Genomic DNA, 72089 nt, shown 5'->3' with positions numbered 1-72089 from the left:
AGGTAATTTGGATGGCTTATTCAATCATTTGTTAATGCAAGTTTAAAGTACTAGATTTATTTTCGTTAATCAATAGGCTAGTAGGTATCTCTTCTAGACCCTTTATTGCCCTTTGATTTTTGATGTATTTCACTTAAAAAAGAAGAAGAAAGGAATGACTTGGGTTAGGCATTGGTGTGGCAAGCATGAAAGTTGGGATAACGTGCATCGATGCTTATAGGTTTGTCAGTTGGGAGGTAGGATATGGAGAGGCAGGAAGCTTTTCTTTTCCAAACCTTCCACTTGTGATATATTTAGTTTATGAAGTTTAGCTTATTGGCTTTGATGAAATGAAAGAATTAAGTTGAAATAACTATAGGATGGTTATGGAGTTGGTAAGATGCTTGTAGCACCTTATTTTTGTTGGCACAAGCAAGCTTGAAGAAAAAAATTGATAAAGCCAAGTGCATGAAGTTCACATGTGTTTGATGAATATCAATGAAGATACACTTGAAGATTATGGTTTTAGTGTATTAAATCTTGAAATAATATGTTAAATGTAATGATTATATGTTATATCATGTTGGTAGGCTATATGACATAAGTTAGATGTCTTGTTAGTCTTAATGTGTCTCTTTTAATATGTTAAAATGGATTTTAACGTGTTAAAAAGCTTGCAATATATAGTTTTTAGTATAAATGTATTCAGAGACAGTTGAATTATTTTTCAATCGACTAATTTCACTTAAGTTAGGTGAAATCAGAAGACTATACGGAAAATTCAATCGACTGATTTTACTTAAACCAGACTATATATGCTATGTTTTCGAGAGCAGGGGTGTGATTCTGAGTTTTTGAGCGCAAAATCTTGTCATTCTTTTATGGAAAACTCTCTCTCTGCTATACACATATGCAACGTGAAGTTTGAATATCTTTGTTGATCTTGGAGGCATTTTAGCTTGTGAGTAGCTTGAAGAACACATGTATGGTTGGCTAGGGAGAGCCACCATCAGGTTTGGATGTTCTTATGCCTTTGGTTGTTTTCCTAATGTGATTTCAGGTCTGTAAGTGTGACTCTTGTAGGGTAGTTGTCTAGATTTTTGTGTGAGTCAAAAATCTTATGAGTTTCTTTGTTCAAAAGTCTAATCTTGGTGTGTGATTTTTAAAACTTTTGAATATAGTGAAAATCAAGCTCAAGTTGTCCTAGTAAACTGGATGTATCTCTTGGATTGAGTGAACTAGTATAAAAATAATTGTGCAATTCCCTTTCCCTCATCTCACTCACTTTGAATCACTTTAAAATCTCAAGAAAATCAAGTATTCCACTCTTTGTTGTGTTTTAATGCATTTTTTGTGTAAACTGAGGTTGTATAATAATTAGAAATATTGATTAGAACAAGTCTTGTATGTAAAAGATTGTTGTTTGAGCTAAATCTGTGAATTTTGCATTCTGCGAATTCGGCATTCTATAAATTCCCAGTATTTTAGCCGACTGATTTTTCATTTTAATCGATTGTTTCATAGCTCAAGAACACATTAGTTTGTTGTTTTATTTTTTAACCGATTGAAAGTGTACTAGTCTGCAACTTTTACATTCTAACTTTCGAGTGTATTTGATTCAATTGAAAAGAGTTTTATGCTGTCAAAAAAGTTTTAAATAGCCAATTCAACCCCCCTTCTTGGCTTAAATCACCATTTCAAACCCATAATTTTTTACGAAGGAATGCTTTTACCAGGAAGAAAAACTAGAGGAGGATATGCAATAGATGAAACCTTATAAAGTTATGTTTCTTGCACTCTTCTACATAGTTCTTAGTCCATGGAAATTTCGTTCTTCACTTTGAAGATTTCTTTTATTTTTCCTCTTTGTTTTTTTTAATGAACTTCAATTTAAAACATTAAGTTGTTATGACATCTTACTCTTGTTTTGTACTATGATTCATGTGTTATTTCTTTGTAAGTTATTGATGAAGCAACTTGTGTAGAGAGACTTTGTAAGTTGCTTACCTCTTGAGGGTTATGTACTGGATTAGTCATTTTTATACTATTGTGTTGGTTTGCATTATGGAGTTACAAGAAATGTTTGCTTAAACTGAAAGGCATGTGGTGCTAAGGATGTTTATTGAGACTTTATTGTTGGCTTCTTTATTGTTGTTCTAGTATTGTTATTCATTTAATTTGACAAGAATATTTGTATTGGGAGAATCACACAACATTGTAACCTCACACCAACTAAGAGCAACAAAAATTGTTTTGTATGAAGCAGGTCATATATGTTGCAGTAAACCAACATTGTTGCTACACACAATCACATCTATATGTTCATAAAAATACTAGTTATTCAGTTACTTGCATCACATGTTATCAAATTTCCCCATCTTAATTTATTTCTTGAGATTCACAAGGAATCACATGCAAACATTGTCTATAACCTTTTTAAAGTTGCAATTATAGTTCATGGTGCATATGGTAGTATGTTGAGGAATTGAAGTTGTGTTCCTTCTGCCACTTTTACGATGAGAAAAGATTGATGAAGGCTTTTGGTTTTGTAAATGCATGTGGTGCTGCCATAGTGACAAGGAGAGGAGCCATACCTTCACTCCCCATAAAGGATGTTCTTCTCAAACTTTTGTTCACTTGCTTCAATTCAACTATCTAGTTTTATTTCTACAACTGATTCGTATGATTGTTTTACTTTTTATTATGCGTTTGAGACTTAGTTAAATTTTGTTACAATGTTTTATTTGATGAGATTGGAACCCTTTAGAGTGTTCATTAGTCAAATATGTTATGATTATAGCGTTCATTCCCTTTATAGTGGTCTTAGATTTTTCATACCAACTCGTATTATTTCCTCTTATCATAGTACTGACTGAATGTAGAGAAATTTTGTGGTTATTGGCCTTCAACATTAAATACAACATGTGGTGCAACTTTGTATTTCATAATCATTTGTCAGGGGAAAATCCTATAGAGTTTGAAGGATTACCACTATAACATACCTGTAAATTTATAAATAAACTTGCTCATTTAGTTATTCTCTAAAACTAAATTTATGGCTCATATTTCATTATGTGTTTGTGTCTTTATATTCGATGAGTACTGATATTACCTCATAATGAGTTTAGGGAATGAGGGCAGACAAATACATGTTAATGAATTCCACACGTGCTTTAAGCTGAAATTATCCCCCTTTATAAAGCATGTCAAAGTCTAGTAGTTGAGGCAAACATCTCAAAGAGAGCCAAGTTTGGAGGTGAGCCAAATATAGATTACCAATTTGAATTTCTCGATTGATTTTTAAATTTATAGCTAATTTCAAGGAATTATTTTAATTATGTTAACATGATATCATTTTAATTTCAAAGAATGAAGAGAGTGGAGAAGAAGTGGCAACATCACGAGGAGGATCTTTACTTGGTAGTAATTTTCATGGAGTGTGACATATATGTTGAGATATTCCAAGACTTAGTTAGATGCACTTGACATATATCTTCTAATATTTCTGAATCTATTACATTGATTGGATATATATCTTATGATATTTTTAGACCTAGTAGATTGATTCAATATTATTGTGTTAAAACATGTGATGTGGTTGTGCAGTTTCTTCAAATGGAAATGAAAGATGAATTTTTTTTGTAGAATAACTTATTGGTGAATACTTATTATATGATAATTTGATAATTAATTTTTTAAATTATTATATAATACAATTAGTTTATTAATTTTTTGAATATGGTAAACTTATTAATACATTTATTATTATCTTTTAAAAGAATTTAAATAATTTTAGTTAAATATAACAATTAAAACATTGGTTAAAAAATTTATAAAAAATAATTCATAAATACTCTTTGGAATTTTTTTTTGGAAAAATAATTTAAATAATTTTTAGTAGTTTCAAACCTTCAATAACTGTTAAATAATAATAAAATATGATACATTTTGTGGCGATTTTTAATCATTAAAATATGATAAAATATAAAAAATAAGAGGAAATTTTGTAACGGTTTTTAATTACTAGTAATTGTTTTTTTCTAGTAAAATGCTAGTAGTTAAATGTTTTGTCACAAACTGCTTTTGACATGTGTAATTTTGACAGTTTTTTTATCTGTAAAAAAGTCATTTGTGGCGATTTTTAACCGTTAAAACTTATAATTTTAACCTTCACAAATGTCAATTTTTTTGTAGTGTTTATATTATGAGTGATAACATGTTTTTCAAATGAGAGGAGATGCATTTATATATAAGGAGAGGAGTGTTGTTCTACATGGTCATAAGCTCCACGATCCCAATTAGACAAGATGAAGAATAGGCAAGGGTGAAGGAAGGATCTTAGGAATGGAGAAACATACACCCTCATCGACTCTTCTATCAGGAAAACATGAGAAAGAAAGACATTAAGTACATGGAGCAAATTTTACAATTCCAAAATAGAAAAAATGAAGCTTCAAGAGAACGTGTCGCATGATGTCACCATTGAAATCGTATTTCTCCTCCCTCGACCTTTCTCCAAGAGAGATTTCAGTTACTTTTTCAATATGCAGAATTGAACACTTTGTTTTCACCACAATATCCCACATATTGAAAAAGGTAAGAGGAAAAAGAAAGAAGAAAATTCTAGTCTCATATAAGATTTAATGCATCAAGGCTATATGAACCAATCTTAGATCGAGAAACTTAACACACATTGTAGTTAGCATAATAAGCTATATGAATGAAAAACACTTGGTATGCTTTTATTTGGCCATGTGCATACTAGATATTTATGAGTGACCTAGAGATCTTGTTAAAATCTCATGCAAGTGGTCATACTTGATACTCATATAAGTGATCTTATAATGACTTCTTCTAAGCTTCATGGAAACTTGCATGAAGATGGAGAGCTCCATGATGGATGTTGGACACGAAAGTATGAAGGAAGGAGCATTAAGGTGTTTGATTTGGTGTAGGTGAAAGGACTCTTAAGAGAGGTGAGACCAACTCCTAAGGAAGAAGACTAAAGTAGACTAGAGGAGAGTTTACTCTAAGGTGAACTCAAAAGATATTTGTGCACAAATTTGGGCAGCACTTTATTACTCAATTTAAAGCTGAATTTTACTTGTCCGAAGCCTTCTATTTATAGGCCAAAAGGAGACTAAGGAGTATCCAAAAAGTGGAGGGAAAAAGGAGTCTAGAAAGTTGAATTTTGGAGGCAAAATGGAGGATGTGGGAGGTGTGACTTTCCACCTAAGCAAGTCACACTTGTCTTGCCATAGGAAGCTAACTTTCATCCTTGGAGAGCTAGTTTGAGAAGCTTCTAGGCTTCTCTAGAGTAGACGCACCATTCTCGGCCCATTTAGCCCAATTCCCCTTTTTGGTCCAAAATTACTTCTAAAGCCCAATTTCCTCTAAGGCCTAATACATGGCCCAAAGAAAACCCTATTCTACTGGGCCTAAAATACAAAGCCTCAAATAAAATCCTAATCTAGTATTTACAAGCAAAGAGTCATAGACTAGGTCTTCACATCTTTCTTGACTTAGGCCTTGCATGCTCATTTGAGGCTCATTCCTCTTGTATTCTCCTAGTCATGGCTCTTGTTGTAGGTCCCTTAGCTAGAGGCATCTCATGATCTTATCAAGCGTATGATGGGATCGTACAATCCCTATAAAGGATATTAAAATCAGTAAAATCATTTGTTAGAGTAAAATTACAACACATAAAATTTTAACTACAAAATTTAACCTCTTAGTGATGTAGTATCCAACACTTTCACACACCATTAGGAATGGAAAAAATTGATTTATAATTAATTTTAGTGCTAGTAGACCTACCAAGTGACTTCTTTTTACCCATGTGAATCTCATTCATTGGATCTCCAATAACAAAGGTTGGGTTATCATCATTTGTTTGTTTACGAGTGGCTTAAATCTTTATCCCTGCGATGTTTCTAAAATCATGTTTCTCCCTCAGGGTTTCACTAGAAAATCTGTTAGATTTCATGTTGCAAACTCCCATTTAAACTCTTGATTTGTCTAATAAAAATGTGAAACAAATTTTCTTCTCATACAAGCTTTTAATTTATACCAATTTCTAAGTAGAAGTTTTCTTCTAATTTCAATGTCATATTGCCTTTTATTTAACCAGTCACTAGCATATCTTATAAACTTAGAAGAACACAAAGTAACAATGTGAAACTTATTACATTTAGCAATGAAGGGATGGAACTTCTCTATTTTTTTTCTCCCAAACAAAATAAGGATTTTTTGTTTTTCCAAAGTTAGGAATGCCAATTTTAGTTCTTAGATGTCACTCATCCTGACGAAAGCTACTATGCATATTAGAATGACCCCGAAAACTATAACTCATACTAAAATGATAACTCATCTACAACAACAAAAAATCACGAAGACAAGATTGTCAAAAAAATGGATTTTATTGTTGAATGAAATTTTTATAAAGAAAAGATGTTAAAACTTCACTACGTATACTCCAAAGAAAAAGAGGTGAGTCATTTGGACAGGCTTAGAAACCTAGTCTTTCCTAGCTAGAGTTTCTTAAATCACCTTCACAAATGGTTGTAACTATCCTAAAGAAAATGAAGGTCTACAAGATGAGAAAAAATTCATAATTTGTCACGAAGACTTAAAACTTTAAAAGAAGGAACAATATAAATAAAAATCAAGTAATGATATATAAGGAATGCAATTAAAACCCTAGATGAGTTCCTAAATGAAGGTGCAAGTTACAATTTGAGCCCTGGACACATTTTTCACATTACCAAACGCTTGCACAATTACAAAGTTTATTATAGAGGTGGGATTCCATCATAGAAATTTTCCCAAGATACCAAAGCGAATGAAAAACAAAAATTACAAGAAAAGAAATTATAAAACAATTACACAAACATTGATACCAAAATTTTGTGACAAACTTCAAATGCCATTGCATGACAATTACAAAATTGCATTATTATTTCAAATGCCATAGGTTTTCCATTTCAATCTTTGTTTAGGTTTTTATTTTCCTTTGTATTTTTTGGTCAAACTCTTCCTCTCAAGTATTTAGCTCACAATGGTATGCTTTTTTTTCTTCAAGATCACATTCAACGGAAATGTTTCTCCTATCTCATCCACCAACACCTAAGATACTACCTATTGTGAGTTTCAAGCAAGAAAATGAAGGAAAAGTTCAAGTTTCAAACACTTAAGAACAAGAAGCAATGAAACTAAAAATGATCAATTTAGAAAAGGTAAACATAAATTGAAAGAATGAACCTAATGAATAGTTCTAGATTAAGAGTGATAAAACAAAAAATGTAAGCAAGTTGAAAAATGAATAGATGACAAGGTACAACTGTAGTAAAAAAATGGAAAGAAAAAAACAACTTCACTCAAAGATGCTTTACACACAATTCAAGTCATGTAATGAAATAGAAAGGTAAAGTTTATGCATCTAAAAGTATATTTTGTGTTGTGAATTGTCCTATTCTAATGTCGATTCATTTTAGCTTTTATGAAATTTGATGTTTGATTTCTTAAGAAAATCGAGAGAAGATCCCCATTAGACATTAAGATAACAAGCTATCTATATGTGAAGGTTCACTTCTAGAGGTTTCAGAGAAGGAGAGTGATGGATTGAAAACAAAATGGACAAGATAACTTTAAAGTCAAACTGAAATAAGAGAAAACAAGATAAAAATTGAAGTAATAGAAGATGATAAGGGACAAAGGACCACACCACTCATAGGTGAGGACCAAAATGCCAACTCTTTCCTAAAGATGAGTGATGGAAGCCGCAACTTGCAAGCAAGATAAGGCAAAGGTGGAGTCTCCACTCCCTGAAATAGAGCTCACAATTTTTGGTTAAGACAATATAAGATTTTACTTCAAAATGTTGAAACCTTTTACAAGCTTATGAGCACCCTTTATATTGAGAGTTCTAGGAGCCTCTAGGAAATAAACAAAAGTTCAAAAGGGTTACTTAGCAAATATGAAACACCACATTCTAGAAGTATCTCCTAAAAGTAGCATAAACTAAAAGGGAGGTGGAATGTAAGACTTGAGAAATTTAATTAATTAAATAAATAATTAATAAACAAATGTAGGTAGTGGGAGCCTTTATGACATCTAATGTTAACTTGTCTGATGTGGAAAAGTACTAGCTTAAATGGTTGGGAGTACTTGATTGTGTTGAGAGGACTTGTGATCAGGTCCAGTGTATGCCAAATTATGTGTTATTTTAATTATGTATTATTTTGATAATATAATTGATCATGATGAATTATAATAAAACCTTATATTTATAGGAATTAAGATTTCTTTTTGTCAAAGTTCTTTTTGGCATGAATGTGAAAGGCCAGAAACCCTAGCTAGCATAGGTAGCCAAAACGGCTGGAAAACCAACTCATAATGATCCTTTAATGGTGATTATGGCAATTACAATCACCATTAAAGTGATTTTCGTTTTCTTGCCATTAACCAGAATTAAGGTTTAGTTAAGTGGCCAATTGAGGGAGAGAGAGTTTTGGAGATTGCCAATAGTGAGTGCAGAGAGGGGATTATTCTGAGCATGTGGAAGTAGTAAACCTTGTGGCAAAGCGCATAGTGGGGGGCAAAGGAAGCCAATGTTGATCAAGAAGAAGTTTTGGAATTCTCCAGTTAAGCAAGGAAACCAAGTTAGGGGAGTTGTGATTTCTTGTTTTAGTCTGTTGTTAGTGTGATGAAGGATCGTCTCGGATTTAGGGGAAATTCGTCTAGAACGAAAATGGGCATGAAACCTAAAACGAAAAAGGGGGAAAAATGGAGGACGTCGATTTGGGGGTTTTCGGAACGGAAGGAATTCACGCCACTTGGAGGAGGTTCCAAGATAAGTGAGGAAGATCCGCCACCTTGAATCAGAGATTCAAAGATAAGGATCGGTGGTTCTGAGGAGAACCTCGAGACTTGAGAGAAAACTCAAATTTTCATATAACTCAAATCTGCCTACATATGTATCTCACCAGGGCTTATATACTATGGGGCGAAACACAAAAAGGCCCAACATAACTTAAGGTCCAAAAAAGCCCAAACAAAAACATTACAAAAAAAGAAATATAAAAGAGTTCCTATTCTACGATCTGAAGCTAATTTAAGATCTCTTTGAAGATCATGGGCATGATTCCATCATCTGTTTTCTAATCCCTTGACGGTCCCGAACCACGCCTCCAGCATTGCCTCTGGGTTGGAGAAAATTCAACCTCGAATTTTAGCGCTTCATTACTGTTATTATCAAGGTGCTAAGAGATTGTCCTCCAGGATCAAAGATAAACCTGCAGAACACGTCAAAGAGTTTAACCACAAGTATACTATTCATTGTGAAACAAAAAGGAGAACAACCCATAATAATCAGAATAGAAAAAAAGTGTGCCTGAAATCCTTTAGGATTTTTGATGAAGGATTGACCCCAACCAAGGATGAAGGCACATGCTTAAGAAGACTAAGCATGCTTGGAAAGGAAGTTCACTAATCCTTCATCCCTTTCATTTGTGTTTGTTATTTTTGATTCCCAAAGTTGACTTAGTTGAATCAAATTTAGTTGACTTGTTGACCTTTGACTAGGTTTGACTTGTTGACTATAGTTGACTTGACTTAAGCCAACATGCTAATCTATGTTTATTTGCTTTGTAGGTTAATTAGGAGTAAGAAAGCAATGCTAGGTGGCGCATGGTGATTGGGGAGCATAAATGATGTGGAGGAGAGAGTAAAGCAAAGGCATAAAGCATCAAGTAAAAGGCATGAAGCAACTGTACCTATGTACCTTTGGTCTCCTTTGTTTTTAGCACAATTTGGAAACTTTTTGGAGACATATGAGACACATTCTTTGTCTCCTTTTGTGCTCGAACGAAATTAGCCTTGCACACACATAGTTAGCTCTTTTGTTTCTCATTTTTGTAACCTTATTTGACCTAGTTTCTAGAAGCTAGGGTTAGGTTTTTGTAGAGACATCCTTAGGTATCTTTTACTTGCTTAGAGGCCCCTAAACTCTTCTATATAAGAGGTGCTCCTAGACATGTAAAAGGGTTGAAGATTTTGAAGTAAAAACACTCTTGTGTCTTAACCATTTGTGAGAGTTTCCTCCCTTGGGAGTGAATACTTTTAAGCCTTATCTTGCATAGCAAGTGGCGACACACATCCACTCATCTTCAAGGTTGCCATGGCTTCTAGCCTAGCCTTGTAGTGGCGTGCTTCTCACATTTTTACCATTTCTTTCCTTTCCATTTTATGTTTTCTTCTTCCTTTAATTGTTCTTGGTTTTCTATGGTTTATGTGCCTTCCATTTCCTTTTTGTTTTGAATCAATCCATCATCTTCTTCTCTTGAGCTTTGTGAAAGGAACCTTCACATCTAGATAGCTTGCTATCTTAATGTCCAGTGGGGATTTCACTTAGCTTTCTTAATCAACTCACATATTCAATAATCTAAAAAAGGAACAAGATAATCCTTCATCATTTGGTATCTAGAGCCTAGGTTATCTTGAATATGGTGTTTTTCATGTCCTAACCTTGTCTTGTTGTAGCTATCTTTGTATGGTTCAAATCCACTTCCATTGCACACAAAAACAATGTTGGCAAAAATTGTTCACGATTTTAAAAGATTAAACTGCACCTAATCAGTGATCCAAAAATTACGTTCTTGATGTCAAAAGAAAGCTCTATTAGTCTAGTTTCTAACAAAAAATGAACCAATGCATTTGGAGTTTTGTTGAGAGAGTTATGATTGAAATAGTGAGCAAAGGTCAGAGCTGCCGAGATCACCACGAATCAACGTTTTTCAGGTTATGTTGGGCAGTTTTGGCTACTGTTTTTGTTACTCTTCTTACTCCTAAATGTTGTTGGATAACATGTCTATGGATGCTTAGTCTTTGAGCCTCAAATCCATGAGTTTAAATGCATGATAGGTACATGTTTGTGTCTTTGTGTATGTCATGTTAAGTCTTTAAATATGTCTAACTTTTGCTTGAGTCATATGTCATATGCTTCTTTGAGTTTTCTTATTCTTGTTTCTAAGTATTTGAGCTATTGCATGAGATCTATGCCTTTTGTTGTAGCATGCTCCTTGAAATTGATTTTGACCTAATTTTTAAGGAACTAAGTGTTCAAGGAACTAAGTACCTAGTTTTGAAAAGAAAAATTATTTTCATGACCAAAAACAGTTTGGCCGAGAGCTAATGTGTTGCTTGGTGATATTGGCAAATTAGTTCCATGTTTTAACTTGGTTATGATCTTTCTTGGTGTATGCATAATTTGAGGTATAATCTTGGCTTGTTCAAATGCTTTCCATAGAGTCTTTAAAAGTGTTTTTCATTGCTTTAGTCTTGTTCAAGTTTTATCTTTAAAACAAAATTCCTTAGAAGTTAAACTTTCTTGTTTTTGTGCTTTTCTTGCTTGTCACTAGGTGTTCTTTGTTGTGTCTTAGTAGTTTTCTTTTCTTGCAACTCTTGAGATGTTGTGGCCGAATCACTTGTCTTGCATTTGAAAGGTTTTGAACTAATTTTTAAAAGTGTTTGCTTCACTCCTTTGGTGGATTTTGAGTGCTAGCCTTGCCTTGTTACTTTGGGAGAGTGATCTAAACACTTGGGTTACAATTTGGGTTGGATTTGGTCTCGGTTTTCATGTTGTCTAACCTCTAATCCATTTATTTTGTCTCGGATTTGAGTGTTTTTGTTGTAGGAATCATGGCAAGTTCATCAAGTGCACCTACACCAAACAAAAACAATACATTGATGAGATTGCTTCGGGATTTGGAGTTGTCTAGGAAGGAGGCCTTTGAACAATTGAGAAAAGACAAGGAGCAAAGTGACCTAAGAATCCAAGAGCACATTGAAAGGCTTGAAGCTAGGGAGAAAGAAAGAGATCAAAAGAGGGCATTCTAGGCGCAACCCATCACAAGAGAAGCAAACTCCAAAGATTCCTAAGTTCTATGGTTTAAGTGATCCCAAAATCTTCCTTGATTGGGAAGCTAAAGTTGATCAAATTTTCATTGAAAATCATGTAAAGGACCAAGCACAAGTTGATCTAGTAGTTTTAGGATTTTTGGAGTAGGCCAATACTTGGTGGCATAAAGTTTGTAAGAATTATGACGAAGGGCCACCCGTGACTTCTTGGATGGACATTAAAACTCTTATGCGCGCTAGATTTGTTCCTCCCTCTTATAGGAAGGAACTTATTATGAAGCTCCAAAGGCTTCACCAAGGTCCTATGAGTGTGACTGAATACTTTAAAGAATTAGAGTCTCAAATGCGTAGGGTTGAAATAAAAGAAACTAACAAAGAGAAAATAAAAAGATTTGTGAGTGGTCTTAGGAGAGACATAAAAGACCAAGTAGAGTTGTATGAGTACTCTACTCTTGAAAATGTTTTCACACTTGCCCTTGGGATTGAAATTCAATTGAAAAGAAAAAGAAGAGCAAAGAAGAGTTACTCACCCAACCACTACTTTAGTCACTCATGGAAGGGAAAGGATAAAAGGAAACATGATAAGTTCCCTTCTAACTCTCATCAAGAACCACCAAGTAAAAGTAAGTCTCCAAGTGATCACATTCACCATTCCACTTCTTCAAGATCAAGTTCCATTAAATGTTTTAAATGTTTGGGTTATAATCACATTGCTTTAAATTGCCCAACCAAGAGGACCATGATCTTAAAGAAGAGTAATTATGTTGAAAGTGAACACTCATCTCCCCATTCTCTTTCAAAAGAATCTTCTTCCTCTAGTAAAACTAAAATTTTTGAGAAAGACCCTATGTTATTATGGCGCATGATAGGTCATGATCAAAGTGAGCTTGAGCCAACTCAAAGAGAAAACATTTTTCAATCTAGATGCAAAATTAACAAATGGGTTTGGTCTCTAATTATTGATGGAGGAAGTCGTACCAATGTAGCTAGCACAAGGTTAGTGGAAAAGCTTAACTTAGAGACCATTCCTCATGCTAAGCCCTACAAGCTTGCTTGGATAAGTAAAGAGGGAGAAATAGATGTCAATAAACAAGTCCTAATTAACTTCTTTATAGGAAGCTACAAAGATGAGGTGTTATGTGATGTTGTTCCCATGGAAGTCACACATATCTTACTAGGTAGGCCATGGCAATTTGATAAACAAACTATACATGATGGTCAGACCAACCAATACATTTTCTTCATAAATGGGAAAAAGACCACTTTACAACCTTTATCACCTCAAGAAGTTAATAAGGATAGAAATATAATAAGAAAAGATAAAGAAGAAAAAGAAAAGGGGCAAGCTTTCACTAAGGTGTTACTTGCCTACAAAAAAATTCTTCCAAAGCATGATGTGCATCACCCTTCCTTCTCTTCTCAAGCCAAAGTTGACTTAGTTGAATCAACTTTAGTTGACTTGTTGACCTTTGACTAGGTTTGACTTGTTGACTATAGTTGACTTGACTTAAGCCAACATGCTAATCTATGTTTATTGCCTTTGTAGGTTAATTAGGAGTAAGAAAGTAATGCTAGGTGGCGCATGGTGATTGGGGAGCATAAATGATGTGGAGGAGAGAGTAAAGCAAAGGCATAAAGTATAAAGTAAAAGGCAAGAAGCAAGTGTACCTATGTACCTTTGGTCTCCTTTGTTTTTAGCACACTTTGGCAACTTTTTGGAGACATATGAGACACATTCTTTGTAGCCTTGGGAGTGAATACTTTTAAGCCTTATCTTGCATAGCAAGTAGCGGCACACATCCACTCATCTTCAAGGTTGCCATGGCTTCTAGCCTAGCCTTATAGTGGCGTGCTTCTCACATTTTTACCATTTCTTTCCTTTCCATTTTATGTTTTCTTCTTCCTTTAATTATTCTTGGTTTTCTATGGTTTATGTGCCTTCCATTTCCTTTTTGTTTTGAATCAATCCATCATCTTCTTCTCTTGAGCTTTGTGAAAGGAACCTTCACATCTAGATAGCTTGCTATCTTAATGTCCAGTGGGGATTTCACTTAGCTTTCTTAATCAACTCACACCATATTCAATAATCTTAAAAAGGAACAAGATAATCCTTCATCAATTTTCATGATAGGCCAAACACACAATTAGATGATTAAAGGCAGGTTCATGTTTGGTCCATGTTGTTGCTGCTTTTTCTATCATATTTTCCTCACCCCATTGCTTATGCCATTGTTCTTTAATGTATAAGTCTTCCCTAGGCATTAAGACAAAAAGAGATGGGTTAGTAAGTGTCCCCAATGAAAATGCAATATCATGATGTGAATGGGAACAACAATTTAACGCATTCTCATCCCCCTTAAGGATTTCATCTCAACCATGCATGTCAAGGGTGTGAGGAGAGACTCATTCTCGTAGTTTTTCTCTTTGTTCATCTTCTTGCTTTTCTCTTCGCTCTTTCTCTTCTCGCTTCTTTAGCTCTTTCTCTTGTTTGGCTTTTTCCCACATTTCCTTTAATACTCTTTTTTGCATTTTCTCTCTCCCTTTTTGCTTGTTGTCCTTGTTTGACTTCGAGCTTTTTCCTAACACTCCTTTTCACCTCTTTTAAGTATACAATGTAATCTTGGAGATCTTGAAGATTCATGTACTTTTCGTTCCAATTAGGACATTGATAATTTTTGTGTCCATAACCTTCACACTTGGTGCACCTAATAGCACTTGTTTTGTCTTTTGGCAATGATCGTCTATCTTCATGGTGCTCCCTTCTAAGATTCCCAAGTTTGCTATTCAACCTGATAATTCTTGACACAATGAAGTTGATATCTTCTGTCAAGGTTGAGCGTGTATGGAACATTCTGGATTGCTCAGAATTCCTAATTCCTGCAGTGAAAGAGAGGAAACAACAGCTAACACAAAACACAGTAAGTGGTTAGCAAAAGTAATGGGGATAAAATTATTAAACGGCCCTCACCACTCCTTACGTGTTTACACTCAATTCCACTCGTGTTTCACTCTCAAAGTGTATTCACTCGCTCTCAAGTTCCTGTTCAGTTCTTCAAAGAACCTCCAATCAACCCATCCAGAATTAAACATCAAAGTGAAAGACGTTACGAATCTAAGCTCAACTCAGAAGGCCAAGAAAAGGAAAACTCCAAGACAAAACCAAGGGAATTTAAAGACAAACTAAAAAGCACCAAAATCAAGAAATGGCTAAACCAAAGGGAGTAAATATGTGACAAAACTAGACTATGACAACGAGAAAAGCACTTTTAAAGACAAGAGTAATCTAAACAGTGTATTTAGAATTACTACTAGAAATGTGAAACAAAGTACTCAAGCTAAATTGTGATGATCCATTCACACTCCCATAAACAATACTTGCAACAATTTAACTCAAGGTACATTGTCCCACAACACAAGAAACCAAGGAAAAATCAAACTCAAAGAGAAATGATGGACAAGAGACTCAAGCAATGAACAATTAATGACTCTAAATGGTAAGAGCTTGGCAAAGCAAAATGCAAAAGGTGCATTCAAAATTGACCCGGAGAAGTTACCGAAGCACCACCATTTGGACCCAAAACAACATCTAATATCACCCCAAGACAACAGTAAAAGCAAAATGCAATCAGCCCACAACAATTGCATTACGAAATATCTGCACCGGATCCAAAATGCACCAAAGAAATCAGGAAAATGTGGCTGATTCAATTTAGTTGGAAGCACATGCAATTTTAAGTTCAACAGAAAATAATTCGAGTCCAGCGTATCACAATTTCAGCAGCATCCTCTGGCTCTAACTAGGAAAAATTGCTCTCAAGGTGTTGGTTGTGTTTATGTTTCCTACACCATAATTTCCACAAAATGTTGCCACAACTTGCATTAGATATTGGCACCGAATTCAGAACAAATGGAATCAATTTGCAGCCACTGAAAGGGTTAAATTGGTTGCCACCACCCAATCAGTTTTTGTTGCCACCACCCAATCAGTTTTGGTTGCACTAAGATTCCAACCAACATTCACGTGAATTCCAAACACACCATAAGAAAGATTTAAATAGGTGCTGTCGTGGTGCTTCCTTTGACTGTCACAGTATGGGACAATTGTTGCAATTTCCCCTGCACCAAAGAATGGTAGAAAGCTGCCACTGCTAGTCTAACTTAACGTGCCAATAACAATTTGTCCTTCACAGTACCACACGAACCATGTTGGAAATTTGAATTTCCAATCTGCACCAAATTTGCACACCATTAAGCCCAATGAATGAACCACTTTCCCTTTCCTCCACTGTTTCACATATTTTTTTTTTTTGGTGTAATGAATTAGCTGCTGCCATATCAAAAGCTATGCTGCTTAAGCGAGGGATGGAGGCTGCTGATTTTGAACGTGTCTTTGCTTGCACCGCTTGACAATTCCTCAAACAACCTTGTTGCATAAATTCACTGCACCAGCCATTGTGTGAAGAATCTTATTGCACCCATTTGCCAATATTGCCATCGCTTCAACAAACTAATCATGCACAATTACTTTTCCTTTTCTTTGGACCAGCCTGCTTCGCCAAGCTGCTTGTTGCATTACCACCAAGTCAGAAACGGTGCTTTTGCTGCACCAAATTGTTTCGCTTAAGCGACAAGCTTGATGTCCTGCGCCAAAGTGACTAGACCAACTGTTGTCAATTGCAAGAGGCAAGGAGGCTGTTGTTGTGCACACCGAATGGGCCAAGAAAGCTACTGTCTAATAACCACTTCACTGTCTGCAAGCTTACCCCAAACTAAAGAAATTGATGAACCAATTAATGTTGCAGGAAAAAGATTTGGACTACACCGAAAACACACATTTAGCTTGGCCTTAATGCATAAAAATTGGAATGATTGCCACTTGAGACAAAACTGATTTGCACTTGAGCCAATTTTCTGCACCGTCTGAAACAACAAGGTGTTGTTGTACCGCATCAAGCATCACGCATGATAATTCCACCTCAAGCCTAACAACTTGGCTATTCCACCGTTTGAAACCAAAAAGTAAAGGACTAAATCAGCTGCTGCACTATGCAATATATGACCACATCACAAGCTTCCAATTTTGTACATCAAATTCTGCAATCTGGTTTGCACCACTGGACCAGAAAAGATGTTGTTGTACTATTTTCTTACATCACACCTCCTTAACTCACACCAGTGGCCTAATTGTTGTCACCATGCCAGAATAATTTCCTTGCGGCACCAAAGGAACTAGGAAGTGAGATTGCCAATTTCATACATAAAAAGGATGGACTGTTGTGATAACTAAAGGCACCCCTCCAAATTCTACATTGCTGCCACATTGAAAACCAAATTTTGCACCATAAAACTACCACATCTCGTTTAGATTAGATCACACAGATTTAAGAAAGTAGTTGGCTCAACCAATTGCAAATTCGTGACTACACCACTTCAACTCTCAATAGTAACTCTCACACCAAATTACCCAAGGCGGCACGACTTTGTTCCAAACAAAATCGTTCACAGCACAATTTTCACAAACACCTGGTATGCGTGAACTAAAAGCATACGAAAACCTAAACCCAACTCCAACGCAGCACCCCCACGTAGGAAGCTCTCACACTCGTCCAACACACCAATTGCAATTCATCATCCCATCTACGATTTAGAGTCAGCTGCATAAGACTTCCGCTTGCGAATTGTTAAAGTAACAAGGCCACCAAAAATTGTTGCTATGGATAAAAATCACTTCCAATCAGCGATTCAAAAGCCATACAAAGAGTAAACGAATATGAACCACAAGTGATGCTGAACGAAAACAAAACAAAGAACAACGACACCGAAGAACGAACAAAAACTGCAAACAAACGAGTACTCCACGAACAATTTTGGAAGCACACACGAGGAAATCCAAAACCAATTTCAGAAGAACAACTAGTCGAGCTCTGATTTGGGGGAAATTCGTCTAGAACGAAAATGGGCATGAACCCTAAAACGAAAAAGGGGGAAAAATGGAGGACGTCGATTTGGGGGTTTTCGGAACGGGAGGAATTCATGCCACTTGGAGGAGGTTCCAAGATAAGTGAGGAAGATCCGTCACTTTGAATCGGAGATTCAAAGATAAGGATCGGTGGTTCTGAGGAGAACCTTGAGACTTGAAAGAAAACTCAAATTTTCATATAACTCAAATTTGCCTACAAATGTATCTCACAAGGGCTTATACTATAGGCCGAAACACAAAAAGGCCCAACATAACTTAAGGTCCGAAAAAGCCCAAACAAAAACATTACAAAAAAAGAAATATAAAAGAGTTCCTATTCTACGATCTGAAGCTAATTTGAGATCTCTTTGAAGATCATGGGCATGATTCCATCATCTGTTTTCTAATCCCATCACGGTCCTGAACCACGCCTCCATCATATTGGATTGTGTAATTGTATGAATTGTATGTGAACTACTATCATTGAAAATTCTGGATTTCTGTTCGAGTTTCTGGATTTTTCCAGAAACCACCTAGCGGCGTTGAAGACCTTCCAAGCGACGCATGTGAGTTTCATTAGGTTTCTAGATTTTTCCAAAAACTGCCTGGCGGTACGAACTAACCGTTATGTGACACCAAAGGATTAACCCAATTTTGGGATTTTGGTATGAACTGCCTGGCAGGGATGAACATCTGCCAAGCGATACGAACCAATTTGTCTCATTTTTTATGTTTTGGTGGTTCTAGGGTAATTGTGATTGGGGAAAATTGGTCCTTAGGGTATTATTACTAAATGGGTACTATTACTCGTTGAATTACAATGTGGTTGGAGTTAGTCGAATGGTAAATGTATGAGAATCTATTAGGTTTTGGAAATTTGGAATGTGAGAATAGGAATAATTGTGGTTGAAGGTACATTATGGATTTTGTAATTGCACATTGAAAATTAGCGAGAGATACCATTGGATGTATGAACGCTTGTTGAATTTGTGGAATGAGACAAAGGAAGGTATTTTCGAGAATTGTAGTTCTTCGCAGGTGCAGTAGAATCTGGGAATTTTTCCAGAAACTGATCCTAGCAGGGCATAACGCGCCGCTAAGCGACAGAGAAGATTCTAGGGGGATGCTTGAGTTTGGATGCGAAGGGCACAAAGCGGGTTCTGTGGTAAGTTTTAGAGGAGATAATTATGGGTATTAGTAAAAAGATAGTGCATGAATACCTTGGGTACTAAAGAGAAAGAATGAGTGGGGGAATTTGAGGGGAATTGAAAAGTTGAGTGTAAATTGGTGTTGTAATTGATGTAGTAATTGGAGTCATAAAATGATGCAATGCATGCTTTAAGTCAATTTTGGCAGAGTGTGGTCATTCATAGTGTTAACTAGTTAGCAAGTTGATTTGCAATTGTGCAAAAATGAGTAAGTGGCACATTAAGGGATACTATAGTATGACAACACAAATGTTAGCAAGGAGAGGTATAGTGCAGGACCATGACAGAAAATAAGTATGGAAAATTGCATGAGTTTATATTGTGGTTGGATTCAATCAGACTTAGGCATTTAAAAGGGTTAATAGGTAAGAATCTAGTGATGGGAATTTGTGGTGAGGAAGATGTGGGGTGACTTCAAGTCTGCAAACTTTGCTTAACATGTAGTGGTGCTTGGATAAGTGGGAAAATTGAGTTGTAGTGGAATTTAACCAGTAAACTCGTTGTACTGGTGTAGCGTTTGGCGGTGAGGTTTGAATCGCCAGGCTGAAGCTGCAAATTCAGAGAACTCTAGAGCGCTCAACGCTTGGCGACATAGGTGATTCTACCAGGTGACAATTGGAGAAGCAGAGGGCTCTGCAACACGCAGGCGCTTGGCAGTAGAGAAGGTTATGCTAGATGAAGAGCTAAAGGGGCGCATGGCGCCTGGTAGTTTGTGGTTTCCACCAATCGAACTGCACTGACATTCACCTAGCGACTCTGGAGCAATGCTAGGCGATAATGCAAAGGCAAAATTATTGTGTGCTTTGGATGTGCGTGGTCTCAAAGACTTTGGTGATACCTTAACGATCAACTTGCTGGAGTGTTCCTTGAGTTGTGGCTCGGAACAATATCCCTTGAGTTCTTTCTTGGGATAGAGGGAAAACATGTGGCATTCCTTGAGTTGTGGCTCGGAATGGTATCTCTTGAGTTGTAGCTCGGGATGACGGATGAACACGAGGAATCCTTGAGTTGTGGCTCGGATTGGTGAGTGTTGCCGGTGTGAGTGTGCAAGTTGCGGCTCATATGGATGAGTCCAAAAAGATTTCCCTCCTCGGTATTTAGCCTACGAGTTTGGTAGTTTTGGAACATTACGAACTATGCTTCATATTGGGACAGCAATGGCATTTTGAGGTATTCATCTAAAGACGTAGAACATGGTTGACATGGTGTTGGCCATGTGGTACGGAATCAAAGGATAAAGTTCCTTTGATGTGTGTGTGATTATATATCTATATTATATAAATGAGTTTTATACTGTTAACTCACCCTATCTGCTTGTGTTTGGCGATGATCGTGTAATCCATTACACGGGAGCAAATGATGTTATAGGTGGTGTTGGTGAGGCATAGACCGGAATAGGGCAGCATGGGATTTTATGATTTTCGCTTATTTCGTTATTTCGTTATTTTGTAATTTATTTTTGTAAACAGTGTTGAGAACATGGTTGATATGGTGTTGGCCATGTGGTATAGAATAAAAGGATAGAGTTCCTTTTATGTGTGTGTGATTATATATATGAGTTTTATATTGTTAGCTTACCTTATCTGCTTATGTTTGGCGATGATCGTGTAATCCGTTACACGGGAGCAAATGATGTTGCAGGTGGTGCTAGTGAGGCATAGATCGGAGCGGGGCAGCATGGGATTTTATGATTTTCGCTTATTTCGTTATTTTGTTATTTTGTAAATAGTGTGGAGATTTTAAGACTTGGAGTTAAATTGCGATTATTATAATTAAGAATGATAGTGTGGTTTTTTTTTTTAATTTTACTGCATTTTTGGGAAAGACAATATAATAAATGCAATTTGATTTATTTTAAAGTGTTATTTTATTTTAAAATTAGTAATATCCGGTCGGGATGTTGCATGGAAAACCCTAAGGAGATTCGGTCAAGGCCCTCAAAATGAAACAAGGTATATCTCTACAAAAGGGCAAAATATGCTAAAGACAATAGGAGACAAAAGGTATAAGGTGATTTTGCTTTATGCTTTCCTCTCTCCTCCACCTTTGCTCCACATCTTTATGAAAATCCATGAGAAATGATTTTTATTTGGAGAGCCCGACAAGGACTGACCTCGATCCTACGTATTTCCATTCATAATGGAAAAATTAGGGCTCACATAGTTCAAAAAAATTATTTGGAAAACTATTTGGAAAATTATTTAATTTTTTTTGATAATTTTGAAAACCTTTTTATTTAAATTTTTTTAGTATTTTGAATTATTAGAAAATTTGTATCATGCGACGCAAGCGGTCGGACAAACATTGAAAACAAATTCTTTCTTTTAATCTTTTTATTTTTTTCATTTTTTAAATTTTTATAATTTTTCATATATTTTTTTAGATTTATTTTCAAGTTGATGTGGATGTCACTCCAATGCCAGCAGGCGGATAAACATGAAAGACGAATAAACATGAAAGAGTAGACAAAGAAAACTATTTTTTATTTTTAGATCGTTTATATATTTTTAGAAAAAACAAAAATTTTAAAATTAGTATCACACAACGTGAACGACCAAACTGACACTTAAGAAATGGGGAAAATGTTTTTTTATCATTAAAACAAAATATAATGAAAATTGAGAAAAATAAATCAAAACAAAAAGAAATTTACCTTCAAAAATTTTCAATATCTCTTCTTCTTTATCAATCTCACTTTCTCGCTCTCTACATCATAACTACCTTCTCTCTTTTTTTATTTGCCTCATTTTCTAAGATTTTTTTTCATCCCCAAAGAGCAAAAAAGCATGTGTGTTTGTGAGAGTGGTGATAAGAAAGAAAGAGAGAAGTATAGAAAATATTTTCTTTTCCGATCATATGACAAACTGTATATTTATATCCACACATTGCAACACCAATGTAATCTTAGCCTTATTTGTAATAAAAAATATAAGGAAGGAAATGGTCATGATAGCATATGAGATCAAATTACAGCAAATTAGAGCACAGTATAACCATTATCAGTAGTATATAATCATTAGAAGAGATATTGCTTCTAATTATTAGAATCATATAACTATTTTCCCTATCAAGAACAAAGGGTAGAAAAGTAAAGAGTGAGGACGAAAATATGTTGGGTTGTTGGGCTGATGAAAAAAAGTGTGATAATTAAAAAAAGTGTGACCATCAAAGTGTCTTTCATATTTTAAGGAATCATGTCTTTCATTGTGAGATAATAAAGTAGTATAAGAAGAAATTGTGGATATTAAAAAGATTCACATTAATGGTAACCCAACCAATATTATCAAAAATTCAGTTAGAACTAACAACATTATACGGGCTCAATCCTATTATGGTCTATTTAAACTTAAACAACATTAATAACAGAATAAACTTAATAAACTTAATAAAAAATTTTACTTTTGGAAGAATGTGAGAAGAGAATACTCATATCAATAGAATTTTACTTTTGGTGCTTATTTTTCTCATTATAAAAAAAGGCACAATGTTTTCTTAATAACACACACCAATTTTTTTATCCTTTTTTTATTAAAGTATGAGAAAAAAAAAAGAGAGGAGAAAATTAGTTTTTTTTTTATTTTTCTGTACTTAAGATTCTCTTACTAGTTGTAATCTCCTAGTTTAAAGGAAAAGTGTTACTATTTTCTCTTATTTAAAAAAAATCGTAATTTTTTCTTTTAAAGAAATAAAATAATTTTTTATTGGCAATGTAACGTCCCATTTAATTAGAAAGCGTAATTAAAAGAACCGCTACACAAGAATAGTACAATAGCGTAGTCCCGGGGTTCTTAACACCATCCCTACAAAACTAGGCACTCCATAATGCCAACAGAAAACATGATAACAGTTTTACCAAAAGTATATAATCCAAGAATAAACAAGTACATGGGTCATAGCCTTAAAGAAAAGCCCAAAAGGAACTAAAGTTCAGTCCACGGGGACTATGCGGCAGAACCATCACCTCCTTGTTGTCCATGGATGTTCCTCGCATTTGCTCACACCAACAAGTTGATGATCATCGCAAAAGAGAATACCACACAACAGAACACACAACAAAGAAAGTAGGATAAGCTAGAGCACAAAAGATTACATCCATACGATCAAATATATATATTCACCATACGCACATATCAACCAAGCATGTTATGACTTCTCAAGCAATACACTAAGACACGACTCGACTCATCTGGATACACACAATCTGGTCGAACTCAACGGATGCTCGCACTTGTGGTGGATACCTCTGCTCACCCCCGAGCTATGTGTTACAAGTGTTACAACGAATCAATTTCCATCACCACAAGGTTAGCCCTTAATGAATTACAGGCCTCCTACTACTCTCACCACAGGAGTCAGGATGCAACCTTACCTTGAATCCTTACCAGACCATACAGATGGGGCACTACCATAGACACCCACTAACAGGGGCCATGGAATTACGTCCCGACCACTGAATCACGACCCTAAAGCCTCACCTAGAGACTCCAAGGGATTACGTGCTGACCACTTTCCAACACATATAATCAGCCAAGAAATAAACATATACACCATGCATAGGAAATTCATACCCACATCTATAAACAACCCTCATATATCACCCGTCAAATCCATACCAACTCGTGTTACCAATCATGAGAAAACGTCTCCCATCATATCAATATCATGCCACTGAGTTACCAATCATCAATGTTCGATGTAGTTCATGTCAGTTTTGTGACCACATACGTATCCAACCCCTCATGTACATTCTACATAAGTTCATGCCAAACTCACCATTCATCACATGTAACCCTCCCATCATCATATATACTCAATCCCATCATGCCATCATACAGTAATCCAATTAATCACAGGCCAAACATCCGAGAACAGAAAAGAAATTCCAACTGGACCGCACTCTCGCGCAGCTCCTCACTCTCTCGCTCAGGCGAGCTCTCTTCGCCTAGGCGAGAGCGCGAAATCCTAGAACAGTGGCCTTTGCACGGTCTCGCTTAGACGAGACCCTTCTCGCCTGGGCGAGATGCTCACTCACTCAAATTGAGTTGGTCACCTGGGCGACCCCTCGTGCGAGAATGCCTGGGCGAGCCCCCGCTCATCTCGTCTGGGCGAGGCAAGCTCGCTTGGGCGAGATTATCAGCCCCCGCCCACTGTTCACTTGCATAACAGACGAAACCAGGCCAAGCAAAGCAATAGTACACTTCACAAACTCAGAAAAACATACAGAATATTAAATCATTCGAGTCATGCACAAACAACCATGCTACCAACGATTTTGCAGAAAACCCTAACTTCCCGTACCTGGAAAAAGGGTTAGCGAAGACCTCGACGACACGACAACGAGCACTGCAGCTCTAGGAATGAACTAGAGAGCTGAAAACAGCAGAGAAAATGAAACCAAGGGTGGATTATTATGAAACCCTAACTGGAAAATGTCAAGGAAGATCAATGGAAACCATACGAGCTAGAAAGAGGTACTTACACGGAGTGGGAACTGGGTTTGAGTTAGCTCAAGGTGAACTTAGGGCAAACCCTAGTAGAGCGTTCTGTGAGGGAAAGGAAAGGTGGCGGCTGATTCTTTTACTAGAGTGAAAAGTGTGGGGTTAGGGCAAGCTGGAAGTGATTTATCTTTTGAGCCAGCCTTTAGGCCCAACAGTCGTAAGGCAACCCTTAAAATATTGGGGCAGAAGAACTGGGCCTTACAGGCAATATTATTCAATTTTTTATCTTTTATTATAATTTTGATCATTATAAAGAAAAACATGCGTAATCTTTATATATTGAAAATTTAGTACAACTTAACATCATATTTTAGTTGAATTCCAAAATTCAAGCCTTTATATGCATCAGCTGATCTTCTTTGGACCCAAATGTTTTTGAAATTTTGTAACTTTTTATATTAAGAATTTTTAATTTTGTTCTAAATTTTTAAATTATATCAAATATATATTGAGAGTCGATGGAAACTAAATTAGAAAATTTTTATTTTTTTTATAAAACACAAGATTTAATATTAATAAATAATAAAACATAAAATCAAATATAATAAAGAATACAAATATTTTTAAGATATTTTTTTATTTAATTTTAATTGTCTTTTGAGTTTTTCATAATATCTTCCACTCTCACATGTAATATTTTTGTTTTCTTATATTCTCTTCCATTTTTTAAGAAAAAATAAAAAATGGTAGTTAAATATTTGTTTAATAATTAACATTATTTTTTTTATCTCATGAACTTTTGTATATTATTTTCATAACCGTTTTTTAAGTGTTGTTTGATTATTTATGACAAATTATCTTTTTAATCTTAAAATTTAAAAAACTAGGTCTATTGATAAAAAATAAAATAATGTATTCATTTTTTAAAAGTTATGAAAGGAAAATTATTCATGAAGATGAATTTCTGGTTATTTACATTTAAAAAGAAATACATGAAAATGTTAGTTTCAATTATTGATTAGTTCAAGAATATGAAAGAGTGAAGGGTGTGATTTTTTTGTAGTTATAATTATACTGAATTATATATTAATATTTATATTAATAACAATAATTAAATATATAAATTTTAAATGTATTATTTTGATCTCCTAAAATTATTGATAAATATACTTAAATAAATCGATTGTAACCAACATACATGCTACTGCTTAAAATAAGATCTTACACTTCAATATTTGTTATTATGTCTAATAATATGATATTACCATCAAAATATAAGATATATAACTGTCAAAAATTATATAAAAGTATCTCTATTTAAGAGGCCTATTACGGAAATATATACTCGTTTATACACTTTATATTCTCATTTTTTATTTAATTAACATTGTTATTTGCATATTGGACTTTCTTTAAATTTTTGTTTATTTATTATTATCATTTGTAATTGTCTGACCCCATTAACACGATAAAAGAAATGTTCTGTTTTTGGTAATACCAGATAGGATAATAATAATCGTAATCATAATCATTTTTTGACTAATTCAAGCATATAATAATTTTTGTTTCCCCAAACTCTCGGATGAGACGTTAGTCACCGACCCACTTCAACATGACGGGCTCACTCACGTGGGTTGTGGGTTCATTCCTACAGGTAAATGCATTTGAAAGAAGAGCTCACTTATCCTGTTTTGCTTAGTTCATAATCAATGCTTGCTAAATAAAGCAAAGCAAAAGCAAAGGGTAGATGTAAAGATTTTGGTGAGGGGTTATATATGGTTAGGTGCTATGCTTGAAAATGAGCACCAACCAACCAGTGATTGGTATTGGAGTTGGAATCACACATGTGAGATGCAGCTTTAACTTTCATAATTTGAAGGTACTGTTGCATTACAAAAGGTACATGCAGTTGTGTCTGCTTTTAACGACAGTGATGCATCTAATGGATCGATTCCCCTGTTTCCTTTCCTGCCTTTTCCGTGGCCAAAAAGGATAATTACCTCCACCATTCTAACCAAATGTCTCTCTTTCATCAATCTACCACATAAGCTGTGGATAGGTTTTCTATCAAGATGTAGGTGAGATATAGGTTTTCTAAACGGTTTTCTTTTTGTTTATTGGTAATTTTATTTCAACATACGACAATATTTTTATTGTGTTTACATTACAAGAAAATGTTTTATTAACAACAAATCTTAATGATCAAAAGTTGTTAGTCATTATTATGAATAAAAAATTATAATCGATCGTTAAACAAAACTATCAAAACTATCGGTTGTGGAAGGGAATCACATAATAAGATATACATATTTAATCTTCAGGTAAAACTTGTACAACCACATTAATTTATATATGGGAGGACAATGTTTATGGAGAGAGTTTTAAGATAAACAGTGGCAAGTTAAGAAAAGAAAAGAGAAAGTTTTAGAGGTTGAGCTTTGAAGGGGCTGAATGAAGAAGTAAGAGGTATGGGAGCTTACATTCTTGTTTTCTTATTTTCTAGTTTTCTTTCTTGCCTTCTTGTTTGTATTTTATATGAGTTCTGGAGTACATGTTATTTAGTATGATTGTGATGATATGTTAATACGTGGTTGTTTGGGAACATAAATGTATGTTGTATGTGGTGTCTAAACAAAAGGTTGAGGACTTTGCTTGTAAGGCTCTCTGGGAGAGCGGTGGGAAGTGGAACCTGAGGACTTTGCTTTAGGAGAGAGGGGTGATTGCACTTCATCCATAAGACTTTGTGAGAAGAAGGGGCTTTAGCTCCATAAAATGGAATGATTGGTAAGCTCTACATGGTGGTACAACTGGTGAACTTCGCCCTTAACTCTCTTCGAGATATATAGCAAGGGAAGTGAACTTCGTTCATAAGACTTTAGGAGCAATGATGAGTTCTAGCTCTTGTGGTGAGCGAATGGTTGGTGATGCATCCAATCCACATGAATGAAGGAGAGGAGTTTTGAATTGATGGATGCAGCGAAAGAGTTATAAGATATGGGTTCGATGAAGTGCGATGTAGATGGTTTCTAGAAAGGTGAGGCAAATTTTCGAGGAAGAGAGTAGAGGAAATCCAAGGAAACTTATAGCCAGGGTGACTCTCAAGAGAAATCAACAGAGGTTCTTTACTATGATCAAGAGTGATTTTACAAAGGGTGGAGATCTCTATATATAGGAAGGAGATCTCCAAAATGGCCGACCAAAAGGAAGGAGAATTCAAATTGAATTTTCCCTTGTGCTCCTGAATAGGTGCCGCATTTGTTAGATCAAATGCCAAGTGACACACACACACTTTTCATGCATTTGCAACATGTGAAAAATGAGGAAAGTGTGTGCACTCTTAGCTTACATGACAAACCTTAGCCTTTGATTGGGCCAATTAAAGCCCAATTGAAGGCTTACTTGATATAGCAAGATCCAAACCCAATTACAAGCCCACTTATTTAAAGCCCAAATACATAGCCAAAAATAAAAGCCTATTCTACTGGGCCTAATTACAAGCCTAATAAGAAACTAAATCTTGATGTCCTCCTTGGCCTATGTCATCAGCAGTTTGGGCCTACTAGTCTTTGTATCTTCCCAACTTTCTTATATCTTCGTTGTCATACTTCAACATAGAAAGTACACTTATCTACATTAGCAACCAAATAATTAATCCTAAGAATGGAGAGGACTGACCTAAGATGACCTATATGATCATGCAGACTCTTGCTATACATTAAAATATCATCAAAGTAAACTACAACAAACTTACATATGCAATCCATTAATACATGATTCATAATTCAGATGAAAGTGTTTGGTGCATTAGTAAGGCCAAAAGGCATCATTAGCCATTCATATAACCCAAAATTTTAGTCTTGAAAGTAGTGTTCCACTCATCACCTTCTTTAATGCGAATTTCGTTATAACCACTTTTAAGATCAATTTTGGAAAATACAATGGAACCATACAATTCATCCAACATATCATTTAGTTTAGGGGTTGGATACCTATACTTTATTGGAATATTATTGATGAATTTACAATCACAATACATTCTCCACTTGCCATCTGTTTAGGAACTAATAAAACAGGCATAACACAAGGACTAAGACTCTTTTGAATCCAACCCTTATCCAACAAGTCTTATACTAGAGTTTCTATCTCCTTTGTTTCTTGAGGATTTGTCCTATAGGCTGCTCTATTTGGTAAACTAGCCCTCGGTACAAAATCAATTTGATGTTCAATTTCCCTAAAAGGTGGAAGACCAAGAGGTCCTTCTTTAGGGAAAATATCATTAAATTCTTTCAAAAGACTTTCAATGGAAAGAGGTAAGGACTTAGATGAAGACTCACTAGAAGTGCATGTGAGTGTGCCTTGACACAACAAGAGGTAAGAAGGTTTGTTAATCATTAAGCAATGGTCTAAAGAGTTTTGAGTTATAAGAACCTCATGCTGAATAACCTTCGGAGAAGAAACACCAATTTCTCCTACCTTTAACTCTCTACTATCTACTTTTGCACTTTTCTTTTTCTTTTTCTTCTTCCTTCCTTTTGAGTTTCATTTCTACTTGATCCTCGACTACTTTACTTGGAGTGAGAGGATGAAGTACAATTTTCTTTTCCTTGTGATGGAGGGTGATTTCGTTAGAAAGACCATTGTGTGTAGATTTTCAATCAAATTGTCATGATCTTCCTAATAAAATATGACAAGCCTCCATGGGAACTATATAACATAAAACTTCATCTTTGTATTTTCCAATAGAGAATTGCATCTTCACTTGATTAAGCTTGTAAGGTTTAGGATGGGGTAACACAATTAAGTTCAACTTTTCAACCATTCTAGTGTTGTAATAGTTACAACATGAGCAACTATCAACAAGGAGAGAATATATATTTCTTAAAACATTACATCTTGTATAAAATATGTTCTCTCTTTGTGTAATATGGTGAACACTATGTTGATTGTTTAGTAGCCTCTAAGTCATTAGAAGCTTTCCTTCACAATGGTATGCATCCTCTCCATTTAACTCTTGCGAACTCTCACTCTCACTTTCACTAGTGCTTGACTCTTGACTACTATAACGATCAATGCCTCTCAAGATAATGGTTTTATTTGTGGGCCATTGAGAAACTATGTGTCCTCCATCCAATTACTTGAAACATTTAATGGAATCACTGGTGCGAGTGTGTGCATATGCTTCACCTTTTCCCTTGTCATTTTCCTTTGCTAGATTCTTAGAGGCTTCATCCTTATCTTTCTTAAAATCATTTTCCGTAAGAGTTAGAGGAAGTTGTATCTCTTTTAAAAGATGATTTCCTCATAATTTGTTATTTTACCTTTATACACATTTGAACTAAGTCATTCAAATCTCTATAAGGTAGTATCTCCACTTTATCTCTTATGTTAAGGCTCAACCCACTAAAGAACTTAGCTATGGTTATCTTCTCTAATTCATCTACACTCACCCTCATCATGAACAACTCCATCTTTTGTCTATATTCTTCCATAATCGTAGATTTTTGTTGAAGTCTCTAAAGTTTGTCCATGAGTTCCCTATTATAATACTAAGGGATGTGTTGCTTCCTAAGGCAAGATTTCAGATTATTCCAATAGGTAATGGAAGGATCTCTATGGCGAAATTTATCTTCACCCACTGCGGTCCACCAATACATGGCATACCCTTGAAAGCTTAGGGTAGCTAGAGGCAGTTTCCTTTCTTCACTTATTTGATGGTAGCCTTGTGAGGTGCTTTGCTTGGAGTGTGTTCTTTACTAGCCTTATCTTGAGCTAGCAACTCAAGTAGCGACAACAATCACTCATATTGGGATGGTATCCTTTGTGCCTCGTAGTGGCGTGCCATCACTTGAGCTTCCCCTATCCTTTCATGTCTTCCATCCTTTACTTCATCTTTGCTTCATTTTGGTTACTTCATCTTGTTTTCAGTTTTCTTAATTGAATCTGTTTTCCTCTCTATAGGTAATTGAAGTGAACGTTCACATCTAAATAACCTTGGTTATCTTAATGTCCAGAAAGAATCTTCATTGGATTTTCTTAACCACCATAAATCCTATAATCTCTGAAATGAAAAATGGGTCATTATCATGTACTTTGACCTGAGCTTACGTTATTCAACCTTTGACTTGGCCTAACTTGAATCGATCTGAGCCTAAGTCAACTTGATTCAACCTGGACACACCTTAATTTTGAATTTTCAAAATACAAAAGATTATCCAATTTACATCCGATGAAAACTGATGTGCTAAACATAAAATTCAAAAATATGGATTTAGATTTAAAAGTAATTTATTTAAATAAATTTAAAGTTATGTAAATTGAGAAAACTATGAGTTGAATTTTACAATTTTTTATGACCCTTTTCATCAAAGGAAGTTCCTGTGGATGAAAGATGTTAGATGTCTTACGATTGCATCTTCTAGTTTGCAAAGAAAAGGAGGATGGATTTGGTGGAGATGATAGCAGGAAAGCTAGTTATAGGGGAGAAATTTACAAATTTACCCTTACTTTTCCCTACTGAAATTGCGCTACAGTCACCATAATGAAAGATCCCATGATTCCTATTTCTTATTCTCGGACATTTTTAATAAGACCATCCTTATTCATGTAATAGTGAAAAAGCTATGAGTTTGATCACATTTATTCTTGTGTAGACCCTGTCTAGACAAGTCTTTTGCTACTTACATTTGCAAAAAAAAACTACAAAAAAACCCAACTGTTGTAGTTGCATCATAAATCTGACTTCAAAATAACTTGTCGGATTAACCAAGTACATGTTTAGTAACTTTTTAATACCAAAAATCATTCTCAACTGAAAGCAACTAAGAAAGCACAACACTTAGACCAAAAGAGATTAAAGAATTTGTATTTTGTTATCAAGTCACATAACTTTGTTTACATTATTTTTCAAGATTGCTCCTAAAGAAGCAATAGTTGTTCTGAAATGAAAGATTTGTTTAGGCCTTTGAACTCGGGTTACAGAACAGAAAATAGAGGTCCCATAAAATCTTATAACGATGAATATCGAAAAGTGCTTCCAATACTGAGCCCAAAGGCAAAACATGACTTCAGCACCAAGATGTATAAGCTCGTTGCAACTACTTTTCCACATAAAATGGAAAAATAGAGTGAAGACTACTTGAATAGCTTCTTGTTTAATGTGCACCCAGTGCTGGAAAACGTGGAATTCAAACTGTACCACACCTAGCCGGTCTAACCAAATAACAATAATAAACAATCACCATATATACGCGGAGTAAATAAAATAACCGACCTAAGCCGACAGAAGAATAATAGCGACCTAAACCGCTAAAAGAGTAACAGGTCTAGACCGGCCAGTCTGGAAAACTTAACGAAATCAAAGCATTTCTGTAAGATTCATCAAGCCCACAATAATCGAATAGGGGCCTGGGCTAGCCCAGGCCCACCTACAACCCAAACAAGGGCCCAACCCATGACATGGCCAGACATAATTAATAATTTATAAATATGGATGGACCCCACGAATTAAAGGTACGCATTCATTACTTCCCTAATCACCGGATTTGACTTTCTTAGAGATTTTGCTGACTTGAGCTTCGGAGTCCCTTCTGCAGGTAACCCCCCTCGGGTCCAAACCGATCACACCAAGATACCCATGAGCGACATGTATCAACCGGGAGGAAGCCTACTGAGGAGATGACGGACCAGAGTAAGGTAATGCTTGTGTCTAACATATCTTGTTTGTTCTCTGTAGGAACAATTGGCGCTCACCGTGGGGCATGAGATAATACCTTACCACCCGCTTTTTTCAAAAATGGTTTCTACCCGCAGTAGAGCATGAGTTAACAAACAAGTTGAAGCAGGCCCCTCAGGACCAGCTAACATCACCCTGGATCTGGCTGCCATCTTAGACGGTCAAGCCAAGATGCAACTGGAGCTGGCTGACTTGAAGAAGCGCAGTACTGATGAGATAGAGGCACTGCGACAGGAGAATTCTCGCCTAAGGCGGAAGATTGAGGCCGATCCCACTCAAAAGGGAAAGGCCAAGGAAGCATCTGATGCCGCAGGGTCCCTAGCTTTCCAGCCTACTGAGGAAGAAAGCGAGTACAATCCTACCCCGCACACCTTCACCACCACCCAACAAACTCCCATCCTTTCAACCCATCATACTCACTTCCATTCCACCCTCCCAGGAAATACTACGGCTCCAACCCCCGCCGCCACCCTTCCCACCACACACATCCCGCCCTACAACATGCCCACCACACTACACACCACTCATATCCCACCCTATAACCCTCACAACCTCCCTACTACACACTTTTCCCACCCTCGTTCACCATCCTATCCCTCCTCACCCGCTACCATCTCACCAACCCAAGCGCCGTCACCCTTTCACCAATTTCATCGCCAACACCCCCCTCCCCACCCAGTAGGAACCTTTCACACTGGAACGTTACACTGGTGAAACCGACCCAGATGAACACCTCAAAGTCTACATCACCCATGTCGCCCTCTACACTTCCCATGATGCCGTTTTTTGCAAAGCTTTTCCTACCACCCTTAAAAGCCCTGCCCTCGAATGGTTTACCACCCTCCCGCCATACTCCATCGACTACTTCGACACCCTCTCCCACATGTTCACCACTCACTTCGCCGGCAGCGGCCCGCATCAAACTACAACAATCTCACTCCTCGACGTCAGACAAGAATAAGACGAGACGCTCCAGGCTTTCATTGATCGATTTAGTAAGGCTGCCCTCCGCACACCACACCTAAACCAAGAAATGATACTTCAATGCATGGCCCTCACTCTTAAACCTGGCCCCTTCGCCAACAACATCTACCTTCACCCACCCGCCTCCATGCACGAATTGAAATTGTGTGCTGCCGATTACGTTCATATGGAGGAAATGCAAACTCTCCATACAAAATTTTGCAATGACTTTGCACCCTCTACTGCCACCTCCACTCCACAACCTCCTTGTCTAGATTTGAGACCCCGAGAATCCTGAGAACCCCGCTTCACCAGATATGCCCCCTAAATGTCCCCAGATCCCGCCGCCTTGATGAGGCCTTACAGGCCGACCTCATCCCACCGCCATGCAAGACGACCACTCCCCCCAATGCGGACATGACTAAATACTGTCGCTATCACCGAAACCACGGTCATATCACAGAGGAATGTAAAGCAATCCAAGATAAAATAGAAGAACTGGTTTGTGCTAGCCATTTCTGCCGCTTTGTCCGCAAAGATGGCCACCCCTCCCGACGCCCTCCCTGCGACTCGCACCACGATAAATGCCCAAACCAACCCACAAACCATGAGCCCCAACCGGCTCGTACCGACGTAACCCCCGCCGACCCTCCCCTACGCGGCACTATCAACACCATCTATGGTGGTTTTGCTAGTGGAGGATCCACCTCATCTGCCAGGAAGAAACACCTCCGCCATATCCAATCCATCAACCACATCACCCATTCCCATCACAGACGTCACATGCTCCCTATAACCTTCACGGACGACGATTTTCAAGGTCTTGATCACCAACAAGATAATTGTATGGTCATCACCGTCGAAATAGAAAATTACGCAGTCAAGAAAGTCCTCGTCGACCAAGGTAGCTCCGTCTTCATTCTCTATTGGGCTACGTATCAGAAACTCCAACTCCCCGACACCGCCATGGTCCCATACGATGAACCAATATATGGCTTTTCTGGGGAAAAAGTTTTCACCCGCGGCTACATTGACCTCCATACCATTTTTCGTGATAACACCCAAACAAAGACAATTCTTATCCGCTTCCTTATCGTCGACGCCCCTACATCTTATAATGTCCTCCTCGGTCGCCCTTCACTCAACACTTTTGGTGTTGTTGTCTCCACACCTCATCTGGCCATGAAGTTCCCCTCCTCATCTGGTGACATCCTCACCATTCATGGTGACCAACGCCTTGCACGCGAATGCTACATGGCCAGCCTACGCCCACAGCTTCCCATCCTTCAAACCAATCATATTGAGCGACCACTCGGCTCTGAGATCGCCTTATCTGGTGATGATCTAGACCCCAGAGTGGGTCGGGATGTCTGCCTCGAACCTTTCGAAGAAACCACCCCCTTGAGCTCCCTAATGGTCGCACCATCAAACTCGGTGTTGGGTTAGAACCTGAACAACATGACATCCTAACACCCACCCTTGTTAACAACACGAACGTCTTTGCTTGGTTAGTTGTTGACTTACCTGGAGTTGACCCTCACGTGGCATCCTACAAGTTATCCATTTACAAGGAGGCCCAGTATGTCTCCCAGAAAAAATGCAAACTTGGTGAAGAACGACGCCTAGCGACCAAGGCCGAGGCCGACAAATTGCTACACGCAGGGTTTATCAAAGAAGCCCACTACACCACTTGGCTCTCTAACGTGGTTCTAGTCAAGAAAGCCAATGGCAAGTGGCGGATGTGTGTTGATTACACAGACCTCAACAAAGCCTGTCCTAGGGATGCCTACCCCTTATCCAATATTGACCGACTTGTCGATAGTGTAGTCGATAACAAAACCACCTTCATCACAGACGACGCCAACTACTTCTACAAGGTCATGTCATTTGGTTTCAAAAACGCATGAGCAACCTACCAACGACTGATGGACAAAGTCTTCAGCCATTTAATTGGCAAATGTTGTTAGTTTTGAAATGGTGAGTTTAGCCAAGGGGGAGTTTATAAAACTTTTTCGAAAGCTTAAACTCTTTTTCAATTGAATCTAATGGACTGGAAAGTTTGAATGTAAATGTAGCAGACCAGTACACTTTCAGTCGATTAAAATATAAAACAGTAGACTAAAGAGTTCTTGATGCTATGAAACAGTCGATTAAAAATACAAATCAGTCAGCTAAAATACTGGAGAATTATGCAGAATGCAGAATTCGTGAATTCAACTCAAACATCAATCTTTTACATACAAGACACGTTCCAATCAGTATTTATAACAACTACAAAGCCTCATATTACACAAGAACACATTAAATCACACCAAAGATCAAATTGCTTAGTTTTCTTGAGTTTTTAAAGAGTTTCAAAGAGAGTGAGATGAGGGAAAGAAGAATGCACAACTGTTTTTATACTGGTTCACTCAATCATAGAGCTATATCCAGTTTTCCAGGACAACCTGAGCTTGGTTTCCACTATATTCAAAAGTTTTACAAATCAAACACCAAGATTACACTATTGAACACAAAGCACACAAGATTTTTGACTCACACAAAAATCTAGAACCACAACCTACAAGAATCACACTTCCATACCTGAAATCACATCAGGCAAACCATCTAGAGGCACAAGAACATCCAAACTTGATGGTGGCTGTCCCTAGCACACCATACATGTGTTCTTCAAGCTACTCACAAGCCAAAATGCTTCCAAGATCAACCAAGATCAGCCAAGATCTTCAAACACGAGTTCTAGCTGTGTATTTCAGATAGAGAACGCTTCCCAAAGATGAATGACACGATTTCGTTCATAAAAACTCAGATTCGCACCTCTGCTCGCGAAAACACAGCTTACATAGTCTGGTTTAAGTGAAAACAGTCGATTGAATTTTTCGTACAGTCAGCTGATTTCACCTGACTTAAGTGAAATCAGTCGATTGAAAAATAATTCAACTGACTAAAAGCATTCATACCAGAAACTATATACAGCAAGCCTTTTAACATGTTAAACCCATTTTAACATGTCATATAGCCTTTCAACAATGTATAACACTAACACATTACATTTAACATGTTATATACATATTTAACACACTAAAACTTAATCTTCAAGAGGATCTCCATCAATCTTTATCAATCTTCATCAAACACTTAAGATCTTCATTCACATGGCTTTATCAATTCTTTGCTTCAAGCTTGCTTGTGCCAACAAGTGTGTCGAAGTATATGTTGACGACATGGTTGTCAAATTCCCAAGCCACCATCAGCACGCTCAGGACCTATTAGCAGTCTTCTCCGCGTTAAGACAGTACAACCTCCGCCTCAACCCCGACAAATGCGTTTTCGGCGTCGACCGCGACAAATTTCTTGGATTCATGCTGACCCAACGCGGCATAGAGGCTAACCCTGAAAAGTGCAACGCAATCATTGAAATGTGAAGCCCCACTAGTGTCAAAGAAGTACAACACCTCATAGGCCGTCTCACTGCCATCTCTCGCTTCCTTCCTAAACTAGCCGAACAAACCCAACCCATCATTCAACTGCTCAAAAAATCCGCCAAGTTCACGTGGAATGATGATTGTGAACAAGTATTTCGAAAGCTAAAAACCACCCTCACCTCACCACCCATCCTCCATAAATCGGATACTCATCAACCCTTATTGGTCTACATCACCGCCACAAATAACACCGTAAGCACTGCACTGGTTCAAGATGTCGGCAGTACCCAACATCCTGTTTACTTCGTCAGTAGAACCCTGCAAGATCTTGAAACCAGGTACCAGATGGTGGAAAAATTAGCCTTATCCCTAGTACACACAGCCCGACGCTTACAGAAACTAGACCTTGCAGGGCGAATGTGGTCCTGGGCCATTGAGTTATCCGAATTCAACATCCGCTACGAACCCCACGGCCCTATCAAAGCTCAATGCCTTCTAGACTTTGTCAACGATCTCCAACGAACTCCTGAAGAGGACCAATGGACACTTTATGTTGATGGTTCATCAAACTCAAAGGGGGCAGGTGCCGACATCGTACTAGAAGGCCCCAACGATATCCTCATCGAAAAATCCCTCCATTTCGCCTTTAAGACGTCTAACAACCAAGCCGAGTACAAAGCCATCCTCGCCGGCTTATCCCTGGCCCGCGAGGTTGGTGTCAAATCACTAACGTGCAAAACAGATTCCAAGCTTACCATTGGCCATTTAAATGATGAGTTCCAGATCAAAGACCCTACCCTCCTACAATACTATCATTTGGCGATGACTTGTACAAACCCGGATACAGCCAACCACTTCTCAAATGCGTCACTGCAGAACAAGCTCAGTACATCATTAAAGAGTTAATGAAGGTATATGCGGCTATCATTCCGGTGCACGCACCATGACTACCAGAATCCTTCGCGCTGGTTACTTCTGGCCGACCATGGAGGCAGACTGCCACGACTTCGTCAAAAAATGCATACCATGCCAGAAACATGGCAACCTTATCTACTAGAAACAGGAGCAGCTTCACTCTATACTATCCCCATGGCCTTCGCAAAGTGGGGAATGGACATCCTTGGCCCTTTCTCCCACGACAAAGGCCAAGTAAAGTTCTTGATAGTAGTCGTCGACTACTTCACCAAGTGGATAAAGGCCAAACCATTAGCCACCATTACAACCCAACAAGTCCAACAATTCGTTTGGAAGGATATTATATGCCGGTATGGCGTCCCACATACAATCATCACGACAATGACCGGCAGTTTATAGACAAATAACTTGCTAAATTCTATATCGGCCTAGGCATTAAACATGTAACCAGCTCCGTTGAACACCCACAGACCAATGGACAGGCCGAGGCAGCAAACAAGGTTATACTAGTAGAACTGCGTAAATGGTTGGACAACGCCAAGGGCCGATGGCCAGAAGAATTAGTGGAAGTGCTATGGGCCTATAGATGTATCCCTCAATCAGCAACAAACGAATCTCCATTCAGCCTAGTATACGGCGTAGACGCCATGATACCCGTTGAAATTGGTGAACCATCTCTGCGCCAAGAACTATACGACCCCGTCTAAAATCACCAAAACATGAGCACCCACCTCGTCCTCCTGCCCGAGTTAAGAAAAAAGCCCAAATACGCAACTTAGCTACCAAACAACGAGCGGCCAGAAAGTATAATGCGAACCTATGCCCAAGATCGTTCGCAAAAGGGGACTTAGTTTGGAGAATGGCCAGCAGTGTAAGAAAGAAGGATGGCAAGTTCTCTGCCAATTGGGATGGCCCATACCAAATACGTGAAGATGCTGGAGGAGGAGCGTATAGGTTTGAGCAATTATTGGGGAAAGAAATACCCAATACATGGAATGTGTCCCATCTCAAGTTTAACTTTAGTTAAAGACATGTATTGTACCACATACTTGTAACCCTGGGTGTACTCTTTTACCTTGGTCTTTTTTCCCTAAGGAAGGTTTTGGCCAGGGAGGTTTTAACGAGGCATCCCAAATTTCATGAATAAAAGAAAGGGTTCTTCACCTCACGACTACTCCTTACCTCACTTCTAACATGCTTTTAGTTCCCCACCCTTACCATAAGTAAGCGGCCTGGGTCGAACACCCTTAACTTGATGTTAATTCATTTAACTTCCCCACCCTTATCACAAGTAAGCGGCCTGGGTCGAACACCCTTAACTTAATGTTAATTTGTTTAAGTTCCTCACCCTTATCACAAGTAAGCGGCCTGAGTTGAACACCTTTAACTTGATGTTAATTCGTTTAAGTTCCCCACCCTTATCACAAGTAAGCGGCCTAGGTCAAACACCCTTAACTTAATGTTAATTCGTTTAAGTTCCCCACCCTTATCACAAGTAAGCGGCCTGGGTCGAACACCCTTAACTTGATGTTAATTCGTTTAAGTTCCCCACCCTTATCAAAAGTAAGCGACCTGGGTCGAACACCCTTAACTTGATTTTAATTCGTTTAAGTTCCTCACCCTTATCACAAGTAAGCGGCATGGGCCGAACACCCTTAACTTGATGTTAATTCATTTAAGTTCCCCACCCTTATCACAAGTAAGCGACCTGGGTCGAACACCCTTAACTTGATGTTAATTCGTTTAAGTTCCCCACCTATATCACAAGTAAGCGGCCTGGGTCGAACACCCTTAACTTGATGTTAATTCGTTTAAGTTCCCCACCCTTATCACAAGTAAGCGACCTGGGTCGAGCACCCTTAACTTGATGTTAATTCGTTTTAAAGTTCCCCACCCTTATCATAAGTAAGCGACCTTGGTCGAACACCCTTAACTCGATGTTAATTCGTTTAAGTTCCCCACCCTTATCACAAGTAAGCGACCTAGGTCGAACACCCTTAACTCGATGTTAATTCGTTTAAGTTCCCCACCCTTATCACAAGTAAGCGGCCTGGGTCGAACACCCTTAACTCGATGTTAATTCGTTTAAGCTCCCCACCCTTACCACAAGTATGCGGCCTGGGTCGAACACCCTTAATGTAAAATCGCATTCGCAAACCAAAACACTCCTTTATCGAATTCAACACTCTAAAGCAAACACTACACACATCAAACTCCCATTCCTGATTATATCATACCACAAACGGGCCGCTATAACACAAGTTATCGATATCAAAACAAACAACATAGTATACACAAAACATTCGTCACATTAGCACAAAAGTAATTATTGTACGGTTTATTACAAACTTAGAATCAACATCAAATTGGAAGTATTAAAATAACAGTTCTAAGTCGCCTCTTGGTCGGGATCCTTCACAGCTGCGCCATCAACGTTTGCATCCGCCTCCTCCGCCCCCTTCCCCGCATCCCCCTCGGGACTAGATTACGCCTCATCCACAGAACACCATCAACCACATCCTTATTTACATCAAACCTCGCATCATTAACATCCACATCCTTATAGAAAGAAGGTCGTTTGCTGCAAACCCTTCTGAAAGCCGTTTATATGCTCCTGGATAATGCAACTCTTTCATCTCCACCTCCAACCCGTCATGTTTCTCTTTTATCTCATCATAGTCGGTGATGAGTTCAAATTTTTGCCCTCATTTAATATTTAAATTTGGGGATTTAATTGAATTTTCTATGCTTAAAGATTGATTTAATTAGGATTTGTGATTATTGGATTTATTGAGTAAGTTTGGTAAAAGTGGCATAAAAACTAATTTTAGTTGCATAAAATATTATTGTATATTCTAACGTTTGTTAATGCAGCTGGAATTTATTTTTGGTTATTGATAATGGGGATTTGAAATATTCAAAGTTACAAAATAAGTCCAAAATTAGGAAATTTTGGAAAAGAATAAATCAGGAGCTAAATGCACCCCCAAATTTTATTTGCACACTCCTTCTAAAGTGGACCACCAAAAACCTATTCTGCACCCCTAGTTTTCACTAAGTTGCACCCCTCCTACCACTTAAACTCCACTCACTCAGATGCTGCCATGTGGCAATCCCCACCTTTTAAAATTAGCCAACCAGAACAAGCCACGTGTCACAATCCTTGCACTAACAAGCTGTCCAATGGAAGGGTGCCACGTCATCATCTTCATCTCCAAAACAGAAACCCTAATTTTCCTCCTCACCGCACCACCATCTTCTCACCACCGTCATCCATTGACGCAGCAACAGTGAGGAGCAAAACCTGAACGGTAGGGTCCACAAACCTCCACCACCGCGCCTTCGTCGCTGGAAAATGGCAGCTGCAGCCGTCATTCACAACCACAAGCATCTGCGAAACCCTAATTTTGAGAGAAGGAGAAGGCTGCCACGTGTCAGCGTCTCAATGGACACTGAAATGGTCAAAACTGGTCAACACTGGTCAACTGGTCAAAGTCAGCAGTCAACTCTGGTCAAAACTACAAAAATGGTTAAATAAGAGGGGCAGAATTGTAAATTTGGCAGAAATTAAGTTGCTAATTAATTAAATAAAAATAAAAGATTTTAGCAACCGATAGATAAAGCCCAAAGTCCAGTTAAAGCCTATATAAAGAGACTTAAGGGAGCAGAGAAGGATACAACTTAGACACTTAGAACTCTCTGGTTTTGGCAGACACCGTCATCCATCACATCTCTCATTCTTTCTTTTATTTTCTTTCCTTCATATCATCATGTATTCCATCAAAGCCATGGAGGGCTAAGCTTTTAGGGTTGATTCCACTATAATTTCTTAAATGGATTCTGAGGTTAGAAGAATTTATGTGTTTGTTATTTAGATTATTGTTGTGGTTTTTGTTTATCTATGTCCTTTGCTTCTTAATCGAATAGAAAATAATGATTTTAAATCTACATGCATGCAAATCATATGAGTTAAAAGGTTTTTAAATTAAATTGAGACTTTACTTTGATTTTATTTAGAAACTTTCATTTGATTAAATAAGTTTTTGCCAATAATTGAGATTGTACTTTGATTAGAGGTAATTACTTTAACTAAAATTAGTCAAGACTTTACTTTGATTAATTAAGTTTTCTATTTTGTGAAGAAACAAAGGAATAGACATGATTAGGCATAGTAACATTTAATTGAGACTGTACTTTGATTGAATTTACTATGGATAATCTAAAAATTCTCACTTTCAATTGAGACTGTACTTTGATTAAAAGTGAGAATGCCAACAAATGAATCGAGTCTTTGCATTGATTGATTTGTAAATCAACAACAATAATTAATTTAACAATAATCTCTAGATAACCAATGAAGAATCTTATTTAGGAAAAGCAGTGGAATTGACCTATTTATTATTATTGTGTTTACAATCTTCCGTGTCATCTACTTTGCATATCAAAACCCCTATTTTTATAGTTGCTAGTTATAATTGCATTTTTAAGAATCAAATATTTGAGATCAATTTTGTATTCATTGTGAGACGACTCAGGGTTATCTTAACCCTAACTATTTTGTTCACTACTAATTTGGCAATACTGAAGTTGCTAAAGTTAAGTAGTGGTAATTTGATCGCCTAACGACAGCGATATCAAATTTGGCGTCGTTGTCGGGGAATACGATTAGTATTTCTTATATTTTGATTTTGTTTTTATTTTATTTATTTTTTATTTATTTTTATTTTTTTACGCATATACGTTTAATAGAGTTTGTTATTTTGTAGTCTTTAGTTTTCTTTTAATATATTTCAAGCAAAGTTCTATTTTTGTTTTGATTAAGAATTTCTTTTAAGAAATTTTTTGAGACTAGTTTGGAAAACTCTGTCTAGGAAAGATTTGGTATTTGAGTTGTCCACTGTGACGCACCTCTCTTTCCTGGGAGTAGACCCAACGACATCTTAACTTATTTCTTGCTTGAAATCTTTCCCCAAAACAAGAATAGGAAAAAAAAAGAACACTTTCAGGTGGACTGCATAGTGCATGACTCGGGCCAATCCGGGTCAATTCTATCAACTTGATTCAGAACTTAAAAGGAACTTGCGTAAATCACGTAGGAGACTTGAAATCAGGTGTTCTACTGAAGGAGCACCGTCATCATCTGAACCTACCACTGAAAGTGTACCGCTAGAATCACCTCTGGTGATTAACATATCTTCTGATCCATCACCTGAACCAGAAATTCAAGAACATAGAATGGAAGAAAGAACAATAAGAGAGTTGGCTTCACTGGATGCAGCAATTACACAAAATATGTGCATCCAATATCCAGATGGAGAATGTGAGCTTAAGTCTGGATTAATCCATCTTTTATCCAAATTTCATGGATTAGCAGGAGAAGACCCGTACCATCATTTGAAGGAATTTCATGTTGTTTGTTCATCCATGAGACCTACAACAGTGACAGAGGAACATATCAAGCTTAAGGCTTTTCCATTCTCATTGCAAGATGCCGCCAAGAATTGGTTATACTGCTTTCCACCAGGATCCATCAATACTTGGACGACTCTGAAAAGATTATTTCTGGAAAAGTTTTTTCCAGCATCTAGAGTTGCTGCTATTTGCAAAGATATTTATGGGATAAGACAACAAGAAAGAGAAAATCTTCACGAGTATTGGGAAAGATTCAAAAAGTTATGTGCTTCCTGTCCTCATCACTAAACAAACAAGCATCTCCTCATTCAATACTTTTATGAGGGATTGAGTATCATGGATAGACAAATGATAGATGCTGCAAGTGGAGGGTCATTGGTGGACAAAATGCCAACAAATGCAAGACAATTGATTGAAAATATGGCGTCGAACCATCAACAATTTTCCACCAGGAGTAATTCTATAACTCTATTGATATCAGTCGGTCTCCAGGTCTGCAATCTAGCCCTTCAACTTTTCCTCTGAATCTAGGCAGCGCACTCTCCAAGTAGCCAGCCTCTTCCTTTCTTCTACCCATTCCTCTTTCTCCTTCTTCCAGACTTTCTTTTCCTCTGCATGCTTGTCCACCTTTTCCTGTAATTCTTCAACCTTCCTCCAACTACCCTCCTTCAGCTCTCTCTGATATAAAGATCCAACACGCTGGCTCAGTATCAGCGTTTTGCTGCTAAATTCGACCATAGCCTTCACCAAAGCGTTTGACTCTATATTATCAATCGAATCAATCAACGATTCTGGCATATTGATCTTGATATCCTTTCGTAAAGTTGTCTCTGGAAGCTCAATCAATCCAGCCTCCGGTCCTTTCCCTCCGCTCGACGATCCCGTTCCCATCAAGACGGCCCACACCTTCTTCACGTCCTTTCCTTTACCAGGCCTAGCCGACAACTCCACCTTCCTCTTAGTCCCACCATGCACATGCACGTCTACCAACGATTTTTGTAGGTTGGGAACCTCAGTGCTCCCAGTAGCTCTAGCCTTCATCGCCTTCTCCTTCCGCAATGCTTGGAAAAGTGTCAAGTTTTTCTTTCCGATATGTGCCATATGTTCTGCAACCCACAACATACAACCATCAGAATGCTCAAACATAAAATAACACTCAAAATTACAGAAAGATACCTTCAATATCTATAATTGGGTGAACCGAATTATAAACCCTAACTAAGCCCTTAGTGGGCATCTTATCGCTAAAGAGCATCATTGTATCCACCACCTCCTTGTCGGCCACCGACAAATCCTCCCTCGAAATCACCTTATACCTCCAAGGGTTGCCGATCCAGAAAAACGGGAACTTAGTATTGCCATCAGCAGTATAAAAATGTGAACGACCAGCTTGCTTTATCACCACCTTGAAGAACTCATCTTTAAAATGTTTAAAAGATTGGGTAAAGGCATCCAGTTTGTTAAAACCAGGTCGGCTTATGAGTGACAACCACGTCGTCGGACTTCTCGGCCTTGTAACAAAAAATAAAGGAACGTCCGCGGAGACAGTTACAAATACAGCGCCATACATAGCAACCAGAACGCCTACAAGTACGCCCAGCTGTTCGGATGCAGCTGGGTGGGAGCAACATTCAACAGCCGTAACACTCCCAAGATGAATTCATCAAACGGCAGTCGGATGTGTAGTTGTGAGAAGTGGCACATGTACATATAAAAGAACTCCTCGGCAGCTCCTCGGCTATGGTAGACACATTCCACAACAATTACCCTCTTTGGCACCACTATGTCCCTTCGAGCACCTTTCTCAAAGATTGGCGTATAGTTTAGCCACGACTTCAGTAATCGCAACCACCAAATAGCGACTGTTGTGTTCGCATGTCTGTCGCTACCCACTCGTACCCAGTCTTCGCCAGCCAGCTGCTTTCTGCCAACTCCTCAGGTGGATCTTCCCTAACTTCAACTACCCTCTCCATGGGGATCCTCCCTACGTTTCCTGATTCCTCCCTATCACTATTATCCGCCCAACTACTCCCGCTCCCCCAGACCTCTCACTACTCGAACTCGACAAGGAAACCATATCACTACTACTAGACATACCTGATTCTTTTTAGGATGACGGAGGAGATAAGGAAGATATCGGACAGCTCTAACACACACGAAGTAACTGATCTTAGATTGTTTGCAAATGAAGTAATATGGGCACACTGTCAACAACATCTTCATTTATAGACATGAATTCCAAACGTCACAACTCCTTCCCGCCAAAAGTCACAACCCATTCCAATCGTCACAAGGCACACAAAAAGTCATGAAGCATAAAAAATGACGGCGCGAAATGATGAAGGATTATCTTGTTTCTTTTTAAGATTATTGAATATGGTGTGAGTTGATTAAGAAAGCTAAGTGAAATCCCCACTGGACATTAAGATAGCAAGCTATCTAGATGTGAAGGTTCCTTTCACAAAGCTCAAGAGAAGAAGATGATGGATTGATTCAAAACAAAAAGGAAATGGAAAGCACATAAACCATAGAAAACCAAGAACAATTAAAGGAAGAAGAAAACATAAAATGGAAAGGAAAGAAATGGTAAAAATGTGAGAAGCACGCCACTACAAGGCTAGGCTAGAAGCCATGGCAACCTTGAAGATGAGTGGATGTGTGCCGCCACTTGCTATGCAAGATAAGGCTTAAAAGTATTCACTCCCAAGGGAGGAAACTCTCACAAATGGTTGAGACACAAGAGTATTTTTACTTCAAAATGTTCAACCGTTTTACATGTCTAGGAGCACCCCTTATATAGAAGAGTTTAGGGGCCTCTAAGCAAATAAAAGATACCTAAGGATGTCTCTATAAAAACCTAACCTTAGCTTCTAGAAACTAGGTCAAATAAGGTTACCAAAATGAGAGACAAAAGAGCTAAATATGGTGTGTGCAAGGCTAATTTCGTTCTAGCACAAAAGGAGACAAAGAATGTGTCTCATATGTCTCCAAAAAGTGGCCATAGTGTGCTAAAAACAAAGGAGACCAAAGGTACATAGGTACACTTGCTTTATGCCTTTTTCTTTATGCTTTATGCCTTTGCTTTACTCTCTCCTCCATATCATTTATGCTCCCCAATCACCATGTGCCACCTAGCATTGATTTCTTACTCCTAATTAACCTACAAAGCAAATAAACATAAATTAGCATGTTGGCTTAAGTCAAGTCAACTATAGTCAACAAGTCAAACCTAGTCAAAGGTCAACAAGTCAACTAAAGTTGATTCAACTAAGTCAACTTAGGGAATTAAAAATAACAAACACAAATGAAAGGGATGAAGGATTAGTGAACTTCCTTTCTAAACATGCTTAGTCTTCTTAAGCATGTGCCTCCATCCTTGGTTGGGGTCAATCCTTCATCATGAAACCCCTCTGGAGTAGACCTCTAACACCCCTTCACCTGCCACAAACCCCTTCACCTGCCACACACCTCTTTACACTTTTAGCCTTAACACTGTTCATCACACTTAAAGGCTGGGGGACTGGTGTACCACACCTAGCCGGCCTCTCTAACACGTCAGCACTTATCATCCTTCACCGCCATATATATCGGCAAAGGCTGGGGTACTAGTTTACCACACCTAGCTGGTCTAACCAAATAACAATAATAAACAATCATTGTATATACGCGAAGCAAATAAAATAACCGGCTTAAGCCGACAGAAGAATAATAACGGCCTAAATTGCTAAAAGAGTAGTCGGTCTAGATCGGCCACTCTGGAAAACTTAACAAAATCAAAGCATTTTTGTAAGAATCATCAAGCCCACAATAATCGAACTAAGGGCCTAGCCCATGACATGGCCAGACATAATTAATAATCTATAAATATGCATGGACCCTACGAATTAAAGGTACGCATTCACTACTTCCCTAATCACCATATTTGACATTCTTAGAAATTTTGCTGACTTGAGCTTTGGAGTTCCTTCTGCAGGTAACCCCCTCGGGTCCAAACCGATCACACCAAGATACCCATGAATGACATGTATCAACCGGGAGGAAGCCTACTGAGGAGATGACAACCAAAGTAAGGTAATGCTTGTATCTAACATATCTTGTTTGTTCTCTGCAGGAACACAAACAAATCAATAGAATCTGTTCGGGGAAGTAGGGAAGCATAGGCCTACACGTCAAGCCTCTTCTTTTAAGTGTGGGGAAAGAAGGACATGGCATGTAAAAAGAAGCTTGTCATAGGCAATTATAAGTAAGGATATTTTTTTTTATTTCAATTAGGTGAATAAACTATATAAACCGGTCATAACAACATTTAGATTAACAGCCTTTTACGAATAATACTCATGCACCGTCATTTTTTACGCAAATTAATAGTGCTTCGAATTCCATTCATTTTCTTGAGATTTCTAGTATTTTCGTTTCTTTAAATTCCTAGTATTTTCGTTTCTTTAAATTTCTAGAACTACAATAACAAAGCTACAACCCAGCCACTAAGACTTGCAACATATTTCATCCGGAATGTAAAAACAAACAAGATTGATGTTGTGTTTTCTAAGTCAAATTAGATCCCGAAGATTTTTGTCTAAATCGGAGTTATTTGTACATTTGTACGAATAGTGAAGAATAAGCTCTTTATCATGCTAATTGATAAAGAGGTTATATGTACGACTTTTATCAAAGTAATGCGAAGATTACAATTCACAACTGTTCATTTTGGAGAAAACAGTGTGTAAGCATCAAATAGAAAAAGAACATTTGAAAGTTATCTGTTTAAAGATTTAATATGATTTTTAAAAGGCATAACCATTTTACGTAATTTGACTCTGAGTAAGCCCAAATTGAAAAAGGCATGAGTGTTTGTAGGCTTACATTTCTTACATTTCTTATCTGCCTTTACTATCTTCTGCACCACAATATTTTCTTCTCTTTCGGGCACCCTCTCAAATTTTTATAATGATTATTTTACCTTTAATAAAATTACTTCTGAAGTACATTTTTTGGAAAGTTTTCGGAATTTTCAGAACTAGAATGAAATTTTTGGTGCAAAATTTCAGAAACACATGAAATACAATATGGAAAGAGCTTTTCGGAATAAAATTCAGAATAAACTTTCTGGAATATATATAATATTTTCTGAAATAAATTTTCCAAAAGACATTCTCAAAACACATGAAATACATTAAGAAAAAACTTATCGGAACAAGTTTTTTTTTTTTCACATTTTCTCTCTTATTCTTCCCCACACAGCATTCTGTCTCTTCTTCTGCAGAGATGATAGAAACGGCAACAGCTATGGTTTACAGCAGAAGGGGTGGTGTGGTACAATGATAAAAGAGTCTTCTCTTATTATTGGGAGATGCAGAGTCGGTAATTATAGGAGTACAAGAAAAACAATAGCCTTCTTATCTCATTTAAATTAACGAATACATTTCTTGTTACTCTTCGTCCGGTTTCCCAATCTACATTCTCCTCACATCTCCCGTTGTATAAAGATTTTTCATTAAAAATACTTTTTTTTCTTAATTCCAGATTTCCACTACTTTTAATCATTATTTTCATACTTAATTTCTTTTAGTAACAGCCTTCATATAAAAAATACCGATATTTCTTTCAATGAAACATCTTTTATAAAAATAGAATTAAAAACAGTATTATCCGAATTATATTCTTCTATCAGCATTTATATTTTTTTAATCTCTCAAGAGAGTATTACTTTTGTATCTTCAATTCATTCTTCAAATTACATTTTTTATCATAAATTTTCTTTCTATTTCAATCACCATAAAGTTATTTTCAATCAGAAATTATTTATTCGAGGATCCATTGAACTGCTAAAAGGTCAGTTGCACATACTTCATTGCACATACTTCATGCAGCATATGCAAGAGTCACACCTCCCAATCACTTTAGAAGATGGACTGAATATCACCCAGAATCACAAGTACGGGATGAGGGTAAGCATCCTGGATATGATTTAATGCTTCCACAAAGTGCGTGTTTTATAAGAGAGCTTGTGAATTTCACATCTCTTGCGCAAATTCTCCAGTTAGTAGCGAAACCGAAGAACCTAGTGTTATCAATGGACAGGTTCTGTTTGCATATTAGTACATCTTTAAGCAGTAATATAACCGACACTGCCTAAATATCAATGAAATCTATGACTTCGGGGGTTCTGAGGTTCAGTATGGCCAGCTGAACATACCCTCAATCCATTCGGAGGTTCCTTAAATTCTATATTTTTTTTTTCAGAGAGAAAGAAGACATCATAATACACAGGAAAAATGGCACAAGAATGGTCAAGTGCAGTATGTACGAGTCAATGCATCTTGGTGGCTCAACTAATCCTACTCAGCCAACTCTATTTTACAAACCAAAAAATAATAAACTGGCCAGGTGAACATGGAACCAGTCAACATCAAACACCTTATCAAGAATCAAAACCAATCAAATAATATATCTCAGGTCCCATGTGGGGTAAATATCTTCCTGCTTAATCATCATCTGAATCCGCTATATCCTACTCAATATGAGAATTCATGACCCCGAAGAGAAATATATTTCTTCATCCATATGGCTATGTCTTCAGCACAAACCTGGGCCTGAGGACTTTTGAGAAGGACATCAAGTGTTGCAAATTCATGTACCGCATCCTTATACTCAAGAACAGGTGCATCCACGTTCACCTTCCGGAGCTCCTCTGAGTATGCAATGGCACGATCCCTCATCCAGTCATGTTCGGCCACAACTGTCAATGTCGGAGGCATCAACTTTAAAGGAGGACCTCGGCCCGGGACAAGGGGATTAGCAGATGGATGATCCAAACTAAATTCCCCCTCGGGTAGGAAAAGTTTCCATGCAAGCGTACACATGGCCTTGTCATAAAAGTAAGAGTTCGCCAACTTTATTTCAGACCGTGTGGGAACACTTCCTATGAAAAATGGATACATTAGAACCTGTGCTACCACCATGACAGGGTCCAGAAGTTTGCCTCCTTCCACAGCTTTACGAGCTACGTAGTCTGCAATATTGGCACCACAACTTGCTCCAAGAAGAACACATCTGTTTCAACATTAAAAGAACAAAAAAATGTTAAGCACTGAAAAAGGAAAATACTATGAGAACTATCTGACAGCTAGTACCAAAGGAAGCATATCGGCAAGAAATTAGTGTGACAACCATACAAAAGAATGTTTACGAAATTGTTAACTTCCCATGCACACATACAAGTGCCCTAGTAGAGGAGATTCTTAGTTACTCTTAGAATCACACCACTCCACTCAGAATGTAACAACTGGTAATGGAAACCATATAACAATACAATAAAACTAAAATATTACCAAATTATATATGAATGGTTATAAAGCTACCTCTACATAGAGAGAATATTAGAAATTTTCCCTTTTAAAAACTTTTAAAAAGGTAACGTATCCTAGTTCAACATACTAGAGGAGTTAATAGCTAGAGACTTGCTCAAACAATCATCTTCTCAATTCACCGTATAATCATAGCCAAATATGTCTTCCGATTATTAGTGATTATTATTAGAAAAGAACTATTTGGGAGAAAAAAAATTAAGATATTTGATTATAAATATTGTCAATGATTCCATAACGAAGCTTCATCAATTTAATACTGGGTTTTATCAAAGGAAGATACATAATCGTTTAGTGTAGGAGATATAGTTGAGATGGGGTGGCCAACAACTAAAAGATTAGTTTAGAAGAGTGTCTTAGTGCACGAGTCTTCCATCATTGTAGGAAAACAGAAATTCAATACTGACAATAACAAACCATGAGACAGCAAGAAAGAACAAAAGAAATTTGAGGATAAAGACATCCACAAAAATGTTGCTTAAGCACTACATGTCTACAAGTCCGATTTTAACAAAACAAAAGCCTCCCTTTAATTCCTTCAACAGTTGTGAAGAATGACTTGTTTTGGCCTACAAGTAACCCCTCCAGAATATGAAAACTTGGCATGTCATCATCAGTCATCACTTTATCACCTCTTTCAATGTGTTTGTACTTTTCATAGTACGTATAATATGTGACCTACGGACACATAATGCTAATATAAACATATAAACAATATTAGAGAAATCCATTCCCGGTAGTATTTTTCAGCCAACCAGATCTATATGTTAGTAACCAGAATGAGCACCAAAATGTGATTTACGCACAACTAAGGTTAGACATAGACTTCATTTAAAAGATGGAAATTCGAGAATTATTGAATCAGTAAAAAAAGTTAACTATTTGTCCTAAATCTAAAACTTCCATAAAATGTGACCTTGTCAAATATATCAAACATTGTCACAAGAAAGCTCTCATCTTGAGTCCTAGATTTTATCCAACCATATACAGTTCATAATTCGGATGAATCAAATCCACTGCCTCTGAGTAATTAACATAAACTTTGGTGTTCAACTTAGAGTAGTCCCATTGTCCCAACCTACTTTCATTTGCAAACTCTCCCTCCCCAATTCAGGAAGGATCCTTGACCTTCGTGATTCTACTAATTTAGCTAATCACTATCTCTACATCAAAGAGGCAATGGAAAATGTTTACACACACACACACTAAACACAATACAACAAAATGAAGTTCAATAACAAGTCAAGAAAAACGACCATTAAAGATCAAATTCCAACCTAAATTCATAAATCATTAATCAGACAACAATGAACTCCACATAACAGTAACAAAATAAATAAAACACAATCATCGTGAAATAGTAACAACCTTGAAGGATCAGCGTGAGCAGCCAGCCAAGGCTCAACCACAGTAGCCCCAAAGGAATCAACAATATGCTTATGAGCATCCGATTTCTTGAACTCCCCACCACCATGCCCTCCACTCTTCCCACCGCTCATCGACCTGCTACATTCGGCCAAATTCGCCTGCTTCGCCAGCCAATTCAGCACCTTCACGCCGTCCTCGAACGCCGCCGGGTACCGGTTTTCCGGTGCCAGCCGGTACCCCACTGCAATCACTATCACATCACATAACTCCGCAATCCGCCGGCAGAAAACATCGTTCGCCACCGAATCGCTACCTCCGCTAACCCACCCCCCGCCGTGGAACTGCAGGACCACAGGCAGCCTCCGCCGCTCCCCCTGCGCCACCGACGGCGGCGAGTAGCCCAGGTACGGGCCTTCCGTCATCAGGTTCAAACACTCGACGCCGGAGCCCCCTCCAAAGCTGTTGCTACGGCGCTCCTCCAGGAGCGGCGGACCGTAGCTCTTCCTCCGTGTAATTGAATCGAGGTGCGCGGATCGAGTTTGAGGCTCGGGAATAGAGCGAGTCCTAGGTTTGGAACGAGACTCGGGAGCGTTGAGGGCCGATTCGGGGAGGAAGATTCGGATGGAGAGAGAGGTTAAGGGGTCCATGTGGATGTCTTTGGTGGCGACGCCGTCGGCGAAGGAGGGATTAGCGGCGGCTACAACTTCTTCGGGTCGGGTGGTAACACCGAACGAGTCGGAGTGTTGGGAAGAGGTTTGGATCCGGTTCTGCAAACGGTGCTTCAAGAGGAACTTGAAGAACACGCTATAGAGCTTGACGGCCACACTTGGCATTTCTCTCTCACCACTACTTCCTCCACTGTAACACTCTCTCTTCCTTTCTCAATTTCTTTCTAATTCTTCCAAAACTATTTGTATGTTTTTGCTTAACCTTGAAATGCGGAATTTGATCGATATTTGGTGGTTTATGGTTTAAGGGGGAAGAAAATTGATGATTCTGTGACGGTGGATGAGTTCGATGGCGGGTTGAGAAGAGAGAGAGGGAAGGGTCCCTTCGTGATTGCAAAGGATAGACACATACATACATGCAGCTCTACGCCCTCGCTGGAAACTGCTGATGTTTTCCGTGACTTTTCTTTCTAGTGTTGGGATTTTTTGGACTTTTCTTCTTTTTACCATTTTATTCAACATTACTAATTTGAAGCTTATTCATTATCATCATCCAACTTTCATTATTGTTATGTTTCTCAATTCATCTAGCTTTTCAAACCCATCAAATTTATTTTACATACACATATACTAACTTTAGATAATATCACATAACATAATAATAAACATAAATTATAGTAATTATTTAAATGATAATTTTAGGTTTAATTACTCGATTTGGTTTAGTAAGACCGTGTCAATTTGGTTTCTGTTTATAAAAAAATATTAATTACATCCTAATTTTTTAGGAAGTATCTCAACACGGTCTTTTTCAAGAAAAATTATTAACTACATTTCATGTGTTAATATATGGTTTTTTTAATTTTTTTTGACTTTCTTTTAATTTTTAATTTTTTTTTGCAATTTTTTTTGTCATGTATTAGGTTCATGGTGTGACATTTGGTACTATTAATGATACGTAGGGCTGGGCAAAATAAATCAAACTGCACTGCATTACCAAAAACTGTACTGAACTAAAAAACAGTTCGCATGAACTACACTGAACTGAAAAACAGTTCAGACGAACTGAACTGAACTGTTTCTCTTACAAATAAATTGGACTAAACTGCACTACAATGAACTGAACTGCACTACACTGAACTGAACTGCACTATAATATGAACTGAACTATTTTATAAACTGCACTACGTCAAAACTAAATTGCACTATTTTTAACTGAACTGCACTATTTTTTAACTGAACTGCACTAATTTTTAACTTAACTACACTATTTTTCAAGCTTGCCTCTAACATTAGATAAGTTGAATTCCATATGGTTTCAACATCAAGGAAAATAAGACCTTTATAAGAAATTTCCTCTTGTTCAACACAAGCCTTGAATCTAGCAAATTGAGCTGGAGAAGATTTCACATATTTAACTACACTCCAAGTTTTTGAAATTGAATTTTTTATCTCTTTTAACCCATCCTTCACAATCGAACTTAATATATGTGCGCAACAACGCATATGAACATATTCTCCCTTTAAGACAAGACAATTCCATGATAACATCCTTCTTTTGAGGTATTGGACCCCAACATTATTTGCTGTAACATTATCCACAGTGACACTAAGGACTCGCTTCAACTCCCAGTTATTCAAACAAGCCTCAACATGTTTAGCAATGCTCCCCTGAATGACCTGTTGTTTGAGAAAAATTCAAAATTTTCTTATGAAACTTCCAATCTTCATCAATAAAGTGAGTTGTTAAACTCATGTAGTTTAGGTTTTGGATTGAAGTCCATGTGTTTGTAGTTAACCAACCCTCCCACACTGCTTTGATAGAAAAAATTTTGACTTTGCTTTTTCCTCTTCATAGAGTTCCCACATTTCACGTCTCAATGTAGTGCAGGATAGGAGCTCAAACTGTGGCTGTAAGGATCGTACAAAGTCACAGAAGTCTTCATCTTCCACAAATCAAAAAGGAAGCTCGGACTTCACAAACATCTTCACCAACTTCATTCGAGATGCATTTTGGTCAAACTTAAAAGTAGTTGGTGAAGGGCCAACACTAGCCTCTTCTATAGTTGATGATGACAATTTTTTTCCTTTTGAATGCTTCTCTATTAGGATTTTCCTTGCATCTTATCAAATGATTCCTCATCCCAGTTGTTCCAACCAAATATTTGATGGAGGCGTGGTTCAGGATCGTCACAGGGATTTCAGAGCAATTGATGGAATCATGTCCAAGACCTTTAAAGAGATCTCGGATTAGCTTCAGATCGTAGATTATGAACTCTTTTATAATATTTGTAATGTTTTTGTTTGGGCTTTATCGGACCTTTAGTTGTGTTGGGCCTTTTTGTGTTTCGGCCCATAGTATATAAGCCCTTATGAGACACATTTGTATGCAGATTTGAGTTATATGAAAATCTAAGACGATCCTTCATCATCTGGTAATTAGAGCTCGGTTGTTTCTCTTTCGAATTCGTTTCGGATTGTCGTTCTCAATTTCTTCGCATTTTGGGTTCTGTTGTTTTGTTCTCGTTCCTTGATTTGGTTTTCTCGTGGTTCATTTGTGCACGTCTCTAAAGGTCAAAGAAAGGGATTTCACGAGCTGTGTGCTTCGCTAATCCTTGGCAATTTTAGTGTCTACCTCATTCCTTGGCAACGAGGTTGTTGCATTATGTAGCATATCTATTATAAATGGCTTAAAACCCAGCTTAAACTAAGCACTACCCTCCAATTTTGTGACCAAATCAAAGAAAAAAAAAGTGAAAAATATGGGTTCAGAAGACACTCTATAGCTTCCTGTAATCAATTTCACTGACCTAAAACTGGAAGCCAAAAATTGAATTTGTTCACTGATGGGCAAATGAATTAATTATACAGAATGGTTGAAGGGAAAAATCGAATTGGAGAAAAAAGAGAAGTGAAATGAAAACCTAAAGCTATAAAGAGATGAAGAACAACAAGAGATACCTCAAGAAGGACGATGTAACCTTCAACGACGGCACAACCTTTGACGGCGGCGAGGCAACGGAGACAGGAAACTTCAATCTGTCTCGGTGGTGGTTGAATCTCGGTGGTGATTAAATCAAAAGTATATCACTCTTCTTGTGGACCAAATGTGATTTAAGAGGCTGAATAGGATTCAAGAGAAATGAAAAATTACAGTTCAGTGCACTGGTCTAAACAGTTAACTGTTTGCAGTACAATTTTCTAAACTTTAACTAAAAAATAGTACAGTTTAATTTTACTATTAATAATTTAGTTATTTTTAGTTTAAAACAGTACAATTAACTTAAGTACAGTACAATTAAGTTATTTTTGCCCAGCCCTAATGATACATGGCATTGTTAGTGTCACGTTGTAACATCCCTAAGTAATATTACTTAAAATAAATAATAAAAGAAAATATTGAATATCAAAAGTCGCAATATTATTCTTCCCAAACGCGGGAAAAATTTAAATTATGAAAACACGCGCCAAAAACTTATAACATAAATAACCAACGTGTTACAAGTTCCAAAATTCTTATCCATAAACGAAAACATAATAAAATACATATGAAAATCTCCTAACTCTAATCCCCAAGCTAGCCCTCACTCCATCGCCTGAGCGTCCTCAGCATCACCTGTATCAACATCTGCTCCCATGTAACGAATCACACGATCATCGCCATACACAAACAAAAAGGGTGAGTTAAGAAAATAAAATAACATATATAAAATAGGCAAGATAAGTCATACACCCATCTTATTCAATCTACTTAGTTCTTGGCCAAGACCTTAACCCCAAGACTGTATAGCCTTCAATTCACACAAAAGGTTAGCCGTGGACTCGGGAATATGATGCTCACACGAACCTGCCCGCTCGTGGTCCTGCCTCTACGAACCTCTCCGCTCATAGTTCTGCTCTACGAACCTCCCCGTTCATAGTTCTGCTCTACGGACCTACCCGTCCGTAGTCTAACATATGTGATCCACCAGCCCCGTACCTCCCCGTACGTGGCATCTCTCAAATGTGAGCATGAAACATACGAACCTACCTCGCTCGCATCCCCACGTGAGAGTAACTGGATATGAACCACCCCGCTCATATCATCACATGTTAACCACCATCCATGAACCTACCCGCTCATGGCACAGCATCTCCCAATCCAAGCATAGCATCATTGCTTAAACACAACACAACATAAGTCATAGATTGTTAGATTCTTGCCCGACGCAACACCCAGACCGCCTGACGGTACCAGCCCACCGCCAAGTGCCAACGCCCTTCCAGCGCCACTGTTTTTCAGTCACCGCCTGGCAGAGCACACCTTTATCGCCAGACGCCACGCGGTGCAGAGACCCTTCCGGTTGTTCCTATCGCCTAGCGGCACCAGCAGGCCACTAGGCACCATACCAGAAGTCCCGCACTACTGGTTTTGGCACTCTCTTTGGTTTGTCTCATAACCTGATTACTACCAAAAGCCTCACACGCCCACATTTATCAGGACATTACACCAATTTCCCAGCCATACCTTATTCAATTCAATTACTCATAACTTCTACCTAACTCCATGTAGTCTCAACAATTAATTCCCAAACTCGCCAGGCGACATACCAGAGCCATGCCACATTGTACCTGTTTTCGCATTCTCCCCGAATCTAATCCCATTCCTCTTCATTCCAGTCACCCGTTAGGCATTCATATTACAAAACAAAACTTAAATTCGTGATACTAATCCCCTCTTTAACATGATACCAATTAAAGAATGCATCACCAACGTCCAATGCAAAGAATCTGGAAACCTACCCTCACGTAAATGAAACCTTAAAGGTTATAATCCCAATCTAAATTATAATCATCCTCAGCGAAGCATTCACGTATAATTAAACATTCCAAATTGATTAATTATCCCAATGGAACCCCAACACACGCAGAAATCCAAGAAAATAGCACCAAACAGCAACAAACATCAAGAACCGCCTGGCGAAATGCAATCCACCGCCAAGCAACTCAAACCCAAAACCCAGCACGTTGAGCACTGATGTGCTGCCTAGCGACACATGCATGCCCGCCAAGCGATTTCTGGGTAGATTCCTAGAATTTCGTGAAAACATCACAATTCAATAGGGAAAAATCATACGATTCGATTCATATCATCACAGGACATTATGCACGAATTAAAAGCATCAAAAACAACTCCCCTTACTTGGATTCCTTGCTAAACTCGAATTGGTATGCGTATCCCTTCACAAAAACCTTCCTAGTCTTTGCTTTCCACTCCAACCTACGTGATTTCAGTCTCACCACTCCTTTCAATCAGCTCCAACCCTCTGGAAAACCCTTGCCTATATTGAACACGAAATTACAGTACTCTATTTCCCCTCTAATGACCTTCTTTCTCTCACTTACTACCTTAATTATGTGCAATTAACACCAAAACGAAAATTGCTATGCAAGTTTCATGTTTAATGGTTAATCATGACCCCAATTCAGTTGTTTCCAGCCCCTTAAGTTGCCCCTCTTGGCAGATAGGGTTTTCACGCCTCTTCATCAATCACCAAGTTAAAGCACAACCAATTCAACCAATCCACATGTGTGATGATTCCTATAATTCTAGGATTATATTATCACATCTAGCATTCAAATATATCAACAAAATAATACACATAATTAAATATCATCCAATTGTCATACATAGGACTTGAACCCAAGTCCTCTCACACAAATAAGTACTCTCAACCACTTGAGCTACTACCTTTCCACATCATAGCACACTATATTAAATTTCTTAAAGGCTTCTTCTATCCGCATTTATTAAATAATTATTTAATTAACTATTTAATTTTCTCGGGTCTTACACACGTGGTATAACAATGTCACGTGTAATGTCATTGTCAAGTATCATTGTCACTATCAAATGTCATTGTTTTCATTTCAATTTAATACATATAATGTTTTTTTGATTCAATTTACTCTTTACTTATGTCTCTTTGATTCAATTTTGTCCCATTTTTTTTCAAAATAGAGCAATATTGTCTCTATCCAATTTGATATCAAATTTATTATTTATAAATGTCTACCAATATTTTTTATTAAAAATGAATTTTTAACATATTACATTATTATATATTATTAACTCATGTTTTGTCAATCATTACTTTTTTTCAAAATAGAACAATATTGTCTCTCTCCAATTTGAGACAAAATTTATTATTTGTATGAATGTTATACTATTATTTTTTATTAAAAATGACTTAACATATTACATTATTGTATATTATTAACCCATATTTTGTTAATCATTTATTTTACCACTAAATTTTAATATAAATATCAGTACTTAATTTTGTAAAAATATTTATACTTAATTAGTTTTAATCTTATAAAAAAGACTATTTCTTTTATCTAAATCTATCCGTTGGAGCGGAGCCATAACCCTTGAAAGGAGGACCTGAGGATAGAGACCTCTACCCTCACTCGATAGCAGAAGGACCCATAGCCTTCTCTTTTAGAAGGAAAGCTAAGCACCAACGAATAGCCTGCTTCCCCAACCCATCGATGAACACTTCAGCATCGTACTCGGGGTTTTCGCATCTTCAGCTACAGACTCTTATTCCTTCCATGTATATCTTCTGTCCGGGCAGTTGCCCTTTTTTCTTCTATAGTCAAGTCGGCCTTTTCCTCTGCTCTGAGGGTGCGTCTACGCGAATGCATATCTGGACATGGTGTCTTTCTCCCGAAACCTACCTTTAAATAAAGGAATAGTTGGATTGCCCTTCCTTTTTTGAAGGGAGTGGATCCTTTCCACAAATATAACTCTCGGTCTTCTTTTTTGTTCAGCTACTTAGCTTGAGTAAGACTGAATTTCTGGGACAACAAAACATATTTCAATTACTAAAAGAAATTTGGACAAAATTGAATCAAAAAGACATACGTAGGGACTAAATTGAATCAAAGTGACATATATAGGAACTAGATTGAACTCACGACAATGATATTTGGTAGTGACACTAATACGTGGCATTGCCCTGGCATGTGGCATTGACAATTCCACGTGTCACACTAGGGACCTGAGATGTGGCAACAATTTTCTTTTTTGCAAAAAAAAGGATTAAATATATTTTTGGTCGCTTAACTTTCAATAATGTATAAATTTAGTCCCTCTTTAAAATTTTGGCTCAATTTAGTCCTTTGACTTTAGAAATACGTAGATTTAGTGCTTTTAACCATAATTTTGTTAAGTTTATTTGATGTTTCAAATTTGTTTCATGATAAGATTTGAGTTGTTTCCACCGTTGACACATTTTTACTTCAGTATTAAACGTGAAACACATTTGAAAGTGTTTGAAATGTCAATTAAACATCACAAAATTTGATTATAAGGACTAAATTCATAAATTTCTAAAGTTGAGGGACTAAATTGGATCAAAATTTCGAAGAGGGACTAATTCCAATTTTTATTAGAAGTTAAGGGACCAAAAACACATTTAACAAAAAAAATTAAAAAAAATAAAAAAAGTTAAAAGGAAAAATACATATTGATACATGGGACGCAATTAATAGCGTTAGTAATTTGTTTCTGAAAGTGACTTAATTGGTATAGTTTTTCAAAGGTTGTGACGCAATTGAAATGTTTTTAAAAAAAGGAACCAAATTGGCATACACTCTTATTAAAGTGGGGACCATCCAAGTAATTAAGCCATAATTTTACTATCAACAACATTTACAAACATATAAATAACATACACTTCCTCACTACATGAACTATTAATTGTATCTTCCACTACTAGTCGTCTTAAATTTGTACTTATGCATGTAGTCATGTTTATGTAGTTTTTAATTAATAAATATATAGTATTAAAAAAGATTTAAATATTAAGAAAATAAATAATTAATATTTTTAAGTATATAAAAGTTAGATGGTGTAGAAAAATATAAGTAATAGATGATCTAAAGATACATAAGTCAGACGACAAAAAAAAATGTAAAGTATAGACGATCCAAAAATACAAAGGTTAGACGATGTAGAAAAATGTAAATAGTATACTCTTTAACACACAAAGAATAAACCATTTAGAAAAAATGTAGAGTAAATTTTGTAAAACTAAAAAGGTTAGGTGATGGAGAAAAATGTGAAGAGTGGACGATTTAAAACTACAAAAGATAGACCATGCAAAAAATGTAAGAAGTAGACAACCTAAAACATATACAAAAGGTAGACTATGCATAAAATTGTGAATAGTTGACGATCTAAAACTATACAGGATAGACCTTGATGAACCTTCAAGCGCCAAAATGAAGAGGAGAAGGTCCATGGATGTAGCAGAGATGGAGCTGAAATGGAGGAGTGGAGTCAAGCTTTGAAGGCCCTTGAAGCAATGGAGATGAAGCAATGAAGATGAAGTGGGGAGGAATTCTAGAATAGAGGTCCATTCTAGGAAAAGAAGCTAGAGGAGTTTAGAGTAAAAAGTAGTCTAGCAAGTGACTTTTGAATGGTAATAGCATAATTGTTGAGATCACTCCACCCCTATTACCTCAAGAGTCACTTGTTGGACTAGTTTCTACTCTAAACTCCTCTAGCCTCCTTCCCTAGAATGGACCTCTATTCTAGACTTCCTCTCCACTTCATCTTCATTTCTTCAAGGGCCTTCAAAGCTTGACTCCACTCCTCCATTTCAGCTCCATCTCCGCTGCATCCATGTACCTTCTCCTCTTCATTTTGGCGCTTGAAGGTTCATCAGGCCTTGTAGAAATGTAAAAGAGTAGTCTCTACTTAAATACAAAGATTAGATGACGTAGAAAAATGTAAAGACTAGAAGATCTAAAAGTACAAAGGTTGGAGGATGCAAAAAAATGTAAAAAGTAGAGGATCTTAAAATACAAAGCATAAACCATGCAAAAGATGTAGAGTATACTATATATATAAAAAAAAAAGTAATTCACAATTTTGGAACTTAATGATATACATGTCTACAAAGAAAAGTATATGATTTAGTTAGAAACAATTATCCATTACAATAGTTAATTTAGAAAAAAAACTTATAAGATTGGAACTTACATGCTATGGCTTTACCTATTATGTGTTTTTTAGTCAAGTCTTACAACATTTCACCAAAGTAATTTAAAATAATATATGACAATAGTGTAGATTTAGTTTTTTTTTCTTCGGGTAAAAGTTGTTTTTCAATTATTTGGTTCTTTCCTAGTTATATTCTTCTTTTCAATTGGGACATTCTTTCTTTTTAGCATAGCATTTGTAGATAATTCCTTGTTTGTGCTATTTCTTTCCTTCATAGTTAGTATTGTAAATGTCTTTTAAATTTTAATATATATAACTAATTCCATAATATTTCAATTATTAACAAATGGTTGAAAGACAATTCGAAATCAGATGGAATCAAGTGCTTTCTTGGTATGAATACTTTTCCACCAATATTTTTTCATGTAATGATAATAGTAGAAATAACATTTTTTTTAAAACCACTGACTTGCATTCTTGTACCATTTCAAAGACCATATGTCTAGTCAATGTTTTTTAGAACCATTACAGGTACACCAACTTTCAATTTAATTATGTGATTGGGAATTCCATATCATCTAATCTCATTCAAAAAGTCCTGCGTAAACCACTCACCATGAAATTTTTGGTCTTCATCTGATTGGCGAGGTATGTGATAAAGCCTTTTTGTTGCCTAAAAGACTTAGTCAAATCCAAGTTTCCCTTTAAAATGCAGTATAGGGAGAACCTTGGGAATCAATCTGTGGACATGGCTAACATCAAATGCAATATGTGTGCTTGAATTGTGGTGGGGAAATTTACTCAAAATCAACTCTTAAAAATATAAAACTTAAAATCATCAAATGCAAAAAATGCTAAGAACTATGCATGAATGCATGACATGTAAGACACAAAATGGTAAGGAATGATAAATTAATTAATCCTAAATGCTCAAAACATTTTTAATGATCAAAACTAGGCTAATGAAATGGTTAAATCAGTCCAATTTCATCAAACTCAAAATCTGCCTAAAATCAAGAACATGTTCATGAGCCAAGTGCATGGTAACCTCGGATTGGGATCTTTTGATGATGCAATTGAAAATTTAATGATGCAGAATGATTATAGTTGATGTCAATTGCATTTAAAAACTAAAATCATTCGATTTGGGGCATTACACACAAAGTTCCCAATTTCATGAATCCTAATTCCCAAATTTGAGCAGAAACGCGATTTCGATCGATTCGACCAACTTATGCAATGAAAATTCTATTAGAAGTGTAGAAAGCTTCGTCATGATGCTATGAATGAAACTCCCAAATCAATTTGCTCCAAAAATCACTGAAATCGCGCAATCATAGAATTATGTAGAAACGTGAATGGATGAGATGTAGAACTTCGAATTTGATTATTCATGGAAGGAAATGCAAAATTGATGATTCAAATCGCTTGGGAAACATCCAAGGATGATGAACAAAGCTCAAGAACAAATCAAAAATCTTAAATCACACAAAATTTAATGGAACAATGCATCTGTGTTGAACATGAACAGGAAAATTGTAGAGAAACGTGAATTGATGAAATGGTGATGGAGTTGGGTGTGTGATGGTTCGAAATGCTTAGGGAACATCCCACGAGTGTGAACGAATTTACAGAACTTAAAATGATTGAGAAATGAGTGAGAATTTCAATGGAATAGTAACTAAGGTGTGTGTGAATCGTGAAAAGGGTGTAAATGGAATAGTAACTTTGGTGATTTAATGATGGAAACTCAAAATTAAGCTTTTAAATAGTTAAAGAAACTTAAACTGATGTGTGTGAGGTGGTGGAATGAAAAGAAACTCGAAATTGTAGCAAGAGTGCAATGAAGTGGAGAAATATGAGTAAAATGAGCTTGACTACTAACATTGGTCTTAAATCCAACCCATTCATCTTGTTTACTTCGAAACAATGATGTATAGAGGTCTTTTGAACACACCAATTCATAGGCCTGGTTCCATAACCTAGATTTGGTAAGGTAGGGTGGATTTCAAGCTAAAAAAGTGGTAGCCAAGGTGATGGTTTAGTGGAAAATGATGATGAACATTATGAAATCATAGACCAAATGAACAATACTGAAATTTTCATACATTCAAGCTCAAATCCAGATTAAAATACAAAAAATGAGTACAAGGAGTTGCCCCCAACCTTCCTCTCACCAAGGCTTGAGCTATCCAAGCTTCCAAAGGCAAAAAATGGAGCGAAAAGGGGTGATTTTAGGGGGAAATTAGGGTCTACTGCATGAGGTGTTGTGTTGCTATCAAAAACTAGTATATGTGGTCCCAAGAATGTGTAGAAACTGTCCTGGAAGGTTCCTCCTCGTGTCCCTATGCCACCTCACAAATCTACCCCAAAACCTACCCTACACTAAGCCACTTCTCATCAATTGAGCCCCAACTTCAATGTGCAGCCCCCTCTCATATTTTTGGCAATCCTAAGGCCCAAACCAATCACATTTAGTGTCCTAAAGTGATCCAAATGGTTGGCTCTTGATTTGGGGTACAAATGGCAAAAGTCAACTCTAGGGTCAAACATGCAACTTTTGCACACTTCATGCTTTGTCGCTTGATCTTGCTTCTATATGAACTTCTAGGGCTTCAAACCTTCAATTAAACCTTACCTAAGTATATAGGACCTGCAATTTTATCAAAAGCTCAAGTGTAAGGATTAACTCTACCTATACACTACTTGAACAACTAAGCTAAAATTACCAAAAATAAGAAAATTAAGACTTTTGCTCAATTGAACCTAAACCTCAAATTTTGGTGTTTGACCACTTCCAAAAATGTGTAATTAGGCATTTATAATGATTCCAAAATGTCAAATCACACAATTTGGAATAATTTCAAAAATTCAACTCTAAAGTCAATTATGTCATGGTTTAAAGGCTAAATTTGTAAAATTTGGTTCTTAACACTAGGTTTGACTAACCTAAGATCCTAGGACTCAAAATATGATGCAACCACACTCAAATGATGTTTAAAAGCACTTTACAAACACTAATTCTATGAAAATCTAAAAAATGGTCCTAAGCGAGGAATCTCACCTAATATGCTCAAATTATCTATTCTAGAATGGTAAAATGAACATTTTGACAATGAAAACTGACAAAATTCAAGACACATCAGTACGTCTAGATTTAAATAAGTTTGTTTATCATCATAATTATTAGGATTGCTAAATGTGTCTTGTTACTTACTTTGATCATATTTTTTTAGAATAGGTAATCGTCATTGGTCTGTAAAGTAGAAAAAATATTTTATCACAAATTATACAAGTGAACCAATAAAATATATGTTTATTTCATATTAAGAGTTATGTTAGATTAATCTTGAATTTTTTGTATATTGAAAAATTATAATTATAATTATAATTAAACAAAGGAAATAAATATATATGTTATAAACTACATCTGCTTGAGTCATCTACTCTTCGTTCCCTATCGTCATTTATCCATGCTTCCCGAGGTCATATGCTAGAGTTGTCTACTCTTCATTTATTGGAGTCATCTAATCTTTACTCTTAGAGGTCACCTTTTATTGTTGCTTGATGTGTCCTTAAAGGTAGCATCAATTGTCCCATGGCAGAGGCCAAGTGGACCGAGTCACAATCGAATCATGACACTTGGGTGGTTACACTCTTAAGTAGAAAGAGTTGTGCCTTAACTAATAGTGAAAGCAATTGATCTAGTGGTAAGTGCTCAATATAACAATTGGTAACAAAGTCAAGGTCACGAGTTTGATTCCTAGTGGGCAATTATTTAAGGGGAGATTGTTATGGGTTGCACAATTATCATGTGGTGAAGGCCAAGTGGGCCAAGTCATAATCCAAGACTTGGGATTCCTAGTGGAACAAAATATGAACGTTAATTACATTAATTTTTAAGGGGTTGAATATGTTTTTTGTCCCAAACTATTATAAAATATCATGTTTCATTCCTAAACTAAATTATAATGTAATTAGTCTTTATACTTTATGGAAGTCAATATAAAACATTCGATGAGCTCAAAATGCATGGTTGATGGAAAGTTGAAGCTCTAATTGAGGTGTAATGGAAGCAAACTGGATTAAGAGATGCTCGATGGTGGAGAATTTTGGTGGTGATGGAAGAACTTTAAGAAGGTTGGGTCAATCATAAAGGAAGGGGGCAAGTGGAGATTCTTAAAAGGATGTTCTAGCTAGGGACTCTCAAGAAGAAAGGTATATGGAGTGATCTCAATGGTATAACTTTGCATAAACTCAAGAGTGACTATACATGTTGTGGAGCTCTCAATTTATAGAGGGAGAGCTCTAAAGTCTCGGCCAAAAAGAGAGGGAAAGTTCAAAGAACTTAACACGTGCTTCCTAACTATTAGTAATGAAATGGTGGTTTAAGCCAAGAAGGAGGAGTTGAATTGGTTATATAAAAATTTTCAAATGCAAAAGACCCCTTTAGTTTGAATAAAATAGACCACAAAATTTGAATGCAAAAGCTGCAGGACTGTACACTTTCAACCGGTCAAAAATAGAATAGGTTAATTTGTTCATACACTTATGAATCAATTGATTAAATTTTCAAAACAATCGACTAAAATACTGGGAAATTATTCAAAATGCAGATTTCAAGAATTTCACTCAAACAACATACATTCTCACACAAGATTCGTTCCAAGCAGTTTTCTAACAAGATTATGTAAGTAATGAAATGGTTGAAATGCCAAGAAAGGGGGGTTGAATTGGCTAGTTAAAAAAATATGATGACTTTTAAAGGCCTGAAATAGTTTTGAATTGTATCAAATCAACCACCAAGTATGGATGCAAACACTCCTAGACTGGACACTTTCAATCGATTAAAAATAGAGATAGCTGATTGATTTCATTAAACAAATAAAGTACTAATAGAATCAACAGATTAAATCACAAAAACAGTCGATTGAAAAACCGGAAAAAATGCAGAAATGCGAATTTGTGATTTAAGTCAGGAGCAGTATGAAAGATCAATCAAGATAGGTTCAAATGAGAAATGCTACAGATAATCCCATATCACACAAGAATGTCAAAAAGGTTATTCAAATCAAAATTCTTTAAACTTTGAAGTGTAATACAAGAGAGAAGGATTAGAGAAAAGAGCAATGCACAAGATTTTTTATACTAGTTCACTCAAACCTGAACTACATCCAGTTGGTTAAGGTAACCCAAGGCTGACCTTTGCACTATTTCAAAAGATTTGTAAAGTTTACAACACTACACTTTCAAAATATGCAAAAACACCACACAATGACTCTTGAATCACACAAGAATCACACCAGCACAACAAGACACTTCTTGTAGACCTGTAAAATCACCAAGCACAACCTAAAAGCTTGAGAAAGACCAAATCTCACTGGTATCACAACCTTGCCTACCAAAACCACCTTCTCCAAGCTTCAAACACCAAGCAAAATGCTCTAAGAATAATCCAAGATCAATCTTCAACAATTACACACTGTATGATCACGAAAGAGAGAGGGTTCCATAGATTCCATAAAGTTTTTGCGCTAAAAAATGGTCTCTACTACTCTCTCTCGAAAAATACAGCTTGATTTCACTTAACTTAAGTGAAATTAGTCAATTACAAAATAAATCAACTGATTGAATATGTACTAGTTAAGACTATGCAGCAAACCTTTTAATTTATTAAAAACCCATTCAATAGATTAAAAACACCATTTAACCTGTTGAAAAACATTCCAACAAATTAAAAGACACATATACATCTAATTAATGCAAAATGGTCTACAACATGAATGACAATCTTCAACCTTGTTTTCCCCATGATTAATCCAGAGAGAGCACACACACAAGGCTTGATCAACATGTGAAACATCAAATCTCCATATCTTCATCAATATAAGCATGGTTCCAATTTCCAAGGCAATGGCTTCAAGTACCTTCATCAAATCTTCAAGCACCAAATAATCCAAGCTATTTGTGCCAACAGATTATACTATCATATTACACAGAAACGCATGCCAACACAATAAAGATTGAATTTCTTGATTTCCTTGAGAATTTAAAGTAAGCAAGATGAAGGAAAAAGAATTGGACAATTGTTTTTATTTCGGTTCACACAATCACAAAGCTACATCTAGTTTATTAGGACAACTTGGGTATGGTTTCCACTATTACCAAAACTTTTACAAATCACAAACCAAGATTAAACTTTTGAACAATATAAACACCAAGATTTTTTACTCACACAAAAATATCAACTACAATCCTCTAAGGAAAACACCTACAGACTTGGAATTGTTGGCACAAGCAAGCTTGAAGCTAAGAATTGATAAAGCCATGTGCATGAAGGTCTTATGTGTTTGATGAAGATTGATGAAGATCCACTTGAAGATTTAGTTTTAGTGTGTTAAATTTGTATATAACATGTTAAATGTAATGTGTTAGTGTTATACATTGTTGATAGGCTATATGACATAGGTTAGATGTCTTGTGTGCCTTAGTATGTCTCTTTTAATCTGTTAAAATGGGTTTTAACAGGTTAAAAGGCTTGTTGTATATAGTTTTTGGTATGAATGCATTCAGTCAGTTGAATTATTTTTCAATCGACTGATTTCACTTAAGTCAGGTGAAATCAGCTGACTGTACAGAAAATTCAATCGACTATTTTCACTTAAACCAGACTATATAAGTTATGTTTTCACGAGCAGAGGCGCGAATCTGAGTTTTTTTGAACGAAATTATGTCATTCATCTCTAGGAAGCGTTCTCTATCTGCAATACACAGCTGCAACTCGTGTTTGAAGATCTTGGTTGATCTTGGAGGCATTTTGGCTTGTGAGTAGCTTGAAGAACACATGTATGGTGTGCTAGGGACAACCACCATCAAGTTTGGATGTTCTTGTGCCTCTGGATGGTTTGTTTGATGTGATTTCAGGTTTGCAAGTGTGATTCTTGTAGGTTGAGGTTCTAGATTTTTGTGTGAGTCAAAAGTCTTGTGTGCTTTGCGTTCAAAAGTGTAATCTTGGTGTTTGATTTGTAAAACTTTTAAATATAGTGGAAACCATGCTCAGGTTGTCCTGGAAAACTAGATGTAGCTCTGTGATTGAGTGAACCAGTATAAAAACAGCTGTGCATTCTTCTTTCCCTCATTTCCCTCTCTTTAAAACTCTTTAAAAATTCAAGAAAACCAAGCAATTTGATCTTTGGTGTGATTCAATGCGTTCTTGTGTAATCTGAGGTTTTGTATTTGTTATAAATACTTATTGGAACGTGTCTTGTATGTAAAAGATTGTTGTTTGAGTTGAATTCGCGAATTTTGCATTTTGCATAATTCTCCAGTATTTTAGCCAATTGATTTGTATTTGTAATCGACTGTTTCATAGCATCAAGAACAATTTAGTCTGCTATTTTATATTTTAATCGACTGAAAGTGTATTGGTCTGTTGCATTTACATCCAATCAGTACTGCTGTCGCTCCACTTCTGCCTGGCGGAACCCACCCTGCCGCTAGGCGCCGTTCTCGTCCAGTGGCCACTGCCACTGAGTTGGCACATCAAATGGGTTCTAATGGACCCCAAACAATCCAAGTACAGATTACAGCACCAGTACGATTTTCCAGTCATAAATCTATAACTATATTACATCACATCCATTCAAACATGCCATCAAATTAATCATCATCATGCACACATACTCTCAGTATTTTGATCATACAATCTAATGTTTATATAACTCATGCCACTGCAGTTTTACCAAACATAGCACCAATATTTTATAACAAAACCACCTTCACAATAACAATTGTTTAGGAAAAAAAAGTACCATCCATGCAATATCACTTATATCAATCCTACCTTTATTGACAAATTAACATATAGTCATGATCTTCCAATAGTTTTCAGTGCATATCATCATTCAATCTTTATTTAACTTAACACTTATATCTCAATTAACACCTTCTCATACCTTCCTATTCCATACCCGTGATTGAGTTTCCTTCCACTCCCACTGCCCTACCAATCCCAACTTGCCCTCAACTTATCCCGCATGATACCCATTACATAAAATCACCACTAGAACTCAAAATAATCCATAATGGTACCCATTGCATACAATTCCACATGCTCGTACATGAAAACATATATGTGCTTTGCATATAATAACACCAATTTCATCAAACAGTGTACTAATCATGTACTTATATCATGCATAATTGTTTTCAACCCCCAACATAAACCCTAGCCCCAATTTCATATAAGAATTCATGCATTCAACATAACCATAATATACACAGTCAACTATACTCATCAAAGTTCGCATTCAAGCATATTGACATCACTGCGACATCACATGTAACCTAAAAATATCCAAAACAACCCAAAACTGCACAACCTAGTTTGCGTCGCCTGGCAGATCATTCTCTGCCACCAGGCGGTTCATGGAGAAAACCCAGAAAACTAGGTCTAGAGCTTGTGTCGCCTGGCGGGTCGAGCATGACCGTCAGGCAGTTTCTGGAAATTTCCAGAAACCTGAGCAACGCAGATGAATTTGAAACTTGGCATTCCCACATACTCAAGCATATCACGAATTCATGCAATTAAGATTAAAACATCCAATAAGAACTCCCCTAACCTGGATATCCTTGCTCCAAAGACAACTAGTTGCACTTCCTTATGATCTCCAATGACCTCTCCCTTGACTTTCCACACCAACTCTAAATCTTCTATGCAATTCCACCCTCAAGCCCTGTAATCTCGCAGTTCACTCACCTCACAACAACTCAGTGTTGTTTTCTTCTGTAATTCCTTTCTCTCACACCATTACACCCTAATAATTACCCTATTTACTAAATAAAACGAAAATTGATTAATATAAGGTTTAATGACCATTCAAGAGTCATTATTAGATTGTTTCCAGCCTTACCTTGTTTGCCCCTTTAGTTAGGGTTTCCTCCATCCCTTCACATTCATGCCAAAAAAAATAATGTTTAGCAAAAAGAACTTAATTTGGCTCTACCAAGGTTTAAACCCAAGACCATCCAAATGTCTAATTCAATGCATAACCATTCAACCATGTCATTTTTTCATGATGACTAATATAATTTTATGATTATATTACCGTTCCACATTACCAAGGATATTATAAATAATAATAATAATCATTTTACACAAAATTGGCATACATAAGACTCAAACTCAAGTCCTATCACATAATTAAAGTACTCTCAACCAATTGAGCTAGTACTTTTCCACATCATGAATGTTAGCTTTTAATGCCATAAAGGCTTCTCCTACCCACATTTATTAAATAATTATTTATTTATTTATTTAATTATTTAAATTTAGTGGGTCTTACAGTAATCTTACAACTGCGTTGTCTATTCTTTTATGGTTTTTGTTCGAATGCCCTATCGAATCCAACATAACCAACTTTTTCTCTTGACAATTTACAACATAACACCACCAATGATCCTCATACAAAATTGGGGCAAACAACTGCAACAAAAAATGACTATAATCAATAACTTTACAACTATTCAGTACAAAAAATACAACATAATAAATAAATAATCTCACAAAATCAGCAGTCAAAATGTCCTCTAACAATATCAGTCCTCAACGAAAGTAGGCCAGGTAGTCTTTCAATGTCCATTGTCGTCCCTTAACCTTCATCCTGAGTGAGTCGTGCAACACATGGGTTTACATTCATAATGGACATCAGTTATTTATAACTAAGGTAAAACTAAATAATTCATAACCAAACATTCTTTTTACCGTATATAGAGGATTAAAATGTATTCTCTTCACATGACCATATCTACATCGTTCAAAGTACATCATTGTGCTCCCACCAAATAGAACAGCCTACAAAATATTATGTACAATTCATGGTAAAAAAATACTTGAGCAATTCAAATCTTCTAAACACGCTTCTTACCATATTGTTCACCTTTTTTCGAGGACCAAAACCCAACACTCAGAGGTACCCAATATCTGCCCATTGATGTTGACCACCACTGTAACATCCCGTTAGGATATTACTGGTTTAAATAAATAAAAGAATTAAATATATAAAGTCAACGCTTTTGTGAATAACCTCATTTCCCAAAAACGTGGGAAATTTAAAATTTATTAAATGTTCGCATAAAGTTTATAAGCATTTATTCCATAAACCAAAACATCAATGTTATAGTTTCACCCATCAGGGTTTAAAACAGTTTCCAAAAACAAAATAAAGTAAATATAAGAAGTTCCCCCAGAAGGACCCCCACTCGCGACTATGCATCACCGGCTCCACCTACATCAACATCCTCTGCTCACATGTACCGCTTACACGATCATCGCCAAACACAAGCAGATAGGGTGAGCTTATGAAAACAACATACATCATAATAGATAACATATAATCAATTAACAGATATAAGCCCCAAAAATATCAAAGTACCATCACTTAACCAATTCTCTACCGTCTGGCCACAACCAAACTATTCGGGTTTTACCTCTTCTAGTGATTACCCCAAGGTAATTTGCTGCCAAACCTATCGGCCACAACCGATAGAGCACGTGCGGGAACCAATGCCACGGATCACACACCGTAACGCCAGGTGGAGTTCCCAATTACGAACATAGTCCGTAATGTCTCAAGACTACCAAACTCGTCAATCAACAACTGAGGAGGGCACTCTAACTGGACCCATCCGTACTGGCCACAACCAGCACACTCACACCAGCAACACTCGCCAACCCGAGCTCAAC

At 36.9% G+C, this 72089-nt stretch overlaps 1 protein-coding gene across 1 annotated transcript; it reads right to left on the bottom strand.

Moving 5' to 3' along the window:
* Positions 1-49140: 49140 nt before the first annotated feature.
* LOC114185543 (probable carboxylesterase 11) lies at positions 49141-52827 on the bottom strand. Its single transcript, XM_028073334.1, has 2 exons — positions 51683-52827; positions 49141-50000 (listed from the first exon to the last, which is right to left on the bottom strand). The coding sequence occupies exons 1-2, from the start codon at positions 52513-52515 to the stop codon at positions 49463-49465; spliced, it is 1371 nt and encodes a 456-aa protein (XP_027929135.1). The 5' UTR covers positions 52516-52827; the 3' UTR covers positions 49141-49462.
* Positions 52828-72089: the final 19262 nt, after the last annotated feature.

Source organism: Vigna unguiculata, chromosome 5, assembly GCF_004118075.2.
Source record: "Vigna unguiculata cultivar IT97K-499-35 chromosome 5, ASM411807v1, whole genome shotgun sequence".
Lineage (NCBI taxonomy): Eukaryota > Viridiplantae > Streptophyta > Magnoliopsida > Fabales > Fabaceae > Vigna > Vigna unguiculata.
The sequence above is the reverse complement of the archived record's forward strand: the minus strand, read 5'-3'. Positions and strand labels throughout refer to the sequence as shown.

What these genes read in the sequence shown, in the direction of transcription:
- LOC114185543 (XM_028073334.1), bottom strand. Translation starts at nt 52,515, where the DNA reads ATGCCAAGTGTGGCCGTCAAGCTCTATAGCGTGTTCTTCAAGTTCCTC. An exon ending in GCTCACGCTGATCCTTCAAG is followed by an intron (nt 50,001 to 51,682) that starts GTTGTTACTATT and finishes ATGTTGAAACAG; the next exon opens with ATGTGTTCTTCTTGGAGCAA.